At 38.4% G+C, this 72,089-nt stretch overlaps 3 protein-coding genes across 8 annotated transcripts in view; 1 reads left to right on the forward strand and 2 right to left on the reverse strand.

Moving 5' to 3' along the window:
* Positions 1–30,407: 30,407 nt before the first annotated feature.
* On the reverse strand, positions 30,408–45,701 carry LOC137065270 (overexpressed in colon carcinoma 1 protein). Its single transcript, XM_067436867.1, has 5 exons — positions 45,578–45,701; positions 40,139–40,160; positions 36,714–36,749; positions 36,538–36,617; positions 30,408–31,336 (listed from the first exon to the last, which is right to left on the reverse strand). The coding sequence occupies exons 1-5, from the start codon at positions 45,618–45,620 to the stop codon at positions 31,332–31,334; spliced, it is 186 nt and encodes a 61-aa protein (XP_067292968.1). The 5' UTR covers positions 45,621–45,701; the 3' UTR covers positions 30,408–31,331.
* A 3,095-nt stretch (positions 45,702–48,796) lies between these two features.
* On the forward strand, positions 48,797–71,740 carry appl2 (adaptor protein, phosphotyrosine interaction, PH domain and leucine zipper containing 2). Of its 2 annotated transcripts, none has more exons than XM_067436864.1 (21): positions 48,797–48,848; positions 50,708–50,806; positions 51,719–51,778; positions 51,869–51,940; positions 52,349–52,436; positions 55,664–55,705; positions 55,814–55,872; positions 55,951–56,097; positions 59,868–59,950; positions 60,032–60,184; positions 60,261–60,449; positions 65,137–65,179; positions 65,276–65,332; positions 65,597–65,691; positions 65,777–65,926; positions 66,120–66,175; positions 67,274–67,448; positions 67,534–67,570; positions 67,672–67,824; positions 68,671–68,718; positions 69,241–71,740. In XM_067436864.1, the coding sequence occupies exons 1-21, from the start codon at positions 48,819–48,821 to the stop codon at positions 69,370–69,372; spliced, it is 1,968 nt and encodes a 655-aa protein (XP_067292965.1). In that variant the 5' UTR covers positions 48,797–48,818; the 3' UTR covers positions 69,373–71,740. The 2 variants fall into 2 exon arrangements, with proteins under 2 accessions (XP_067292965.1, XP_067292964.1); XM_067436863.1 differs by lacking the exon at positions 48,797–48,848 and adding an exon at positions 49,533–49,678.
* Positions 67,328–72,089, reverse strand: part of tubgcp6 (tubulin gamma complex component 6) — an 86,364-nt gene continuing 81,602 nt past the window's right edge. For 3 of the 5 annotated variants that reach the window (XM_067436855.1, XM_067436857.1, XM_067436854.1), the window contains exons 25-26: positions 71,890–72,022; positions 67,329–67,468 (exon numbers count right to left, since the gene is read on the reverse strand). In XM_067436855.1, coding sequence (XP_067292956.1) covers positions 71,931–72,022 — 92 coding nt within the window. In that variant the 3' untranslated portion in view covers positions 67,329–67,468; positions 71,890–71,930. Of the gene's footprint in view, positions 67,469–71,876; positions 72,023–72,089 lie in introns of all 5 variants that reach the window. The other 2 variants (XR_010901610.1, XM_067436856.1) reach the window with 2 other exon arrangements.

Raw genomic sequence — 72,089 nt, forward strand, 5'->3', positions numbered from 1 at the left:
GCTCATCGTAGCCTCGCACCTAAACCTGCGCCTGGGCAGAGACCGCGACCCGTCATCTTGCGGTTTCATCGCTTTCAAGTGAAGGATCTGGTCATCCGCGAATCTCGCAAAAAGGGTGAGTTGCTGTATGAAGGACACAAAATCCGTATCTTTGAGGACTACTGCCCTGAGGTTTTGAAACTTCGCGCCGAGTATAAAGATGTGATGTCGTCACTGTACAAACGTGGTCTCAAGCCTGCGCTTCTGTTCCCTGCTAGACTGCGAATAACACTTCTAAACAATGAGAAGAAATGGCTGGCTTCTGTTGCAGAGGCCAACAACTTCATCCAAAGCCTGGACTCACAGTAAATTTGACTGTTTACGAGCAGTGGATCGGATTTGAGTCTAGACCTGTTGCCTTGATAAAGATGTTTATTTCTCTCTTCTTCTAGTTCACTAACTGCAAGGACTTCGAATCTCATTTTATGTACAGCATGGTAACTTCGGTCATATAGAATTATGCTGAATATTTTTATTTTATTTTATTTATTTAGTTATTCTTGCTTAAATGATTTGCACTTATGTTTTAATTTTGATATACAAAAGCAAACGATTTCCAATTTTCAGTCAGACTCTGTCATCCTGCGAGCGGGCTTCTTCGACAGCTTCTTTTTTCTCTCTCTCTCTCTCTTTCTTTGTTTAAGGTGGGCTGTTTAGTGTATGTAACATTGGATTGTTCGTTAAATTTGAAAGCTGTAAAAAAATGTTTTTGTTCTTAAACAAAGCTGATTTGGTTTATACTGAACATGTTCACCACAAAGTATCTTTTAATTGATTTATTCAGCTTAACTCATACTAGATGTGCTACTTTTGGACAGCTAGTTTTACTGTCCTTTTGCCCAATTATTATTTTTTTGGATTTTACATTACATTTGCTCTGAAGAGTGTCTGTCAGTAATCTCTGTTGATCACTATTGAGGTTATGTACCTGTTATGGGAGGACAAGGAGTTAGGAAACTTGTCGCTATGGTAAAGTGGCTCCAGTTGCTGTTCCTGTCAGCTGGTGGGAGGGGGGGTGGTAGGGTTGGTTTGTTTTTTGTTTCTGTCTTTTTTTTTTTTTTTTTTTTTTCCTTTTTTTTTTTTTTTTTCTTCTTTGTTTTTTTTTCTCCTACCCTTTGTCAATCTGTGTGCAATCATTATGGCACTTTATATCCTTATGCTACAAGCGAGATGTACTATTGGCTGGGATATTTGTGTGGGGATCTCAGAAATTTTATTATCCTCTGGGAATTAATTATCCATGATGTATAATATGACACCTCGTGGTGCACTGAAATTCACCAGCTGGAACGTCAAGGGACTGAATTCTCCTGTGAAACGAAATAAAGTTCTTAATTATTTGAAACATTTAAATACTAGCATAGCCTTTATTCAGGAAACACACCTCAGGCCCGCAGACCATCTAAGTATTAGAAAGGGCTGGGTAGGCCAGCTCTACCACTCCAGCTTTCAGGATAGGTCCCGAGGGGTAGCTATTCTCATCCATAAGTCGGTCCCTTTCTCAGTTTCTGAGGCCATCTCGGACCCCAATGGGCGTTTTATTATTCTTAGAGGACAGATCAATGGAGTTCGGTTGATTTTGGCCAATGTATATGGCCCTAACTGGGATGATGAGGCTTTTTTCCAAAAAGTTTTGTTTTCCCTCCCAGATTTGAACACCAATCAACTAATTCTGGGTGGAGATTTAAACTGCTGCTTAGACCCTCTTTTAGACCGCTCCTCATCTAAGGCCTGTCCACAGTCTAAGTCCAGCAAGATGATTCGGCTATTCATGGAGCAATATGCTATATCTGATGTTTGGCGTTTCTTTAATTCTAGCACTAAACAGTTTTCTTTCTTTTCCCCTGTACATCATACTTTCTCTCGCATTGACTATTTTCTTGCTGATAACAAACTGCTTCCACTGGTTAGTTCATGTATCTATAATACTATTGTTATTTCAGACCATGCTGCTGTTACATTTGACCTCGCCTTACCAAGCCTTTCAATGACCCGGTCCCCTTGGCGTTTCAACTCTTTGCTGCTCAATGATTCTAATTTTATTTCTGTTATTAACGATCGTATTGACCTTTTTATCTCCACAAACATTTCCCCTGATGTTTCAGCTAAGACAATTTGGGAGGCATGCAAGGCTTATCTCAGAGGAGAAATAATTTCATATTCAGCATATAAGAGAAAAATGATGACTGAAAGGAGAAATAATCTTTTGTCTACTCTGACAGACCTCCAGTCTAATTGTGTTAATTCTACAAACTCAGCTGACTTTGTTAAATTTCTCACAACAAAGACTGAGTTTGATTTACTTACTTCAAATGAGGCAACTGAAGCTTTACATAAGACTCGTTGCAATTATTATGAATTTGGTGATAAATCAAGTAAATTGCTTGCCCATCAGTTACGTCAGTCCGCAGCCTCACATCTCATTACTCAAATTTCCACCTCTGATGGGTCTTCAGTTAATCCGTTAACTATTAATGATGAGTTCAAGAATTATTTTACCTCCTTATATACCTCGGAAAGCATAGCTGAAGTAGCCCAATTTGATAGTTTTTTCAATTCCTTCAATGTGCCTTGCATTGACCCTGAAATCTCCTCAAATTTGACGGGCCCTCTTACATTGGATGAAATTAAGACCGCTCTTAGTCTAATGCAGAATGGCAAATGCCCAGGGCCGGATGGCTTTCCTGCAGAATTCTTCAAGACATTTTCTGACAAATTATCACCTCTTTTGCTTAATATGTTCAATGAGTCTTATAGCTCAGGTATTCTCCCTCATTCCTTACGGCAGGCTATCATCTCTCTTATTCCCAAAAAAGATAAAGATCCTTCCCAGTGCAGCAACTATCGCCCCATCTCCTTACTTTGCTCAGATGTGAAATTATTAGCTAAAGTCCTAGCAAGACGTCTGGAGGTGGTCCTTCCAACTATAATTTCTACGGACCAAACAGGCTTTATTAAAAATAGACATTCTTTTCATAATATCGGACGCCTCTTTAATATTCTCTATTCTTCCTCTTTAAATGAAACTCCAGAATTGGTTATTTCCATGGATGCTGAGAAAGCATTTGATAGAGTCGAATGGTGTTACTTGTTTTATACACTGAAGAAATTTGGCTTTCCTGATCAATTTACATCTTGGATTAGGCTTTTATATACATCTCCTTTGGCCTGTGTTCGAACTAATAATAACTATTCTGAGTATTTCTCCCTTGGCCGTGGGACTAGACAAGGATGCCCGCTTTCCCCCCTGTTGTTTGCAATAGCCGTGGAGCCTCTGGCAATTGCTCTAAGATCCAGTATGATGGCTGGCATTCAAAGGGGAGGTTTGGAGCATAAACTGTCTTTGTATGCAGATGATCTCCTTTTATATGTGTCTGATCCTGGCACTTCCATTCCCTTGGTGCTTGATTTGCTAATCGATTTTGGCCTAATCTCAGGCTATAAATTAAATCTGAGTAAAAGTGAATTAATGCCCATCAACACAGCGGCCTTGAATTATCCATTAGCATCCCTGCCCTTTAGATCTTCTTTACAAAGTTTTAGATATCTGGGTATAAATGTGACCAAAAGCTTTTCAGATGTATTTGACCACAATTTTGTCCCATTGATTAACCGTCTATCACAGGATTTTAATCGCTGGTCTCTCCTTCCTATATCCCTGATCGGTAGGGTTAATTGTATTAAGATGAACGTGCTCCCTAAACTTTTATATTTATTTCAGTGTATTCCCATTTTTATTCCAAAGTCTTTTTTTGCTGCACTTGATAGCTCTATTTCTAGTTTTCTTTGGAATAAAAAAACCCCCAAAATTCGGAAAGGCATTCTGCAGAAGACAAAACAGTTGGGTGGTCTGGCTCTTCCTAATTTTCTAATATATTATTGGGCAGCAAATATACGCACTACTCTTTACTGGTTCCAGCCAAGCAATTCCATCAACTCCCTATCCTGGCTGCATATTGAAAATGCCTCATGTAAATCGTCTTCCCTGGCGGCTCTCTTATGCCTCCCATATACATTGTCCCCAATGAAATATTCAAATAATGTAATTGTTAAAAACAGTCTTAAAATCTGGACCCAATTTTTGCGTCATTTCTGTCTTCATAATACTCCCCTGTTATCCCCAATACATTCTAATCCCTTTTTTCATCCCTCCATTTTAGACAGTGCATACACCTCCTGGAGGGACCTTGGGTTGGTTTCTATTGCTGACCTTTACATTGATGGTGTTTTTGCCTCTTTTGAACAATTGGCTTCTCAGTTTAATATTTCCAAAAAACATTTTTTCAGATATTTACAAATTCGAGATTTTGTTCGGAAAAAAATGGTCAACTTTCCAAATGCACCTCTCCCTTCAGATTTGGACACCATTCTGGGTGTGGATCCTTGTACAAAAGGGTCAATTTGTAAATTAGTGAATATAATTTCTCGTTTGCAATCTTCCTCTGATAACTTACGTTTGGTCTGGTCCCAGGACATTGGCACTGAGATTACCGAGGAGACATGGAAGGCAGTCCTAAAGAGGGTTTACTCCTCATCTCTCTGCGCACGTCACAGGCTCATACAGTGTAAGGTGGTTCATAGAGCCCACTGGTCTAAGACCAGGTTAGCACGCATTAACCCCTCTATTGACCCGGAATGTGATAGATGTAACTCTGGTTCAGCCACTTTAATTCACATGTTCTGGTCCTGCCCGGCCCTATCTTCCTTTTGGAGGCAAATCTTTATCTCATTGTCAGCCATTACCACTGCGGATATTCCACTCTGCCCAGTCACAGCTTTATTTGGGGTTCTACTGCCTGGCCATTCTTTGCCCTCTCACTTTTCAGATTTTGTAGCCTTTCTGACTCTTTTAGCTAGGCGTTTAATTCTGTTGAATTGGAAAAGCCCTCACCCTCCGTCTCACGCTCATTGGATAAGGGATGCTCTTTATTTTATGAAACTGGAGAAAATTAGGTATTCTCTTCACCGACCTAGTACCATCTTCATTAAGCTTTGGCAGCCCCTTCGTGAACATATCCAAACTCTTCAGCTTGACCCTGCTCTTTGTATGTGACCCCCTTTTTCTCCCCCCACATCTATCACCAGTCTAAAAGTAGATACTAATCTTGTATTGTCTGACCGTGCTGTATTCACTATATGCATGATTGTACTGTATGTGTTTTTTTTTTTTTTTTTTTTTTTTTTTTTTTTTTTTTTATAGGGGAAAATAATCCTCTGGGCATCTTTGTACTGTAATGTTTTGTGTTTTCATCCTCCCCTGCTTCCATTATGTTTTAATTTATGTTTGTATGTTCTTGTTTTGTAATGTTTAAAGTGTATAAATAAATCTTAAAAAAAAAAAAAAAAAAAAAAAAAAAAAAATAGGGCCCAAAATGTTTTTGAAGTATGTATCATGAAACATACTTCAAAAAAAGTCACTGACACTTTATATAGTAATAGGATGTTTTTTTCCAGATCAAGTAGAGGAAAGAAATATGGAATCACTTAATGTTGAGGAAAAAAAATATGGAATCATTAACAACAACAACAACAACAACAACAAAAATCACAATTAGTTCTTTGTTGCTCCTCCTGTGGCTTTTATGACAGTCTGAATCCTTTTAGGCATGGACTTAACTAATGAAAAACTATATTCCCCATCAGTATGGTTCCAACTTTCTGGACTAGCAGTTAACAGATCAGCTTTGCAGGATGGAGCTATCACGGACCAGTTTTTTAAATTTCCACCATAAATTTCAATTGGACTGAGATCCGGACTGTTTGCTGGCCATGTTATTGAGTTCATATGCCTTTCCTGAAGAAAAGCTTTAACACACTTTGCTCTGTGACAAGATGCTTTGTCATCCTAAAAAATGACTTCTTCATCACCAGAGCCATTTTCTATGGATGGAATAAGAAAAGTGTCCAAAATTTCAATGTACACCTGTGCATTGACAGTTGAGGTAATGATTGCCGTCTCCCCTGGTCCTTTATCTGATACTTACTCATGTTTCATGAGTGATCCCCATGTTTCATGAAGCCAGAATGTTAAGTTATTGAACAAAACATTTTTGTGTAATATCTGTGATTTGTTTGCTTGCTATAAAGTAAAAAAGCTGGTTGAACATCCTGATTACGATTCCATAATTTTTGTCAGGGGTTGTATGACATGAACATGACCACCTCCATGAAAAAGTACACTGCTAAAGTTCCTACTTGTTTGATAAGAGCTGTTTTACAAATGTTTGCACTTTGCAGAAACTGGTGTGTAAAACAAGGCAAGTTTCTAACGTTGCATAGCATAATTTATTCTCCACAATTTGGTTTAATCTTTTGTTGACTTCAAAGCTAATGGCAGCACTGCTGTTTTTGTCATGGAACACCTTTAAGATATCAATTAGGTATATCCCATATTTTACACTTTGAGATATTAATATTTTGAGATACCAGTTTGAAATATACCATATCAGACATTAAATGCATTTTTAAAGGGCCAGTCTCCCTGGAGCAATCTGAGGTTAAATGTTTCACTCAAGGCACAACTGAGTTTTAGCCACTAAACCACTACACGAGTGTGGCCTAAATGCATTGATTCGATTAAATGTCCATTTTCGATGGGATTTTCCTGTTTTGTAAAATCTGGCGTGCTTGAATCAACTCTCAGACCCCAAAATCAAACTTTACTCAAGGCGCATCAGCATTGGCATAAAACCGCACGGACATCTGCATCTGATGGGACGCAAAACCACCCGACAATCACACCACTGTTATAAGAGAGCCAATCCCTTCAGGGCATTTGGGTTTGTCTGCCCTGTTTCCAGTACAGCATTGTCAGAGTCATGTTGAAAGCAGTGGCATGCGGTCTCTGTGCTGTCCCAGCCGTAGCTTTGAAATACCAGCCCCACCGCAGGCTATTTTAGGGCCAGCCACAACCATGCTCGCTCGCTGCCCAGATACTGTCGTTCGCCTGGGGCCCATGTCACAGCGCTGGTACTCTTTGCATCCCCAAAATTGCAAAGTGGTGAACCAATGGCATTGTGAGCTTCCGTCAGAAGGCTTTGGCACTGTGCAATCTGAGGGTCCACGCATTGAAGGGTTTGATTGCAATTGGTCTGTAGCTTGAGGCTTATCCTAATGGAGGTTCTCCAGTTTAAGAAAGTAGTTAATTTTTTTTATTCTAAGAGTGTGTTCATACTAGTTTGGTATGCTTGGTCCAGATAAAAACGAAAAACATTTTAGTCCTGGTCGATCCACATTGGCATTTTTAACACTGAACCTAAAGACATAGGGATATTTTCACAATCTGATTACTCAGCTTTTATGATGAATATTTCACAACAGAACTTACCAACATCCAAAGCAATGTTTTGTGAGGCTAAATGATGTTGTTGTATGTAAGTAGCTACATTTGATGGGATTTTTACCAGCGGAGAACTCGTGAAGAGCTAATAAAATGTGTAAAGGAGTCAAAACAGCGGCAGGAATCCCTCCGTCACACACACAAACCAAGATCTGCTGCGCAGTTCTGACGCCCGTACTGAGCTGTGATAGGCAACATTGTGACTATGATGAGAAAAAATAAGTGCATTCTGTTCTTTTTTGGGTTGCATCTTGTACATCATGTCCTGTTTTTAAGTTAATTTACATGTCTTTTGTATGCGTTGCATTCATATTTCATGTGAGGGTTTGAAGTTTGGAGTGTTTGTAGATAGATCTTTATCCACTACTCCATGGCAACATTGACACAAAGTTTGGTCCTACTCACCCAAGTCAACAATAACAACGATCTGGTAAAGATAATTTCTGTGGAATAAACTCTCCAGTTCCTGGGTCAATCTTGTCTCCTGTCAGGGTAAGGTCTTGTCTTGTGAGCCATATAAACACGTCTTTCTCTTCTTCCCTCTTTCTGCAGGTCACACTGCGGCATTGAGATGAGCGGCATGGTGGCACCTCTGATCTTACGTAAGCTTCCAGTCTCTTCATGCATCAGCTTTGAACAAAGGTAGATCCTCTCCATGTTTTGGATTTCCACCCTCATTCAATGATTGGTTGCAAGTCAAGCTTGAAAAGAGCAGACAAGAAGGAAAACTGTTTATGAGGGCCAAAAAAACAGAGATACTGGATTCTGGCAAATAACATGTTACACACACATTCACAAGTGATTTGCTTTGACTTATTCCATATCCAAAGAGTAGTCAATGTCAGTTGAAATGGGGAAAGAGCAAAGAGTAGGGAAATAGTGGAAAAGGCACAGTGAGAGAGAGAGAGAGAAAGAGAGAGTAATCATTACAGGACTTAAAATAAAATAATTAGAGGAGCCGTGTGTGCTGTTCCTCTGCCTGCGCTGACCACAAGTACAGCCATTTACTCTTGATGCTTTTCCGGTACCGGCCATTTATCACTGTTTTTTGTTTGTTACTTTCTTTTTCTATTTGTATGTTTGGAAGACGTGGAGGGCAAATGAGGCAAATCTTCATTTTCAGAGGAGGAAGTAATGCATAATATTGAAGTTGTTAGGGTTTTGTGGGTTGTTGCTAAATGGTTGTTACCCGACAAAGTATTTGCCATGGTATACTGGGCGGTTTCTAAGTTCTTGCTAGGCAGTCACAAGTTTGTTCTTAGCAGTTGCTTGGGTGTTTTTGGTTGTTAATAGGGCATTGCTTGTCTGTTCTGGATAGTTGCTAGAACGTTGCTAGGATGTTTAGGGTGGTTACCCTAACTGTGCATTCACACCTCCGGCGGCGAGAGCGGCAAGGTGGCCGGAAGTCATTAATTTTCAATGGGAGCCGGCGGCGAGCTCTGGCGAGAGCGGCGCGGCGCGGCGCGGCGCGTTTTGGACGATTTGGGCGTCGAGGAGAGTTGAAATCAGCTCAACCTTATGGTAATGAGCTATGACGCGGTTCGGCAGCAACCAATCAGAATGTAGAAATGCTCCGCTTGAGAGAAATCCGAAATCCAGATAACGCAGGCCTGTAAACTTTGGTTCCGACCACATTAGTTCCCAAGCAAAATGTAAGAGAAGTTGATCATTGCTGTGTGGTGTTCCCTATTATTTATGACGAGATCATTCATAGTGATGTGTAATTTGTTAAGAAGTCGCACAACACTATTTTATAGGCGCTAGAACGCTCGTTGTTCAGCGGGTATGCAGTTCATTCTTACTTTTACATTTAAACGATTTCATGAGGTTAATTTATACCCTACTTGTGGTCAGTCTATCAGTTAACATGCTTGTTTGCTTTGCGGCCTCTTTAAATACAGTTTAAAAAAAAAAAAAAAAACCTTCGATCTACTTCAAACAGCGTCTTTGGCGGAACGGCAAGAGAGCGAATTTTGACGCTCTCGCCGGCGGCGGTGTGAACGCGCGGTGATTATTGCTACAGTGTTCTGGGTGGTTGATTGGGCATAAGGTGTCCTAAGGCCTAGTTCACGAGTTCACACTTACAAATAATTCAGATAGAATAAATGGTATGCGTATTTGGCGTGCTGTCCGAGGAGAGGGCTCCGAGCTCGGTATTTGGCCCGAACCCAGAGTACTCCCCCCGTATTTCTGGTTAGGAAAGTTAACCAGGTGCGTGTGAGGTAGAAGGGGTGGTGGAGGGATGCTGCAAACTTTGTCAAGGAACGTTGGTGAGTTGACTGGGTATTTATGTGATCCTCCACTTGAGCTGATTGGTAGACATGTTGATTACTGATTGTTGACAGCTGGTTGGAATGACATCATGATTAGGTAGATCATTTGAACGTGCTTCTCCCGAACTTAGTTTTTTAAGAAACATCATTTCACGAGTTCACACTTACAAATAATTCAGATAGAATAAATGGTATGCGTATTTGGCGTGCTGTCCGAGGAGAGGGCTCCGAGCTCGGTATTTGGCCCGAACCCAGAGTACTCCCCCAAAAAATTGCTACTAGCATAGGACAGCAGCCAGTAAATGATGTTGATGCCCCCCAAAAGTTGCAGAGCATGAACTGGTGCTGTGCCAATCGAAGGGGGGGATAGTCACTGGATCGGGAGATCTTGTTCATTATTGTCTGAGGTTTGTATGGTCGTGATATCAGAAAGGTGAACCTCGTTGGTAGTCAGCTGGGGTGGTTGCGTGTAGGCAAGAGGAGATAGCAGTGCTGTGGCAGTGGAGACGAGCTGTTTCAGCATACTTTCAAACGTATCCAATGAGCTGGCTGTACAAAGAATTAGGCTCCTGTAGGAGTTGAGAAGATGACACTGCTGTGGGGGTGGGACAAGTTTGGATGGAGGAACAGAACTCCTGCGGGAGTGAGGTTGGTGATACTGCTGTGGCAGTGGAGATGAGCCCTTTTAAATCTGCTTTCCAAACTATCCGAAGACCCAGTTGTACAGAGAATTGGGCTCCTGTGGGGTGGAGAAGGTGAGACTGCTGAGACAGTGAAACAGGTTTTGAAAAGACGTATCAGAGCTCCTGCGGGAGCGAAATTGACTATAACTGCTGCGGCAGAGGATACGAGACGTTTCAACTTGCTTTCCAACTATCCAAACGAACAATTTGCACGGATGATTGGGCTCCTGTGGGAATGGAGATGACGACATTGCTGTGGTATTGAAACGAGTTTCAATGGAGTATCGGGCTTTGCGAGAGCCGAGTTGTCGATACTGCTGCAGCCGTGGAGACGAGCCATTTAACTTGTTTTTCGAAACCAGTGAGCTGGGTTGGACGTAGAACTGACACTCCTGCGGAAATATGGAGAAATCACTGCTGTGGCAGTACAAGCAAGTTGAATGGAAAAAACGGAACTCTTGCGGGAGCTGAGGCGGTATCACTGCTGTGGCATTGGAGGCCTTTGGGTGGAGGAACTGGCTTCTGTTGGAGCGGAGGAGATGACACTGTTTTGCAGTAAAGTCGGTTGGAGAAACTGGGCTTCTGCTGGAGCGAATGAGATAACACTGCTACGGCAGTGAGAACTAGCTGGATGGAAAAGCTTAGCTTCTGTTAGAACGGAGGAGATACTGCTGCGGCAGTGAGAGCCAGCTGGATGGGGAATACTGAGCTTCTATTGGAGTGGAGGAGATAACACTGCTGCGGCAGTGAAAACCAGCTGGATGGAAAAGCTTAGCTTCTGTAAGAACGGAGGAGATACTGCTGCGGCAGTGAGAGCCAGCTGGATGGGGAATGCTGAGCTTCTATTGGATCGAAGGAGATACTGCTGCGGCAGTGAGAGCCAGCTGGATGGGGAATAATGAGCTTCTATTGGAGCGGAGGAGATAACACTGCTGCGGCAGTGAGAGCCAGCTGGATGGAGAATCCTGAGCTTCTGTTAGAGCGGAGGAGATAACACTGCTGCGGCAGTGAGAGCCAGCTGGATGGAGAATCCTGAGCTTCTGTTAGAGCGGAGGAGATAACACTGCTGCGGCAGTGAGAGCCAGCTGGATGGAGAATCTTGAGCTTCTGTTAGAGCGGAGGAGATAACACTGCTGCGGCAGTGAGAGCCAGCTGGATGGAGAATCCTGAACTTCTGTTAGAGCAGAGGAGATACTGCTGCGGCAATGAGAGCCAGCTGGATGAAGAATCCTGAGCTTTTGTTAGAGCGGAGGAGATAACACTGCTGCGGCAGTGAGAGCCAGCTGGATGGAGAATTCTGAACTTTTGTTAGAGCGGAGGAGAAAACACTGCTGTGGCAGTGAGAGCCGGCTGGATGGAGAATCCTGAACTTTTGTTAGAGCGGAGGAGATAAGCCGGCTGGATGGAGAATCCTGAACTTTTGTTAGAGCGGAGAAGATAACACTGCTGTGGCAGTGAAAGCCAGCTGGATGGGGAATACTGAGCTTCTGTTAGAACAGAGGAGATAACTGCTGCGGCAGTGAGAGCCAGCTGGATGGAGAATCCTGAACTTTTGTTAGAGCGGAGGAGATAAGCCGGCTGGATGGAGAATCCTGAACTTTTGTTAGAGCGGAGGAGATAACACTGCTGTGGCAGTGAAAGCCAGCTGGATGGGGAATACTGAGCTTCTGTTAGAACAGAGGAGATAACTGCTGCGGCAGTGAGAGCCAGCTGGATGGAGAATCCTGAGCTTTTGTTAGAGCGGAGGAGATAACACTGCTGCGGCAGTGAGAGCCAGCTGGATGGAGAATCCTGAGCTTCTGTTAGAGCGGAGGAGATAACACTGCTGCGGCAGTGACAGCCAGCTGGATGGAGAATCCTGAGCTTCTGTTAGAGCGGAGGAGATAACTGCTGCGGCAGTAACAGCCAGCTGGATGGAGAATCCTGAACTTTTGTTAGAGCGGAGGAGATAACACTGCTGCGGCAGTGAGAGCCGGCTGGATGGAGAATCCTGAGCTTCTGTTAGAGCGGGGGAGATACTGCTGCGGCAGTGACAGCCAGCTGGATGGAGGATCTTGAGCTTCTGTTAGAGCGGAGGAGATAACACTGCTGCGGCAGTGACAGCCAGCTGGATGGAGAATCCTGAGCTTCTGTTAGAGCGGAGGAGATAACACTGCTGCGGCAGTGAGAGCCAGCTGGATGGAGAATCCTGAGCTTCTATTAGAGCGGAGGAGATAACACTGCTGCAGTGAAAAATTTGAGGTGGGTTCCTGCGGGAGTGACTGGAGAGATGCTGCTACGGCAGTGAATATTATTGATTCATTTAGTGAATTTGGTGATGTTGAATTGGAGTGGATGTGGTGATCCTGTAGGATTGAGTGTATGGAAACAAGCTGAAGCTGAAACAATTTTAGCTGATGAGGGTCTGTTGGGCTTCTTTGCTGTGGGAGCGATTGGAGCGGATGTAGCTCTTGAAAGCCTCTGACGACCAGCGACCAAGTTTTTGGATCTGGTGCTGGGAGAGACCTTTTTGAGCAGTTGTGGTTGCTGCACCTATGCGAAATGAATGGCTAGAAAAGTTGTCTGCCGAGATGCCGGATAGAATCAGTATAGACTTGAGGTGTTTTTGGAACCAGAAACGTGTGACAGGGCAGTTAGCATCGTCTGTGAAGAGTGGTTCAGATAAAAGTTTAGTCTGCAAACTTCTGAAATGTAGGTTGGCTAAAATGGATTGATACGGCTGGATTGGTGATGGAAGGTTGAAAATGTAAATGGATTGCCCTTTTTTCATTTGATCCGTCTTGCTTTGATTGATGAAGTAAGAGATTGTTTCGTCATCTAGCACTGCTAGGTCTGAAATTATAGGATGAAGCTTTGGGTTGAAGGTGGACGTGATGGTAATTTCTGAGCTTCTGAGAAAACCGGAGCAAGCCAATATAAACATTGCATCCAGAGTGCGGGCAGTATTGGTGGAGTGGTAGCCTTGGCGGAGGGTGGAGATACATTTGGTAAGTATGTCTAGAGTTATTGGTTGTCTGCGTGGGTGGGTTGAGTTTTTTGGATGCCTTTGATGAGCATGGATGTTTGTGAATTGGTTATTTCTGGAGAGGGCAGACCAAACACAAGTTTGTTGAATTCAGCTTAGATGACCCTTGATGGAGCTGACTTGGAGGTTCTTGATGCTGTTGAAATAAGATATGAATGAAGTGATGGTAAGCAAAGAATAATCTGGAAAATTCAGCTTGTATATGGAGTGAAAAGACTTGAAACACTTCCATGCAGTTAGGTAGGATTGGAGGGTTCTGGGGGAAACAGCTTGAAGGATGGAATTGAGAGAAGCGTCAATGAGGGGTCTCAATGGGTGGTTTATGGGAATATTAGCTCTCAATACTTTGGTACTGGGGTTGGGAATGGGAATGGGTCCGCCTCTGGCGCCAACAGCCTGAATTTCTGTGAGGATCTGTGCTCTAATGTTGCTGGCAACAGGGGGCAGTTCCAAGGCTGTAGCATTCGGCGGGAAGGGCATCTGTGTTGCAGAAAACAGAGTGAATGGAGCACTAGTTTGGGAAAAAGTGTTAGGCGGATAGAAACCAGGGGCCGAAAACCGCTTGCGGAGGCAACCTCTCATTTCGGTCGGTCCCCGATAAAGGAGGAATGGGAAAAAAGGGGAAAGAGGAATGCTAAGGAGGACAAAAAGCAGCTGGGCCTGCACCGCTAGCGGAGGCAGCCTCGCGCTAGAGTTTGATGGTGGGGCTGCAGGCCAAGGGAAGGGGTTAGAAGAAGTGACAGGAAAAGGCTGTGATACAAAGCTTGAGCTGCTAGCGGAAGCGTACTTACGCTTAAAGGATTGCCTGGGGCAGAGGAAACTGGTATTGTAACCTGAGGTGCAATGCTGGAAACACCCACGGTCTCTGGCTCGGCGGAGCAGAGAGATGAGTTGGGCTGGGTGGCGGCGACGATGGCAGCGGTGGCTGGAACTGGGGTGCGGCCCGGGCTAGCTGAGGGCCTGCTGCAGTGGCCTGGTGCTCGAGGAAGAACCAGTTCTGTGGGAGAAAGGGTCTTTTGAGAGCGTGAGTTCGGATCCTTATGTTTCCTTGACCTGTTTGTAGTTTTGGAAGGTGGAGTGGATTTTGGAGATGGAGAAGCTGCTTGAAGTGACACGTACAGGTTGTATAATTTGGCTTTATTAATTCTTCTGGAAAAATTATCATCGACACTGATTAGCACTTGTCTTAACCCTAGTACGGTCCATTTCTCTATTGCTGGAATCGTAGGTTGTACTGAGGAGTAGGAGGAAGCTGGAGATGGTGGATGTCTTGAAGGTGGAGGCGATGGCAAGCCTCTGCGTCTCGGTGTGCGGGATGTGGCTCGGCTGGGCCGACGGCCACGCTGTGTTGCTGGAGATTCAGTCACGGTGTCTTGTTGGGTTGTGGTGTCCCTTGCAGCTGTGGGATGCTGTAGAGGATCTTCGTCAGATGGATAAATTTCATTCTCAAACATTGCAATGGGTAGGACCAAATGCTGATTTTCTTCAGCTCCTGCGGAAGCATAAAAAACAACACTGCTTTGGCAGTGGAGAAACGGTTAGCCAGAAAAAACTGAGCTCCTGTGGGAGCAGAGGGAACAACACTGCTTTGGCAGTGGAGAAACGGTTAGCCAGAGAAACTGAGCTCCTGTGGGAGCAGAGGGAACAGCACTGCTGCAGCAGTGGAGAAACGGTTAGCCAGAAAAAAGTGAGCTCCTGTGGGAGCAGAGGGAACAGCACTGCTGCAGCAGTGGAGAAACGGTTAGCCAGAAAAACTGAGCTCCTGTGGGAGCAGTGGAAAAACGGTTAGCCAGAAAAACTGAGCTCCTGTGGGAGCAGTGGAAAAACGGTTAGCCAGAAAAACTGAGCTCCTGTGGGAGCAGTGGAAAAACGGTTAGCCAGAAAAACTGAGCTCCTGTGGGAGCAGAGGGAACAACAACTGCTTTGGCGGTGGAGAAATTTGCCAGAGAAACTGAGCTCCTGCGGGAGCAGAGGGAACAGCACTGCTACAGCAGTGGAGAAGAGATTAGCCCGAAAAACTGAGCTCCTGTGGGAGCAGAAGGAAACACACTGTTATGGACACTGGAGGAATTAGCCAGAGAAACTGAGCTCCTGTGGGAGCAAAAGGAAACACACTGTTATGGATACTGGAGAAATTAGCCAGAGAAACTGGGCTCCTGTGGGAGCAGAAAGAACAGCACTGCTGTGGCACAGGAGAAAAATAGCCGGAGAAACTGAGCTCCTGCGGGAGCAGAGATAACAGCGCTGCTGTGGCGCAGAGGAGAAAAAGATTAGCCAGAAAACTGAGCTCCTGTGGGAGCAGAGAGAATAGCACTGTTATGGCAGAGGAGAAATTAGCCAGAGAAACTGAGCTCCTGTGGGAGAAGATGGAACATCACTGCTTCTGTGGTGGAGAAAAAGTTAGATGGAACAAAATGGAAAAGCATGTTTGTAAAACCATAATGGGACTCTTATTTTGAAAGAGACCCATTTGGGTCCAACTCTTATTAAATTTAGCATACAACATTACAAAATAATCACATTAAAGAAAACAGTCCTGGTTCATAAGAACTTGGCGCCATACATTGATTGTAAATGCTCTGAAACTGTAATATTCTGAACGCAACACGGCGCCACATTCAAAAGTTTAATCACAATTAGGAAGATGTGATGTATGTTTCTGTCTCCAAAATATAAGATGGCTTTAATAATCATCATGCTGTATTGTCAACATTTAAGTTACTTAGCCTCACGATACATTCATTCGCTTTGCGAGCGAGTAAATTTATTGTTCATCACCACGGCAAATGCACTTTGTGTGTGACAAGTTTCTGTCTGTCGTACACAGAGGCAGCAAGATCACAACAAAGCTTGATGCGTGCCGGAACTATGTTATTTAAGATACATTTCTATTTCTTGGGACAGGAGCTGTTGTAGCTGTCCTGCTGTAAGTCTGTGCAGTGTGCACTCTTTACAGTGTCTGAGCGCTGCTCAAACAATTGACTCCTCATTGATTGAATTGTGGCAAAGACCACATTACACTTTGGAAAAAACAGGAATTCTTTTACCGTGATGTTGAGGAGCCATAGGTTTGAAATAATGCTGATGAAAAGCGGCCAAAAGGGGCTTTAGGTAGCTTAGGAATTTGTAAGGAAAGTTTTGTAGCATTGTAACATAGCTTCAAGCAGCATGTGGAGCCATGTTGACAGCGTGGGTAGAAAAGTGACCTGCCAGAATGCTGCAAACTTTGTCAAGGAACGTTGGTGAGTTGACTGGGTATTTATGTGATCCTCCACTTGAGCTGATTGGTAGACATGTTGATTACTGATTGTTGACAGCTGGTTGGAATGACATCATGATTAGGTAGATCATTTGAACGTGCTTCTCCCGAACTTAGTTTTTTAAGAAACATCATGTAGTTGTTTGTGGTTTTGGTTCCTAGGGTGTTGCTGGTTGGGTGTATATTTGGGGGCTCAGACTAGGTAGTAAAAAGAGCCCATGTTCTGATTTTATGTATTTTTTTGGTGCCTCTTTTAGTGTTGGTGTAACAGATTTTTTCACTCTTTCTTTTGTTTGTATATGCTACGCAAATTATAAGCCATTTTGGCAGTCAGATGCCATTAAATGTGTGCATGTATGTCTGTCCACAGAAATTATTCTGCGCAACCAGTTGGTTATCTTGGTATCTGTTGTGCATTAAAATAATGTATTTGTGTGTGATTAAAGTGGAGATCTGAAAGACGGGAATTAGACACAGGAAACAACTGAGTGAAAGACAAATTTTTGTTGACATTGTGCTGAAAGCCTCAAAGTGCTCATTTGAACAGTACACTTCCTGAAGTATGTGTGTAAAATTAAATGGGAATATACAGCTTTTTCAACAAACAGATTGAAAAACGCAATAGATCAATCAATGTTAGAGGGGCCGTTTTTCCGCTGGGACTCATTTCCTACAACAAGCCACAAAAAAGGACCGTAGCTTGATGCTCACTAAGTAGTTCCATTTGATTATTCTTGACTGCTCATAAAAGTGACATGCACTAATTAAACAAGAGCGATTGATTTTTCTTTTTTTCCAGGTCATATACCAAAGTCCGGAAACAAAGATGGTCAAAATTAGAAAAAAATCCAATGGGATATTCTCTTTTGGTGCAGTTGAGTTTAATCGTTCCCAGAGTGCTCGTATTTCTCTGACATCTGTACTTTGGATGGTTTAAAGCACTGATTAATGATATCGATGTTTGATCTGAATTGCGGCAAAATGTATTCAAGATGCTGAATTACTTTTTTGTCATATTTTTAGCCCTAAATTTAGATTTATTTGATTGTGTCATTGATTAATTGATTTAAGTTAAATGAACAGCCAAAATTTTACTTGCCCTAACCCTGACTAATCTAATCCCTAAGGCTGGTGTTTACTTGGAAATCTGAGGGTCTTACTATGGGAAAAGAAGATCGGTGTTACATTCAAGAGCAATTTTTAATAATGAAAACAAGGAATGATGATCTTTGACCATAGCATCTATTCAGCTTTCAGTGTTGGGAAAGCTACTTTGAAACTTTAGCTTGCAAAGCTTAAAGCTGCTCATTATTTAAAACATTTGGAATACCCTTTCAAATAGACAGTAATGTGTTGCTTTCAACTAAATAACATGCCATTTAAAAGCCCACTGAATGCCTTGATGCATGCAGCATTATTCAGTCTGTTGACGTAATTTCTACTGAAACAGGAAGACAGCATATAGGGACCATAGACTGTAAAAAAATATGCACGTAGTGTCAGTGACGTCATCCATAGGATTCCGATAAGCCGTTCTGAAGCTTAAAGTAGAGACGAGCTGAGCGTCGACATCTCACGAGCAGGTCATTGCACGTCACCCCCGGATAACAGAAAATGGGCAAAGAGGCGGGATGTGGGCGGAGCTTAGGTGACGCAATGACTATAGACGGCAGATAAATGGCTGTCCACCTGTCACTCAAAGTAACCACACCCTTAATTATGCAGAATCTTTAGGCTTTAAATAACGTAAACGAATGAGTTATAAAAAAATTCACCCCCCTCACAGTTGTCATGAAGGTCAAAATTAGCCGTATAGGCTAAAACCACAATTTGTACCAGGCAGGCTGTAAACATATTTTTTTCTGCTGTACAGTTGGCCATTTTAACATGGGGCTCAATGAGATTCGGCTCTCTTCTGGAGCCTGCCTCTAGTGGCCAGTCAATTAATTGCAGTTTACATTACTTCCGTATGGGCTTCAGGAGAGATCGCGGGAGGTTGCCACTTTCTCTTCCTAATCTCCTCTGTACGGTTTTAAAATAAATGTCCTGCAACTTGCGCAAATGATCCAATTTGTGCCATCATGTCTCTGGACTGGAGCTGACTGTGTGCACGCTGTGGCGGTTCATGTGACACCATCGTGAAACCAGACGTTCATTCAGCACAATGGAAAGCATATTTACACTGTCTGAATCATTCCCTACCCCCTAAATAGTGCACTATGTGCCATTCACCATGTAGAAAATAGTGAATGTGTGAACAAGTGACCGATTTCAGCCACAGCTTCAACGTCTATTTATAATGTAGGAGGCGGGGCTTTAGATTCTAGAGAGCATTTGATTGGGCAGTTTGGTGCAGTGATGTCATCAAAGTCATTGATCCATACTGGCAGAAGTCAGAGACTGAAGTTTTGAACGGTTATATCGGTTACATGTTTTCATTGTTTTGGAGCACACTAGCTTATAGGCTAACATATTCGTACTAAAAAAGAAAAAAAAACATGTTTTTCATCCAAGTGCATTAGCTTTGGGGCCATCTAAATACCACCAATATTAAAGGGTTACTTCAGCGATTAGCATATGGCTTTCTATCAGTGGACCCCCCCCCATCATCTTATTTATGACGTTAAATATAATCTGACTCTTGCAGCGACTCACTCATTATATTAAACAGACACGTTCAGTATTTAATTGTAGTGTCTGTTCTCCAACTCAGTCACAGTAATCCAGTAGCGGTGGCTTTGGGAGTGGCCTCACAGGGCAGCAAAGCATTCTGGGAGTTGTTGTCTTTCATCCCCATGAGACAAAAATACATTTTCTGTCTTTTCTCAGTCTAGAAGGCACCAAATGCAAAAATCATTTGACATTTCTACTACATTAATGCCCCAGTTTAAATACAGATTCATCTTCCCAGCGCTGAAGTACCCCTTTAAGTCTAAGATCCTGAAGGAAAGGCTATTGGGTGTTTAAAAAAGGAAAGAGGGGTGCAAAATGTCCTGACCAAACTTCTTTTCAGTATGAAATACTACACCGCTACTTGTTGGAGAAATGAACTGTTTTGATGTATTCTCATGCTGAAAAAGTAGTTAGTAGCATAGCTACTTTTAGTCCAATAGCTGTAGCAGGATTCGATGTATCTTTTAAGGGTCCCAAAAGTGATGAAGTTTACAAATGGCATGCTTGATGTTGTGTTTATATTGTAGCCGTAGCAGAACTAAATACGATGCAATTTGCAGGAAACGTGCTGTAAATTCACCAACGCAATTAAATGGGACTGTGTTACAAGCTGCTGCTGAAACCGGAGCCGTATTTTAAGGCTCTCATTAATCAATGCCAAACCCCAAGGCTTACAGCAGCCTGCCTGATGCAGGACATGTAATTAACTCTTTAAACACAGGGAATAAAAATCAGGCCTGATTGCAGATACCAGTTATCCTTCCTGAGGGACGCAGACCATTAGCTTCCTAATGGGTCTTGCCCCGCAGAGGCGTAAACCATCAGCGGAACTGGCTCGGATCCAAACCGCAGGCCTCGTTACACTGCAGGAAATGAAGAATCACGTGTACACCCCTTTAGTACAATTTTTTCAAATGGCCATCATCTGAAGATGATTGGCGTCTCCATGACCTTGGTTAATAAATTGAGGTTGTGGAATTCCAGCGGCATCCTGTTGATAGAACACTAGGTCACAGGAGTCCAAATGAGCTGCTTGGATTGTTTTGAGTAGCACTGCGATCCACAATTAAGTTTTGGTACGAAGGAAAACTCGTTTGGTGCCGGTTGTGCCAGCGGCAGTTGAACTTAGATGATGAGATGACCAGGCTCGTATGCGGTTAAAGAGCTATTTACTGCACTATGCAATGAAACATAATGTAGAATGAGAGAGAAATGTTTAACCGTAACATAGCTTGTGCCGTTCATTTGAGTAATCAGTCGCGGGATGGGAGTTTAATGGCCTTTAATGGTCTGTTTCCTGATATCAGCTCCAATCAGCGGTCAAAGTGCTCAGCCATTCATGATCTTAGAAAAACACATTTCCCGAAAATAGCTCCAACACTTTCTCCATTCGTACCTCGCCCGTGCTCCTTAATGAAATGGAAAAGTTGAACAAGAACAGAAGCGTCCCCACAGGTATTTTTGTAGGGAACCAGTTGTACTCCTCTTGTTCATTAGCTTAAAGAGAAAACAAACTGCAGAACAAATTAACGCTAACCTTAATTTCTACTTTTACAGGAGTGGCACTAAATAAAGGAGCTCGGAATGTGCATTAGGAAACGCGGCTGCTTTTGGAAGTCGGTGGAAAGCGAGCGGCCACATTTTTAAACCTTCGGGTTGGTTTTGGCAGCGCTCTCGTTAAAACGACCTTTGTGTTTCTCATTATGCTGCTCATAAGGAAGAGGTTAGCAACTCACAACTAAGACTGAATGCAGTTCAGGTTAGAGTGGAATTCACAAACAAGAGGTAAACGGCTAACCCAATTGGAGGCAGACCTTCAGAGGTCAAATGCTACGCTCTTTTATCCCAGGTCACGTGCATGAAAAAATTGTACATGGTCTCTGGAGTAGTGATACACACACACCTGTGAGGCCACAGAACACGTGTTAACTCGTGCTAATGCTAGTTACAATTATCAACGGTTCTTATTCAACATTTAACATGCAATCTTTCTCTCCAGTGTTCTGTTAAGTTTTACATTGTTTATTTGTTGAAGCCATAGTTTTGGACTTTTGTAAATATTTTTTGTTGATTATATTCAGTAATTTTAGTCCGTTTGAGTCAATACAAAATGTGCATAAACAGTACCAGTCAAAAGTTTGGAAACATTACTATTTTCAATGTTTATGAAAGAAGTCTCTTCTGTTCACCAAGGCTGCATTTATTAGAAATGCATTGAGCAAATGAGCAAAAAAAAAAAAAAAAAAAGAGTAATGAGCAAAAACAGTATTATTGTGAAATATTTGTACAATTTAAAGTAACTTTTTTCTATTTGAATATATTTTAAAATGTCATTTATTCCTGTGATCAAAACTGAATTTTCAGCATCATTACTGCAGTCCTCAGTGTCACATGATCCTTCAGAAATCATAATAATATGATGTTGCTACTCGAGAAATATTTATGATTTAGTATTATTAAGAAGTAATTATTACTAAATCATAATTATTTATTATTAAACATTATTAGTAATGTTTTTCAGGATTATCTAATGAATAGCAAATTTAAAAGAACAGCATTTATCTGAAATACAAAGCATTTGCAGCATTATATATGTCTCTACTGTCACTTTATAAAATGAATGCATCCCTGCAGAATAAATGTATCCCCCCCCCCCCCCCCAGATAAACGCTGTTCTTTTGAACTTTCTATTCATCAAAGAATCCAGCAAATCATCATATTATTATGACTGGTAGTGTGTATGTATGTACACACACACACACACACACACACACACACACACACACACACACACACACACACACACACACACACACACACACACACACACACACACACACACACACACACACACACACACACACACACACACACACACACACACACAGACACAGACACAGACACAGACACAGACACAGACACAGACACACACACACACACACAGACACAGACACAGACACAGACACAGACACAGACACACACACAGACACACACACACACACACACACACACACACACACGTATATATGTATATGCTATGTATACAAACTTTTCTGTTAGATGTGATTATGTTAGAATATATGTGAATAAATAAATAAAATATTTAAACTAATATATATATATATATATATATATATATATATATATATAATTTCAAAATATCTTTTAGTATTTGATTTATAATAATTATATTTTTCATGTTTTATTCATATATAAAATGTTGGATTATGTTTACAATTTCATAAAAATACTACTACTAATAATAAATAACATTAATTTAAACATTCAGTCCCAACAAATAATTTGTGTGAATTTTTTTCTTTAAAATAATATTTCTAGTGCATTCATCTTTTTTATCACTATCTATCTATCTATCTATCTGTCTGTCTGTCTGTCCGTCCGTCCGTCCGTCCGTCCGTCTATCCATCTATCCATCTATCTATCGTTATGTTCTAGAATAAATGTATGTCCCATTTGGAATCTCAAAAAGGGCCAATCAAACACATCGCTTACAGCGTAAAGGTTCTACATAAAGGGCCACAAAACACCATCTAAACTCTCCAAATCAAATTAGACTGTTCCTCAGAGATTTGAGTAAAAACACCTGGATGGTGGATGCAGCGCGAGTGGACCGCATGTTTTTAGTCCTCCATCTCGCTCCACATGACCGTAACAGTAATGCTGGCAATGGTGCGATGCACTTTTAGACCCCTACAGAGTTTTACACAGCACCACCGTAAAGTCCAACCACAATCTTTCCAGGATTAGTCTTTCCATGATTTAACGCTGCTCTCTCCTGACCCCGGGAATGCAGTGAATGACGGATCTATTTTCTTACATTGTTTCACCTGCTCTAAATAAAACCACATGTAGAGAGGGACCGCCTCACCAGTCTTTCGGCCATAATGGGAAGCATATTTGGAGGGTGGGGTGTGTGTGTGTGTGGGTGGAGGGGCTTCCATTAAACCAATGCGTGACACTCGGAGGAAGACAAGGGCAGTGTACGGAGATAATACCACAAATCAGAGGTGAATTATGGGGCAGTGCCATGAAAGGAAGTCCCATCAAAATCCGAAGTCCAATCAGTCTCCTGGCCGTGTACAGTTACAGGGAATCCGATAGCTCTCTCAGCTCAGTTTATAGACTCTGATTATAGTGACTCGCTGTTTTTTTCTGATGTTTTCTTCACTGCAAACCTTTCCTGCACACTGCTGTTGATCTCCTAGTGTTAGAGATGTTCTTAATCACTGGCTTGAGATCAGTACAGTTGATTGGGGTGAGACCTTTTAATTCCAACAGATTGAAGTGTGACGATTCATGTTAAAAGAGACACCATTTGATTGGACACTGTCAAGTCAGTTTTATTTTTGTATAGCGCTTTACAGAATACACATCGTTTCAAAGCAGCTTTACGGAAAGTCATGATGGGAATCTTTATAATATCTTCATGCCTTAGAGTTGCATTTATAAGAGCTGAGTGATAACATAACTTAGATTCTGTGACAATAAAGCATTTGAGATGTGCTATATATATGTAATGCTTTATGTGAGTGTACTAAGAAAACAGACACTACAGGCTAGTGTGCTTATGTTTTTTTATCAGGAAACCCTTGTCCCACTAAAAAAAAAAACTATTAAACTAGTCTTAGCTGGTCTTAAATGGCCATCAAACTAATTTTCACTACACTCTAAAAAATGCTGGGTTAAAAACAACCCAAGTTGGGTTGAAAATGCACCGACCCAACAATTGGGTTGTTTTAACCCAATGGTTGAGTTGTTCTTACCCAGCAATTGGGTTGTCTTAAGCAACATTTAACCCAACCACTGGGTTAAAACAACTCAACCACTGGGTTAAAACAACTCAACCATTGGGTTAAAACAACTCAATTGTTGGGTCGGTGCATTTTCAACCCAACTTGGGTTGTTTTTAACCCAGCATTTTTTAGAGTGTAGTCAGTACACAGTAAACAGCTTGTCGCTGGGGCAGCAGTACCATTGAAAGGTGCATTTAGTACCTTAGAGTACAAATACATACCTTAAGGTACTACTATAAACCTTTTTGTGGTAAAAAAAGGTACAAAGTTATCTTTTAAGGGTACTTCCCCAGTGACAATTAAGCTGTTGTACCCCTAAAAGTAAAATTTTGACACCATTTTTCTCTGTGCCATCTCCGATGGTATTAGAAGTGTTTCGGCTAGTTGACCAACTAACAAGGTCCCAAATAATCAGTCTGAATATCAGTATGACCAGGTTGACCATTAAGCTGAGACCAGAAAACAAGGATTTGGTTTAAAATGTTTGTTTCTGCTTCAGCAGTGTGGACTAGTCAACTTGTGTGGTTTTGTTTGACATGAATAGCTAACTTGTGAACAAATCTGTAACCTTTTAAACATGCTCAACTGGGCAGTACAACAGTCTCTTTAGCTGCTGGTTTTGGGAAGCACGATCAGTCCAACTAGTCATAAGCAGGTGTCCATTTCATGCTAATGGTCTCCTGTATGAATGTATGGTTAATATTTATCCCTACAGTGAACTCACAGAGATGGCACATAGCAGCATATTTTATATTTTCTAGCAATAGCAAAATAGAGATGGCAGCCTTGATGCTAAAGTTGCTAAATTCATGTGCCTTTTTTGAGGAGTTCTCAGAGAAAATGTGTGTTTTTTTTAACAAGACCAACATTCAGCATATAGCAATTTAGCAAAGCACATGTTAGCCTTTCACTGTGCAATGGTGACATCTGGTGGCTGTGTAAGTAACAACAGGCTTTCCTCACTTGCTAGTTTGCCACATCCAGACTCTGTGACGAGTGGGACCCTCCATGGTTTGACCTTCTCATTTGACCCCTATTTTGTTTTAGGCCTTGTTTTACCAACTTATCGTCCCCCACATGCCTCTCCGCAGGTTATTTATGTGATTTCTGTATATAGCACATCTGTCACCACTGCTATCGGAGTCACAGATCTGCGATTGAGATCTGAAGAGAACAAATGCAGCTGATGACTAACAGGCAGACAGCTGTAGAGCGGGTAATGAGATTGAGAGTGTGCGTCTGATCACGTAACTCAGAGGACGTGTGTAAAGACGAGCACACTATAAATGAAGCTCATTGACAGTTTCTCAGGTACAACCAGGAGTAATCTAGAAATGAATGCATATATTATAGTTTTAATGGCCCTACCTTTAAGTTTTTGCCCTACCAGGAGTATTTAATCTTTTAGATGCCACATCCCAAAATTGAATAGGCAGCTATATATTTTTATGTATAAATACCCAATTTATACTGTGAAAAATAAATATGTGTAAAATATTATTTAGGAAAATAGTTATGACACTTTTATTATTTTAATATATTTTCTAATTTTACTTTTATAATTAATTTTAATATATTACATACATTTATATGAAATTTGTGTATTAATCTATTGATTTATTTTATGCTGTATGAATTATTTAAATGTATTTATTTAAATCTATTTTATTATTTTTTATTTATTGTATCTTATTATTTATCCCTGGACTTTTGACCAGATAAACTTTCCCTATACTATACTATAACTAGCCACAATATAAAGTGATATCGTCAGAGATTTTGGTATTGTTTATATTGTTTATTATTGTAAATATATACGTAGCAGAGTACTACTTAAAGTTCATGACACTTTAGAGTGATAAAGAAACATGTATGAGTGAGGAAAAAAGAGGTGGGCATAGGCTACATGATGTTTAAAAGAGTTATCAAGCGCATTAAGTAGTGAAAAACACAAATTGATTTTTGACGATTTGGCTTGACCTCTGATTGTTTGGTTCGTCGACGCTCATCGTGGACTTGTTGTCATAGCAACAGGTCCGTAAACTTAAACCTGCCCGAGAGCGACTCATTTCATGGAAACAGGATTAGATTTCATCTTGAGGTGAGACTTAAAATCTGTCCCAGCCACTGCTACTTTATTACAAGAGTTCATTACTGAACCAGGGCCAATAATCATTTTAAATAATGATAATAATATAAAAGTTTATTTGAAAATATTATAATTTTTTCAAAAGGAGACGGTCACTTGATTGAGAGATTTATTTGTGATGAAATAATTACTTTATAGTTGTATTGGAGGTTTCCACACATGTGCAGTTAATGTGAGTGATGAACGGATATTATGGGATGGCTTGATGAGGTGCAAGAGATTATTCGTGACCCTTAAGAAACTTTTAATTAATATCGTCACGTAACAAATCTGCTTTAAATTGAATAAAAAATTACAACATTGAAATAAAAATGTAAAGTGTGTACAAATACTATAAAATCTTGATTATATATCACGTTCATCAAAACAGTGCACATTTAATATATGTAACTTTTATGTTGGTTTGGTCGTTTGGCTGTTTCCTTATAAAGGTCCAGAAATTTGTGGAGTTTTGTGTAATTTGTCAAGTTTTTAGACAGGTTGTTTTTTAATTCTATGATATCATTAAGTTTTCCTGCCACATTGCTGATCGTGGTTTGGAGTATCGAATCATCTGCCCTCTTTAGGGAACACAAGAACACACAGGGATCTCAGATAACTTAATCCAGATATTTTAATCCAATCCACAAATTCGTTTGAAGAACCAAATATTAGCCAGGGATCAGTAATCACGATTAGAAGATCTGGGATCGGTCAAATCATCTCGGATGTATTACGCAAGGTGCGAAGAACGGACCCCAGTTCTCTTCTCTGATGATGTGTTTATTGGCACGAGGGCGGAGCAACATTTCACTCACATGAGATCAACCAATAACGAACCACAGCCATCCAACAATCCAATTAATTCCCAAGGGACAGTACTCTTTTTTCCTTGTTCAAGAAGCCTTTTTCTTTTCGAACAAACTTTGTTCTATAACATCATTCCTCAATCATTCTGTAGAGAGGTGTGTACTTTTCTAACCACCAAGTCTCCCAAGGTTTTCCACTGAGGTCAATAATTCCATGTATAAAGCAAAAAACAAATAGCATTTGATGCCATGATTTTTTTGAGCAGCGGTCAGATGATAAATGACATCCCTGGGATTATGTGATGTTCTGCAAGGACTCGCTTTCATAGAATTTCTTGGTTTGCAACAGTGCGAGTGGTTTCCCATGAATTTCTGTTTTAAACTCTCATTGCTTTAGTGTCTTATTTTATACTGCAGAAACATGCATTTATGTTTTTAATTATCTTTTTGCAATATTCCTAAAATAAACATTTTGGTTAGAAGTAAAAGTGATTCACAGCCTAATGCCATTTTATCATGAGCCTAAAACCTTTTAGTCTTGTTCTTTTTTAAGCTATCATGTGTTCGTTTTTTGAAGAACTTAGAAATCAAAATACTGACCTGTGAAACATTAAATGTTTAAACTTTTAATCGCCAACAAACAGTATATACAATATACCGTCCCAATGTTTTGGGTTGGTAAGAATTACATAGTCAGGGTCTGTTTGATCGGACCACACAGTCCAGCCTTCACTCCCCACGTGCATCAATGAGCCTTGGCCGCCCATGACCCTGTGGCCGGTTCTCCACTGTTCCTTCCTTGGAGCACTTTTGATAGAGACTGACCACTGCAGACCGGGAACAGCCCACAAGAGCTGCAGTTTTGGAGATGCTCTGAAAATAATCTAGCCATCACAATGTGGCCTTTGTCAAACTCGCTCAAATCCTTACGCTTGCCCATTTTTCCTGCTTCTAACGCATCAACTTTGAGGACAAAATGTTCACTTGCTGCCTAATATATCCCACCCACTAACAGGAGCCGTGATGAAGAGATAATCAGTGTTATTCACTTAACTGGTCGTAATGTTTTGCCTGCTCGTCATGTTGCTTTAGCTTTTTTCAGTGTATGATGAGCCCGTCCACCGGTTAAAACGCATGCACTGGGCATGTGTGCGCCGGTACTAGACCTTGGAGCAGTTGAAGGAGGTCGCCTGGAAGATTTCTGTTTTCTTTCACATCACATGGACTGCCGTGTACATGTGCGGCGTTTACCTGGGGAAGTGATGCACCAAGATTCACTGTGGCACGACGACAAGTGAGTGTGACACTCTGTACAATGTTCTGCTGGGAAACCCTGCCATTCATGTGAATATAAATTTGACACGTGCCACCTGCACTGTAAAAAAAAATGTATGCAATTCACAGAAATTTTATTTGGCTAATTGAAAAATTTAGATGTGATCATTCATTAGAAAATGTTCAATTGGAGACCTGATTTTTTTTTTTTTAATTGTACAAACATTGTTGCCGACCAGGTCCACCTCTTCATGACACAGGTGTTCCTGGTGAAAGTGTCCTCTCTCAGGATAATGCAGACTGTCACACTGCACACATCGTTCAGGAATGGTTTGAGGAACATGATGAAGGGTTCAAGGGTTTGTAATGGCCTACGAATTTACGTAAGAACAAACAACATTTACTTCTGTCTTAAAGGGTTAGTTCACCCAAAAATGAAATTGATGTCCTTAATGACTCGCCCTAATGTTGTTCCACACCCGTAAGACCTCCGTTCATCTTCAGAACACAGTTTAAGATATTTTACATTTAGTCCGAGAGCGTTTCTAAGTGAATGCACACTATAATGTCCATGTCCAGAACGGGAATAAAGACATCATCAGTAGTCCATATGAGACATCAGTTAGTTAGTTAGAATCTCTTGAAGCATCGAAAATACATTTTGGTCCAAAAATAACAAAAACTACAACTTTATTCAGCATTGTCTTCTCTTCCGCGTTTGTGTTCAAACCTCAAATAAAGATTCAAATGGTTGTGAATCAGTGACTCGATCAATGATTCGGATCGCGTGCCAAACTGCTGAAATCACGTGACATTGGCGATCCGAATCATGAATCAATACGCTGATTCATAACCGTTTGAATCTTTATTTCAGGATTGAACACAAACGCGGAAGAGAAGCCAATGCTGAATAAAGTCGTAGTTTTTGTGATTTTTGGACCAAAATGTATTTTCGATTATTGGCTGTCTAAATAATTTAATGATTAAATTGAAAATTTCTTAGAGACCGCATTGTCTAGATAACGCAAGATGCTAGTACAGTAACAATAGGAAACTCCAAGTACCATACAAAACTAAATAGTGTGTCTAATGACAAAGGGTAATATTAGATGAGCATATGTCACAGTCACACGTTTAGTTGCTTACAGATCGTTCACTCGGTCCTTCAAGCAAACGTCACCTTCTCCACCATATAGTCTTTTGACATGGCTTCTATTCATTTTTTTTTTAAATATATATTTATATTTTTGAGAACTAAAGTATGATGTTTTGCATGCTCAGAGTACATCACAGTCAATGCATAGCCTACATTTTGACTAACGTTATACAGACAATTTCATTGACGAAAAAGAGTCTAAATGTAGTTTAAAAAATAAAAACTTGAACTAAAAGCACTTGTTTTGGGTTTGTCGGGGTAAAAAAGGAACGTTCAAGTGTTCGTGGTTGCAGTTGCCAGATTTCAGTATTTTAAATCCCCTAATCAGAGCATTTCTGTGAAAAGAAACCTTATACAACTGAACTGATGTGTGCTGTGAGCTGCGGAAATAAGCCAATCAGAGCAGAGCTCAACATTAATATTCATGACTCTTCCAAATATTCCAAAAACAGAGCATTACATCCTAGGGACAATTTCTAGGGTTGTAAATGGACCTGTAAAACTGTATCTGGACCATTTTTTTCCCTTAAAAAAGCCACATACCCGCTACACCAACCAGAGCAACGAAGGTGAAGCAGAGCTCGTTGACAGATTAAACTTTCGCCGTATCCGGTCTGATATGTAGATATCAGAGAACAATAAATCATATTGTTTCAAATCATTCTAGGGCACCTTTAAAAAAAATCTTTTTGACCTCAAACTTTAGAACGGTAGTGTAGCTCAAACAAAAATATTTAAATGAAACCTTTTAAAAATAAGTGTATAAATAAACGTCCAAAAGTTCTTTGCGAAGCCCAAATAAATCTCACAATGCATTGTTTTGAAAACTCATTTTTTGAGCTTGTCTTGGCACCTTTATTTTTAAAATGCAAATAGACAAATTTTCCATTAAATTCAATTTCTTAAAATTTCTTTTTTTTTTTTTTCTTTTTTTTTTTACATATACAGAATTCACATGAGTCACAAAAAATTGGTACAATCACAGGTCAATAACCTGAAATAGAATAAATATAAGAACTCTTTGATTAGTAAATGCTATTAATATGTGTTAATTGTAATAGTGATGCGACTATCAAAGTGTGTAAGAAAACTAGAGTCTATATGTTAATGCCATTATTTCCATTTAGTAGTCCTGTCAGCAGCTGTAGTCATGTTAGTGCTAAACATTTTGACTAAGTTATGTTTTCGTGCTTACATATGTAAAATACTTAAATAGCGGAAGCAAGCCAGTAAGTGTCTTTAACGTCCTTGTTAGTGCACCCGCATCCCGCTCGGAGTGGGTCGAGTAGGACCGGTTATATGTGGTGCCGTGACCCTGATGGGAGTGAGGTTTAGAGAATGAGTGTATGGAGGCAAGCTAGTAAGAGGTGTGTGTGTGAAGCTCCCAGAGACGCCAGTTCGAATCCCACTCAGAGCAGGTCAAGTAGGACTGCTTACACTAACACCATTTCTGGATCCTTTTTTTTCCTTTTTAAATTGTGTCTAAGAAAAAAGGAATGGATTCAGAAAAGTCTGTTATTGCAGAGACAGACATACAGTTGATCAGGTATGGTAATGCCCGGCCATGGTGACTCCAAAACACCAGGATGTGAGGAGCGTGAGGTCATTGGGGGGGAGAATCGATGGTTACCATGGCAACAGTGACTACATTCAGAGTCACAATAATGCTCAGTGTTCCGAACAGAACCGTTCTGTACGCCAGCCAGTATGATGTCACGGTGATGTCATTATGAAGTGGTTCTGGTTTCAGTTCCAAAAACAGTTCGATCCTCGAATATTATCTTAATAATCCATTGCAAATCAGCGCCTGCAGAGCTTCTAAAGAGGCTGTAGCTTTGTAGTTTAATGGGATCTGCTGTCAGTCTGCCAAAGAAGGATAAAAGCTGTTAGTATATGTCATAGCAAGAGCGATCTGACAATTAAATTTTGTTTGAGCTTCAACAGATACCACTAATTGGGAAACTCTTGCACTAAAGTGTGCGTGCTGTTTTCTCTGGACAGCTTTAACCAAGTTATTAAGGAGAAGGTGACGGCAGGGTCATAACACACACATACACACATTTTTGTAGTTGGGAAAATGCGTTTTATCAAGCTCTGTTCAGAGAACCTCCACCTGCTGTTCACAAAAGCACAGGAAATAAACGGACGTTCGGGAACATTTTATTAATGTCTACATTAATTGCCACTGAATATTAGGCCATCAACTGCCAACGTGAGTTACTGTAGGTGGTATGATTATGAAAAAATAACTTTTCTGTCATTTCTGTCATCCAAACCTGCAAGGCTTTCTTTCCTCAACATGAGAGAGTAAATGAAGGAATTTTCATTTTTGAGCAAACTATTGCTTTAGAAATGTTTACACAAAATTGAAAGATAAAAAATTGATAACTATCACTTTTATTTCTATGATAACGACTAGACGGCACTTGCTGAATTGCACAAGGTCATGTGACTACAATGTCACAGACTAATCATTTATTACATCTAAACGACGTGCAGAAATGTGCACAAGTAGAAATATTGCGTTTTGTACAATATTATTATAGTAGTATAAATAGGCATATTTAGAAGCAGGTATGTGTTTTATTTTACAGTGTTATTTTTCTACTATAATAGTATTTATTAATATTTTACATGAACTTTCTTATATTATCAACTTAAATGTTTTAAGTTTTAGTAATTTGTTGTGTGCTTTGTAATTGTTATTACTTTTAAAATGATATATACGGTATATAGCTTTATTTTATTACAATTTTAGTTTTTCACTAGGGACATTTATTTAGTAATTTTAGTATTTCAACTTGTTTTAAAAACTAGTTTCAGATTTTCTAAAATATTGTAATTTATTTCAGCTTTACTTCAATTATTGAAAACAATTTTTTATTTTTTTTATTTTAGTTAACAATAACACTAGTAGTGCATCCAAAAAAATTAATTCTGCCATCATTTACTTACCCTCGTGTTTTTCCACGAGGGTAAGTAAATGAGTTTGAGTTTCTTTCTTCTGCTGAACACTAAAGAAGATATTTTGAAGAATGTTGTCAGACGTTGTATTTTTTTCCTATGGAAGTCAGTGAGGCTCATCAACTGTCTGGTTACCGACATTCTTTACAATGTGCTTAACAGAAGAAAGAAACTCATAGCGGTTTGGAAAAACATGACAATGAGTTGTCTCCTGGATGATCAATGGACACCCGTAACACCTTCGTTCATCTTCGGAACACAAATGAAGATATTTTTGTTGAAAGCTGATGGCTGAGAAAGGCTTCAGAAAGGCCTCCATCGGCATTCAGTACATTTCCACTGACCCACTCTCAAGACCCATAAAGGCACTAAAGACGTCATTACAAAGTCCATCTCACTACAGCGGCTGTACAATAATTTTATGCGATGAGAATAGTTTTTGTACGCAAAAAAAAAAAAAAATCTAAATAATGACTTTATCCGCCAAGTTATTGCCTTCCGTGTAGGTCTCGGACTAGCCTAGAAATCTAGACGCACCCTAGCGGCAGCAAATCTAATCTGCCCGCGAGTGTCGTCTAGCAACTCTCAATACCCTTCTGAGCTGTAAACGCCAAACTCTTGCCGGGCCAATCACATTGTGTATAGAGTCGGTGGGCGGGACCATAATGACGGCCGAGTTGCGTTTGCGTGCTTCTAGTAAACACAGAAACTGGCGAACGGCGGTCTTTCGAATCAGCTTTGGAGCGGACTCTGGAAGACTTGGAGTTAAGCTTTTCTCTGAGAAAAGAACAAAGAACGACACTGAAGTCAGAAAGGAAGATGTGTTCAGAGTTTTGCCGACCGGATACGGCGAAAGTTTAATCTGTCAACGAGCTCTGCTTCACCTTCGTTGCTCTGGTTGTTTGTAGCGCTATCCTATCGCGTGCAGAGGGAGTTTGAAAGACAACCGTTTATCCCGCCTCTCAGATTGAGCTGTCAATGGTGAGTTTCCAGACCAAACATCTTGATGTGGGTCTGACTTGTCAGGCTAGTCTCTGACGTGAACTCACCTGGAACTCAAGTGATAGTGTCTCCTCCTCTTCCGGGTCATGTATTCGAACGGTGGAGCTGCGTCATATTCTCGCGCATGCGTCGAGTTCACGTCAATATCTTGGCGGATAAAGTCATTATTTTGATTTTTGTGCGCAGAATAACTATTTTCGTCGCATTGTAAAATGATTGTACAGCCGCTGTAGTGAGATGGACTTTGTAACGTCGTCTTTAGTGCCTTTATGGGTCTTGAGAGTGGGTCTGTGGAAATGTACTGAATGCCGATGGAGGCCTTTCTGAAGCCTTTCTCAGCCATCAGCTTTCAACAAAAATATCTTCATTTGTGTTCTGAAGATGAACGAAGGTGTTACGGGTGTCCAATGACATGAGGGTGAGTAATTAATGAAATCATTTTCATTTTGGGGTGAACTAACCCTTTAATGATGAGAGAGTTTTTATTTTTTGGATAAATCATCCTTGAAATAATGTTTAAAGCTGCAGTCCGTAACTTTTTGCACTCTAGTGGTTAATAAACAGAACTGCATGCGTCTTGCGGAAGAACATTGCAGCCGGCGCTACTTCTCTCTGTTTATGTCTATGGCGGATCACGCAGGGACTGTGCTCCTCCGCAGCGGTACCTACCAGCAGGCCTGAAATAGTCCCAATAGAAACACTCATTATAAGTGTACCATAATGATTCAGGTTAAGACAAAAACACAGTTTGGAAAATGGATTCATGTTGTACACTCTCATTTTATAATTTTTGTAAATCTTGAACACAAAAAGTTACGGACAGCAGCTTTAAAGCCTGTTCTCCAGATAAAGATTAAACTTGGTTTTAAGCAGTGATGTAATATAAAGTCTCTCTGGAGCTGTGCGGAAATGTTGTGCTGTGTAATCTAAATGTAATGCCGCAGTCTGTTCCTCTCTCACGCTGCCTCCTTTCGCACAGGGTTATTATGGGTAATCAGTCCAGCCATTATAGCCCTTCATCACAACCATGTTGTTGTGAGGTCTTTCATCATGCTTTTTTTATTTTGCATTATAGCCTAAAAGGTAACATTAGTTATTATGTTCTGTTGCTTGTTAATGTATATACGGCTGCATAATGTCAGATACATTATAGAGAAACAAATGTCTTTTCAGTGAAATTTAAATTGCTCTCTATTCATCAAATAAAGGCTCAAGAAGTCTGCTACTTTTATACGGGAGGCTTCTTTATAGAGATAGCTCACGGTGGTCACGTAGTCAGCTAGTCCCACAATACACTAGTTGATTTATGAGGTTGACTCAGTGGCTTAAATTGTTTTATGCCAGGGTCTGTGAATACTCGATTCTGATTGGCTGGAAGGTGTGTAATAATAAAATAATTATAGCATCTATTTGAATTAATTATCCAGAGAGAGAGAGAGAGAGAGAGAGAGAGAGAGAGATAGAGAGAGAGAGAGAGAGAGAGAGAGAGAGAGATTCATACCTGCGTCTGTTCAGCATCTCTATTTACAATATTTATATTTATTATATTTTTTAATTATTTAAATTATTAAAATAGTCTAACAATGTAAAATTAGAATATACATGTCATCATACAACATTTTGTGTGTGTGCAATTTTTACACCAAAAAAATTATAGATGTGTGTGTGTGTGTGTGTGTGTGTGTATGTATATTAATTCTGGGCAATCGATTAATTGCGACTCATTGCATGTATATATTTAAGAAAAATATATTGTTTATATTAAAAAAATGTATATATAAGATAAATTATTTACTTTTTTTTACTAAAAAAACCCCTCCTTTTTTTCTAAATATTTTTTTACAGTGTATATATATATATATATTCACTGTAAAAATTATTTAGAAAAAAAGTTACCTGGTTGCCTTAACATTTTGAGTTAATACAATGAGCATTTTTTGAGATTCGACAACCTTTATTAAAATATTATTAAAAGATTTTGTAAGCATATTGGGTAAATTTGTGTGTTTTATTTCTGATGACGCAGTGAAACATGCCAAATAGTGCTATTTTCATGATTTATCAAAAAAATGTATGTTGTTCAGATACAATAATATTTTGAGTTTCTATTTATTAAACAAATTTTCTTCATTGTATCAACTCAAATTTTTTATTTCAATAAACTCACAATTTTAAGGCAACCAGGTTACTTAGTTTTTAAAGTTAAACCAACAAAAAACAGCATTTTTTACTATATATATATATATATATATATATATATATATATATATATATATATATATATATATATATATAAATATAATTATTTTATATTAATACGTTATATTAATATATTCATGCAAATATTTCTTAAATATATACATGAAGTAGTGTTTTTTTTTTACATATACATACACTGTAAAAAATTATTTAGAAAAAAGTTATCTGGTTGCCTTAACATTTTGAGTTAATACAATGAAATTTTTTTGAGATTCGACAATCTTTATTAAAATATTCTTAAAAGATTTTGTGTGTTTTATTTGTGATGTAAACATGCCAAATAGTGATATTTTCATGATTTATCTATTTTTTTTATGTGGTTCAGATAATAATATTTTGAGTTTCTATTTATTAAACATATTTTTTTCATTGTATCAACTCAAATTTTTAATTTCAATAAACATTTTAAGGCAACCAGGTTACTTAGTTTTTTAAGTTAAACCAACAAAAACCAGCATTTTTTTTTTTACAGTGTAATAATTATACTCAGTACACACACACATTATTTATGTAAGCACAAACTTTTAACTTGGATGTGATTAACCATGATTAATCGATTGCCCAGCACTAGTGTGTGTGTGTGTGTGTGTGTGTGTGTGTGTGTGTGTGTGTGTGTGTGTGTGTGTGTGTGTGTGTGTGTGTGTGTATGTAATAATATATAAATATATTAGTTGTTACTGAAGAGTGTACATTCAACATGACAGCAACTAATTACTGCAGAAGCAAAAGTTTGGTCCGGTCACTTAAAATAGACGTAACCAAACCGAATATTCTGTCATTACGGTTATTGTACTACTAACGGCCTCAAACGCTTTTCTTTCTTTGAATGTCCTCCTCACCTTTACGTGTGGATTTTGATTGGCTGGCAGCTACTGTGGTCAGATCCGCAGGAAGGCCCACATACACTCCTCCGTAATTCCTGCACAGCACACAGTTAGATCTTACTACACATCCATTATGTCCACACTCAGTCTCATATTGATTCATATTATCATGTATTAAAGGACTGCCTAACCTTCGTTTCTCATCATCTGGTGAAGGTTCTTCTGACCTGCATCAAGAGAATAAAGATGAAGCCATCTCTGTGATCGACACATCAATACATGCTCTCTCGCTCATGTAATTTGTCTTATTTTACTATGTCATTTACGGACACTCGCAAAGTAAAATAAAATTAAGTACATAAGTTCTCTGCTCAAAAAGATGCCTCATCAAAACACTTCATACCGCATTCAGAAGCAGTTTTCATCTCAAGACCCTGTTGATGGACTCTAGTAAGAGCAAGGTATATTTTATTTGATGGGAAAGAAGTACAGCCTGCTCATTAGATTTCAGAGCACAGGAAATTTTCACAATCAATGTTTATGCATCTTCTTTCCTTAAAGAGAGAGTTCACCCAAACGTATACCATGATTTGCTCATCATACACACCAGTCATACACACCTAGGATTCAAGCCGTCCTAGGTGTGAATGACATGCTTCTTTCAGACGAATACAATCAGAGTTATATTAAAATATGTCCTGGCTCTTCCAAGCAGGATGTCTTCTGTATTCAGTTTATTTTTGGGTGAACTATCCCTTTAAAAAGTCATGGAATGGAAGTCACGATAGTCTTTTATTTCCTGTTGTGACGCAGATCCGTGTGGAGCGGCTTCTCTAACAAGAACAAATGTTGGGTGGGATTTTGTTCATGACAAATTAATTGAATGGTTGTGGTTTGCTATTGGTCGATCTCATGTGAGTATACAGCATCTGAAATCGCATACTCTCTTTAGTTGGTTTGTATTTTTTTTAGTAATTGTTTCTCAACTTCTATAAAGTAAGTTCAATATAGTATGAGTGTGTGTAGTATTAGTGTTGGGCAAGCTACTCTGAAACTGTAGCTTTATAAGCTACCCGTAAGTTAAAGTAGTTAAGTTACAGTCAAGCTACCCTTCTGAAAAAGTAGTTAGCTGCACAACAGGTTACTATCAAAAAGTAGCTTGCTACATTGAAACTACTTTTTGAATTTTTGAATTTTTTTACAATAACATTGTTATACAATTAACAACGAATGTTATATGTAAAATATTTGGGATTTAAAATGACAGTGATCTTTTAGGTTCTAGTTTAGGATCTCCCTCAGTTTTTCTTGAGCCAACATGGAAGTGACGTGAACTGCAATTCCTCGTTTGGCCACTAGGGACAGGCTCCAGAAGGAAGAAGAATCTCATTGAGCCTCATGTTAAAGGGTTACTTCAGAGAATAGCATATGGCTTTGTATCAGTAGAAACCCTGGAGTATATTCAAATTATTGTGCTTTCCCCCCTCATATCTCCCTGAGAGGAGAGATTTATGCATTTTATTTCTGGAAAAATTCCTCCTATGATGCAAATTGACGATTTTTGCATCATAGGAGGAATGTTTGCCCAGAGGCTAAAGACTACAGCCAGCAGAGGGAGCCATTTCCGCATGTTTTGAATCTGTGCATGGGGGATGGGAGATTACACTCAGCTTGCAGGGAGAGCTCAGTTTGCAGCTACAGGATCATTTAAATGGAGCTATGGTGAGCAATGTAAGTCTTTTAACTTCTCAAATTCATTTCTATGAAAGTTAAGCTTGCAAAGGCATGAACTGAAACGCGCCAGACTGAACTCGCGTTGTGAATTTATGCCGCGAGTGTAGTCGCGATTACCTCAGCTCTCATCACTCCTGCAGTTAGTGCTCAGTGCTTTGATACTCGCGCGGTGACTCACTCATTATATTGAACAGACACGTTCAGTTTTTAATTGTAGTGTCTTCTCTAACTCCGTCACAGTAATGAAGTTGGTGGCTTTGGGAGTGGCCTCACAGGAAAGCGAAGCATTCTGGGAATTGTAGTCTTTCATCCCCATGGGACAAAAATACATTTTCTGTCTTTTCTCAGTCTAGAAGACACCAAATTCAAAAATAATTTCACATTTCTACTGCATTGATGACCCAGTTTAAATACAGATTCATCTTCCCAGCGCTGAAGTACCCCTTTAAAATGCCCAACTTTACAGCAGAAAAAAAACGAGGTTTACAGCCTGGTACAAATTGTGGTTTTGGTCTATACGGCTAATTTTGCCCTTCATGACAACTTTGAAGGGGGTCAATTTTTTTCCTAAGTTATCCATTTAAATTATATTAAGCCATTAAATTCGGCATAATTAAAGGCGTGGCATCTTTGAGTGACAGATGTATTGCCACTATATTCGAGCTAGGCTGGCGTGGTTCCAACAACCAGGCACCTCAGCTCCACCCAAATATCCATATTTAACATGTTATTAAGTATAATATCTATAGATGTCGTACGTAACAAAAGTGTTTTGAACCGCAAGAGGCGCTACACTTTCCTAGAAAGCTTTCTTTCTTCGATTCGCTTCGCTTCAGAAGGCATCTATTAACCCCCCTGAGCCGTGTGGGGCACTTTTATAATGGATGGAGTGCTTCTTTTTTGGGGCTTCAAATTTTGGGCTGCCATTATGAACCTTTGAGTAGCCAGGACATTTGTTAATAGATTGTATTCGTCTGAAAGAAGCTTGTCATATACACCTAGGATGGCTTGAGGGTGAGTAAATCATGGGGTCATTTACATTTTTAGGTGAACTTATCTCTTTAAATCAGAAATAGACATAGAGCACAATAATCAATCAATTTAAAAAAGGATATTATCTTTATAAGTCTTTGACATATGCAAACCAAACAATAAAACGCTGTCTAACTTACAATCGACTCATGTGAAATATCCACACCTGTATGTTCTTTACATAATCATCAGATGTTATCTTGTCGGTGGACAGACTGTAAAGCCGCAAGATTAAAAATTAAATATGCCATTTCTCTAATTTCACTTTGGAGATTTTGAATATGATTTTAACTTATGAAATCCAATCTAAAACCAAATGGTTTCCCTCAGAGTGAGCGACAGCATGTTCACTTCAGCTTGCATCGAGAGTGGAAAATCATTAAATCATATTGGTTTTATAGATGTTAAAAAGCACTTCAAAAAGAAAACACGCTGATGTCATAACACATTTGCTGTCTAAACACACTCGGGCGTTTTTCCAGCGATGGCACGGCTGCCGCCTGCTGTGCTTGTCAGAAAACTGTGAGGTGTCAGTCTTTAGGGGGGATGGGTAATGATTGTTGATTGGCTAGCATGCGTTCGGACCCTCAGGGGCCCATGTGCACCACAAAAGCCACTGAGCGGTTGGTTGGAACAGGCCGAGTGATTCTCCCTCAGGAATCAGTGACTGTATTTTTGTGCACATATGCTGTGAGCTGTTCTGTACCAGTTGTGCTAATGAATTCAGCTCAGCGCTCCGTATTTGTGTTGTTATTAATTGCTGTCGGTCGTTAATGTTCGTGACATTTATTCTGTGGCTCAAATTTGTGAATGTGGCATGTTTGATATGTCAAAAAATGTAATTACTCACACATCCTTGGCAGCTTCTGGACCTGTAGGACAGAAGAAAGTATATTTTATCTTTAAAATAATTTAAAGTATAGATTTTAAGTCAATATATATTGTGTGTGTGTGTGTGTGTGTGTGTGTGTGTGTGTGTGTGTGTGTGTGTGTGTGTGTGTGTGTGTGTGTGTGTGTGTGTGTGTGTGTGTGTGTGTGTGTGTGTATGTTTGTGTATGTATGTACATTTTAATTAATAATTGTATTATCAGACAAGGTCTACGGGCCTCTTCCACTCCCTCCACACACACACACTTTTAATGAATAATTGTATCCTCATACAAGAGGTCAGCAGGCCTCTTTACCTTCAGCTTGTCCTCAATGTGAGACACTGCACTAATCACACAAGCCCTGCTGTCAATCAAGTGACATCATTAACAGAGGAGAAGAGCTGAACATCACACAGATGATGCCAGTCTCTTTCAAGGAAAGTCAGTTCATTCTGTGACCATATTTGCAACGCCTCCGGGCAGCTATTTTGGGCATACAAGACCAAGTCCTTAGCCTAGAAATCTAGATGCACTCTAGCGGCAGAAAATCGAATCTGCCCGCGAGTGTCGTCTAGCAACTCTCAATACCCTTCTGAGCTGTAAGCGCAAAACTCTTGTAGGGCCAATCACATCGTGTATAGAGTCGGTGGGCGGGGCTTAACATAATGACGGCCGAGTTGCGTTTGCGTGTTTCTAGTAAACACAGAAACTGGCGAACGGTGGTCTTTCAAATCAGCTTTGACCGCAGCTCTGGAAGACTTGGAGTTAAGCTTTTCTCTGAGAAAAGAACAAAGAGCGGCACTGAAGTCATTCTTAAGAAAGGAAGATATGTTCTGAGTTTTGCTGACCGGATACGGCGAAAGTTTAATTATCAACTAGCTTCACGTTGCTCTGGTTGGTTGAAGAACTGTCCCATAAATGTTGTTGTTTTTTTAAGGATCAAAAAGCATTAAAAAAAGATACTTTTTCAGGCTAGACGACCCAATGCGCATAAGCAGTCCTTAATGTAAGTCTCAGGTTTCTATTGGAACCGGAGCTTCTAACGGCAGCTGCAGTGACTTTCCGAATCAGCAATCGGCTCTTTAACTTTAGAAAGCGGGGCTATTGCAATATTGCGGTTTGCAATTTTGCCCATTTATAAGCAATAGAAGTAAAGCTTCTTACTATATCTATAGTTTTTGATGATGTTCAATTGTCGGAATATTGTTTTGGTCCCCCTTTTGCTGCTAAAACAGCCCTGGCTCGTCGAGGCTGGACTCCACTAGACCCCTAAAGGTGTGCTGTGGTATGAATGAATGAATGAATGAGGCATTTATATAGCGCTTTCAAATGTACTACTGTACACCCAAAGCGCTTCACACTCATGTCAGGGGTCTTTCCTCAACCACCACCAGTGTGCAGCTCCACTTGGATGATGCGACGGCAGCCACAGTACAACGGCGCCAGTGCGCTCACCACACACCAGCGATAGGTGGAGAGGAGAGAGGGAGAGAGGGTGATAGAGCCAATTCAGTGGATGGGGATTATTAGGAGGCCATGATTGGTAAGGGCCAATCAAGGGAATTTGGCCAGGACACCGGGGTTACACCCCTACTCATTTACGAGAAGTGCCATGGGATTTTTAATGACCAGAGAGTCAGAAAGGGTCCAGTTCTGATGCTCACGTGCCACTGTTGGTGCTTTCGGCGGGGTCAGGGGTCAGCATGGGGACCCTGACTGGTCTGCGGCTCTGCAGCCCCATACGCAACAAACTGCGATACTCTTGTGTATTCTGACTCCTTTCTATTAGAACCAGCATCAACTTCTGGAGCAAGTTGAGCTCCAGTAGCTCGTCTGTTTCATCAAACCACACGGGCCATCCTTCGGTTCTCATGTGCATCAATGAGCCTTGGCCGCCCACGACCCTGTTGCCACTTTTGATAGATATTGACCACTGCAGACCGGGAACATACAAATTTAAAATATATATTAACCAACCTGGCATAACATTATGAAGTGCAAGTGAACATTTTTTCCTCAAAGTTGATGTGTTAGAAGCAGGAAGATTTTTTTTTGGAAATATTATATATATATATATACATATTATACATATTATACATTGGGAATATGTAGATGTGTATGTGCACGTTTAAATTATATATAATTTTAAATATGTATTACATATTATTTTTTATCCTTTATTTAAATAAAACTAATTGTGTGAATGTGTGTAGCTTTTTGATTTAATAAATCATGCATCAGAGGGTTTGATGCACTATAAAGACTCTTTAACTGAGTGCCATGGAGTTCAGCTAATCGTAATCTTTTACTTTGACCTTTTTAGTGGAAGAAACCTTGAGTAACTTTATTAGTGAACTAGGGGAAAAAACATTTTTTGAATATGGTCCCTTCAGAGAACAAAATCCCACTGTGTTCAGATACATAAACCACACAAAAGATATTGACTTGTTTTTTTTAAAAATCAGATTCAGTTCTTTCTATGCCTGGATTGATTTTAATGGTCACAAGTGATGTTTCCAGCAGTTTCATTCAGTCTGCACTGCAGTTCAATTCTTTGATTACAATTCATTTGTACAGTGACTTTTCGTACTCTCTCACTCGTCTTTATTAAAGTCTCAATGCTTAGCAGTTGTTTGACAGAATCAACTGAGGAGTTTGAATCATTAAAGTGTGTTTATTCTCTTTGTTTTGGAGGATTCAATCATCTATGTGTAACCTTAATTTCTTTCATTATCTTTGAGTGTTTTTTGTCCATAAGAAAAACCGAGCTAAGAAACCAAGGTCAGTTTTATCAGGTCGAGAAACAACCTTTCATCTTGACATCTTACTCCTCAAAGGCAGTACACAGATTCATGAAGGAAATAACGCAAATGAGATCTCCTTAATGGTGCAGTTGTTTTTTCTAGGTAACAATGAGAAGAAACTAAGCTTTTGATTAACTCATCTGTTTCTCCAAGATACCAAGGTCTGCATTCAAAAGATCTCAGTGCACTCTTAAAAATAAAGCATGTCTTCGCGTGATGCCAAAGAAGAGCCATTTTGGGCTCCGCAAGGAACCTTTTAGTAAAAACATTACTTAAAAAAAAAAATGTTCTCCTTAGAACAATTTAAAAAGCCCCTATTATGCTATTTTAACCACTTCAGCTCTGCAGCACATTTTGCATTTTTTTTAGAATTAGGAATAACTGAATTTAAAAGAGCGCCCTACCCACACACATCTATTCACAATCTTATGATCAACATAGATTTATGATAAATATTTTAATTTATTTTTAATTAATTTGTTATTTAAAAATCGATATTTTTTAATCATTTTAGGATCCAAGCTTTTTGGAAGTTTCTGTTGATTCTATAAATTGGCACTTAACAGGGGAAAAAATAATTTTCTTGATATCTCCTTGCAAATAAAAGTTATTGAGATTTATCTGACCAAAGTGTCTAATAACTCCTACTCATCTGCATTGACATAAACTGGCCACTAGGAAATCGAAAAGAAGGCCCCGCCTCTTCAACTTTGTAAAAGGAGATCTCGGGCTCTGATTGGTCTAGAATCATGATCCACATGTCTATAAAGAGCTGAGATTCTCGGCTTTTCTGTCGCATGATGCAATATGTGATGACATCATCAAAAATCGACATGCCAAAAAGTGCAGGTAAATGTACCTGGAGGTACATATTTCGGGTGTTGCAAAAATGTTGGCAGAGTCACGTATTTGGGAATATTAAAAAAAAAAAACATAATGGGGCACTTATAGATGTCAATAAAGAACCTTTATTTTACGTATTAACCCTTTAACTCTATTATTTCTCATCAAATTCTTCCAAGAGCAAGAGATTTATTCACAATTATTGTATAGAATCATTACCACTACATTTTTATGTTCGGAAAAAACATTAAGTTGGCACTTAAAATTTGAGTGAGAGCTCCTGTAAGACTCCTGAGGTTTAGACGATTTTTAATTTATTTTTAGATTTAGTGAAGGATGTAACCACTTTGACATCTCACCTGTCAATCAATCATAATTTTTCTCCCCCAGGATATGCAAGGCTAATTCTATTTTTAACCAAAGTTCATTTTGTTTGGCTCTCTTTGTCACGGATGGCTGTAGTGAAGCGCACAACAAAAGGACCTTTTGAACAAAATGTCTTTAATAAATCCATATCAGAACACACAGGAGATTACGTAAACACAACCGCATTAACATTGACCATAAATCGGACAAAGGAATAAAGAAACACAGGGGGGGCTTAAATACATGAGGAGCGTGATCACTGTCAGATGGAATAGGTGTGGGAACTAATTCAAACTAGGGAACACAGGCAGGTAAACGGAAACCAAACACACAAGAACACTCAGGTATCCAGTCTGCATTTCGACGAGAAACGCTGGTTACTCATGAAGCTTTCTGAAATGAAATTCTGCACATTTAAATTCATTCGCTGGCTTCTGACAGCTGAATCATCTCCAGCTGTTCTCGCATCACATTTTCAACGTCCAGGCTCATTCATGTAACAATATTGCTCTTTCATATACGGACGCATAATGGTTTTCTCAGGTGTTTCAGTTTAATAGGAACTTTGTTTCTCCTGAAATTGAGAAATAAAAAGACACAGAGAGTACATTAAGGTACTATGAACCTTATTGTGTTAAAAAAGGTACAAATATGTCCTTTTAGGGCACTTTCCCAGCGACAGGCTGTTGTACCCCTAAAGGTACAATTTTGAAACCTTTTTTCTCTGTGTGTATTGAGATCTCTGACTTTTGATTCAGACTAAGCACCGTTTGAGATCTAAACCTCTAGAGAAGAGGAGATAAAGGATTGAGATGCTAAAGAGATCTCTGGTTTTTCTTTCCAGGGTGCTCACACACACGCTCTCTTCTCCAAGTCTAAGCACAGATCTGACCTGAATACATATTAGACGTGAGGGATGAAATCTCCGTGACTGTTTATCTCGGACTAACGGAACATTCCTCCACATCCTGCATCTGTCCGTCCGCCGCGGAGCTTAAATCTGCTAATAACCGAGGAGGACATGAGCTCCCCAGGCACGAGACTTTATCTGGGTCCCACACGCACTTTAACCTCCAGAAATCAAGTGTTTAAGAACAAAACAGCGCTAAATCAAACACCCCACGGCACGTGCACGCACTAGAGTCCACAACATGACACTTCCATTGATAAAAGGCAGTGCGCGCGCCGGTCAAACACACACACACACACACACACACACACACACACACACACACACACACACACACACACACACACACACACACACACACACACACACACACACACACACACACACACACACACTCTCTCTCTCTCTCTCTCTCTCTCTCTCTCTCTCTCTCTCTCTCTCTCTCTCTCTCTCTCTCTCTCTCTCTCACTCTCTCTCTCTCTCTCTCTCTCTCTCACCTCCTGCTGTTGTGTTGGTGGCCGAGGAATTTCCACATCCCATTTTGGCATGAACGCAGCTTTCTTCCGTGTCTGCTTTTGAGGACGGATAAGAAGGACGACGCTGAGTGATGCACAAGCTCCCTTAAACGCAGCCTCGATCATTCTGCAGAGAGAGAGAGAGAGAGAGAGAGAGAGAGAGAGAGAGAGAGAGAGAGAGAGAGAGAGAGAGAGAGAGAGAGAGAGAGATGCCCGAGCCTCACATGATTCGCTCCTCTCCTCCACCCTGACAGGGTTGCCGTGGAAACAGAAGGGGTGTGGCCTGCCTCCAGTTTTACGAGCAGGAGTACAGTAACATGAGTTTGCAGGAACTCCGTCCAAACAAGCATTTTTTGTTTACCAACAAATAAACAGTGTCACAGGTCAGCATGTAAAAATATTTTAACAAAATAAATAAAATAGCAAACCATAAGGACGTTCATTGACCGTTGAAAAGATGTCCCTCCGACACGTCCCGGCCGTCATGTTTGAAAAATAGTTCCACAATGAAAGTTATGCCCTTTTAGGAAATGTAAATGTTCTCTGTGTTACAATTTTTTCTTTTTCTTTTTTTTCTTTTTCTTTCTCCATTTACCGATGTAGCTATGTCCTACCGCGACTATTTTTGGCCAGGGACACGACATTGCCAATGTTTGTGTAATAAGATGAAAAATAAATAATCAATAAATGATCAAATGACTCAAGAGACTCAGTGATATTTTGTAAAAAAAACAAAAAAAAACTTAAGTTTATAATTTATACAAAATAATTATACCTTTTTAACGAAATCAAAATACAATTATAACAATAAGAAGCAATAATGAAAAACAATAATGTAATACAATCAATCAAGGTATTTATATTTAATATAAATTAGGTTTATAGTTAAAAAAATGTAACCAATTTGTAGGTAAGAATATGAAATATTCTAACAAATTAAATAAAATGGGGGGGGGGGGGCACTATAAAACGTGAGAAGAAATAATATTTATTATTAAAATAAATAAATATAATGTAATACAATTATTCAAAATACTTTATACAAAACATGATTAACAATTATAATTTATATAAAAATCTTTGAGGATCTATTGACAGAGATGCATTATACATAACTATATAATCTATAATCGATATCTATCTATCTGTCTGTCTGTCTGTCTGTCTGTCTGTCTGTCTATCTGCCTGTGCTTTTTTAGGAATTCAGATATTGTTTGGACTGGGCTGATGACAAATGGTGGACACACAGATGTTGGTTTCTGGGTTTAAAGGTCTGGAATCACGAGCGCTCAGTCTTGAGGTGTTAACAAAGAAATGTTTGTTATGACAGCAGCAGCCGCTGTAGTCTCCCAACCTCTGCTGAACTTTCTGATGATCTGTGGCACATGATGCAAAGGATCAAACTGTGGACAAAATACTTTTTGTGTGATGTTTATTTGGATATGAACTGAGAATGATGTCATAATCTCAATGAAAACCATATATATATATATATATAGGCCTATGTGTGTGTGCTTTGCATTTATGTATTTTCATGATCTGGATGGTTTTCATTGAGATTATGACATCATTCTCAGTTCATATCCAAATAAACATATATATATATAAGGGCCGGGACTTTAACGCGTTAATTAAGATGAATTAATTACGTGACTTTAACACGTTAATTAATTACGCAAAAAAAAAAAAAAAAATGTAACCACACTTATTTTTACACCGCGGAACGTTTTTCAATGAACGAGTTTCGACGGAGCGATTATACTGGAACACCAACTAGAGCACGCTCCGGAGTCACGACTAGTGATGGGAAGTTCGGTTCTTTTCCGCGAACCGGTTCTTTCGGACAGTTCGTTTCAATGATCCGGTTAAAAAAACCGGATCACCGGTTCTTTTACGTCTTTACGTAATGACGTCATTTCTATCATCCCGGCGGATGAATATACATTCAAACACATCCATATAAAGTATTTGTAATCAAAACTTAGTATAGTAATAATTATAATTGACATCATCATCATCTTGGAAACATTTTTTCATTTATGTTTAGCAACAGCACTCAATACAGTTCACAAAATCGAACTGAATCGATTTACAACATCTACTTCAAGATATTAGTTTTATTTCTAGAGAGACTGTCACTGTCACTGTCGTGCACACACTGATGTTTTACACGGATTAAATAAACTTACATTGACATAATACTTACACAAATCCTCAGTTCACCCGGGCTCATGTATTATCAGCATCAGCTGTCCCAGTCCGAGAGAAACAGTTCGGTTACGACGCTATCACGCATGCTCAGTATCTCAGCTCACCGGTTCTCAGAATCGAACATGTCCGAAAGATCGAATGTGTCCGATAGAAACGGTTCTCGATTCTGTACCAGTGATCCGTTGCAACCGGTCGATCTGACTCGAGAACCGCTGTATCAGTGTGTGTGTGTGTGTGTTGTGTGTGTGTGTGTGTGTGCTGAGCACAGGGTGCTGAGCTGCGAACTGCTGCTAGCTGAATAGTCTATATCATAGGCTACTGTTTTGATTACATCTATTTTAAAATCTTTATCGACTTAGAAATTAAATAAGATAAAAGCTGTTCCTGAAAATATCATGCATTATTGATAAAACAAATAAATGTTTAATTTGACCGTTTTACAATCTATTGTTTCCAAAACTTTAAAATAATACAGTGACAGCTTTGTTATAATGTTTCCAAACGTGATAAGTTTTAAATACACTTAACCTGCATTTCGTTCCTCTGAACAAATAACACGCATGCGCAGCTCATCGGCTCATCGGTTCTCAGTATCGAACGTGTCCGATAGAAACGGTTTTGATTCTGTACTGCTGATCCGAGGGTCCGACAACCGAACCGGTACGTTCGGTTACACGCGCATGCTCAGTATCAGCTGCTCGTGAGTTCATCAGATCTCTCAGCAAAACATCTCACTTCAGCTAACGATTGGAGTTACAGCATCTACTTCAAGATATTCGTTTTATTTCTAGTTTGAGAGACTGTCACTGATGGCAGAAAGTTAATATCTACAGTATTTGTGGGATCAGCCCTGATTTGAGACGCGAACCGTTTAGAACGATTCAGTTCGATTTGGTGAACTGGTTCGACCGGTTCACTATAAAGATCCGGTTAAAAAGAACGATTCGTTCGCGAACCGGACATCACTAGTCACGACAACAACAAACCATAGTGAACATGAACGAAGAAGCTGATGAGACTACTTTGCTTGGCCCCGTGGATGGTAAATTTTGTTTTAAAAAACGAAAGAATGGAAGCGTCGTCAAGAGCAGGGTTGTGTGCAATATTTGAGAGGATGGAAGCGTCGACACGGAATACAACAAGGAATTTGCGTATCACCGCAGCACATCGAGCCTCAAATATCACAAATATGCTTTTGCTAAACTTAATGGCAAACATTGCGCTGGTCTGCTGGACTGAAATAAATAAACAATATTTTGTTGATTAAGCTTATGTATTCAGTCATTATTCAATGGTATACTAAAAACACGTGAAAAATTACTTCTCACTGTTCTCAGGTCAAATATTTATATGCAATTAAAATGCGATTAATTTCGATTAATTAATTACAAAGCCTCTAATTAATTAGATTAATTTTTTTATCGAGTCCAGGCCCTTATATATATGTTACAATATGTTAATTTTGATATTTAGAAAAGTGACAAAATACCAGTGTAGTCCAGCAGGGGGTACTGTTGGATAGAAGTTAGGAAACTTTACAACCCAAAAGAAAAACACTTTTATTTTCCTTATGTGACGATATTTATGGTGCGACTGCCACCTCGTTTTTGATGACAACATAATTTGTATTATTATTATTAGTAGTAGTAGTAGTATGCTTTATGTTTATGTATGACGCGGAGTCAATGCCCACTAAAGAGGACTACTTTTCCCAACGTTTAACCAAAGCAGTTCCGGTTCTTATTTGAACAGCTGCATGCTGGGAAATGTAGTCCTCATCCTTGTATTCCGTTCCCACCGTCTCCGACGCGAAAGATGCCTGCCGTACACCACAAATTATTACTCGAGGAGGCCCTGCAGGACAGTCCGCAGGTAAAAATGCGTTTACTGGATACTTGTTCAATGTTTTGTTGCGCATACCTGTTCGGTTATGTGTGTTTTGCGTTGTAAAACTGATGATGCGGTTGTTGAGGCGCGTGTGTGTCGCTGGTCGCAGAGCGAATGTGCGAGCTAATATAAACAAAACAGTCAATTTAAGTGAACGATTAAGTAGAGCATCACCTCAGCTCGTTAAGTTTATATAATTGCGTCCATGGTTTATTAGGCAGAGGGTTTTATTGTCAGATAAGGGCCATAGATGAGACGAGACACATCCTGCACGTATGTTATATGTTTATAATATGAGAGGCACGCCAAACATAGTGCCATATGATGCTACAAACGCGCATATTGTTTAAGGCTTTGGTGCTTTAAAGCTGTTAATGTTGTGCTGGCAGAGGAGTTGTGAATGGAGGGGCCTGTATGGGAGGCGTGAGATGTTGTTTAGTTGGTCAAAGACACAGAAGTCTGATTCTGATACATTACATCACATAGGGCTACATAATGTCTATTGTATATTGGTATCAGTACTGACTGAGACATCATTGGCAGATCAGAAACAACAATAAATAATCAGAGACATCAGATCAGCATGAGGCATAAGGTGAAACACCTTAACATAACACTGTTTTCTACATTAAAAAAGTTTTTTGATTTATATTAGCTATGCAAAAATCATAATTAGGCCTAATTTGCATGCTATGTAATTGCAGTTGAAACCGTGAAGCCGCTCCCACATACTTGTGATATTCTCAGCAAACTAATGATTTACTTAATACGCAAGAGTTATGCGTCTGAGTCATAGCCCATCATGCTCTGTGCTTGAGATTATGAACCCACAGATTGTCTCCGCCCGACTTGTCACTTTGTTTGCATTGGAAACACACCCAGAAGTCCCTGACAGAACACACCTTTGAATACACCCAGCATGCTTCACGCAGCACGAATGCTTACTGGGTTCATTTAACACATTTAACACTGTGAATGTCGAGTATTTACTGGCGTTTATGTTTTCTGTGGCAGACGCGGTCTTTGCTCAGTGTGTTTGAAGAGGATGCTGGCACGCTCACTAACTACACAAACCAGCTGCTCCAGTCTATGCAAAGAGTGTTTGGAGCACAGGTAACTTTCACATTGACTTCAACAGTGAATGCAATATAATATCAAACTGTACATAAATATCCAAAATATTGAGCATGACTTATCAGTGCATTTTATTTTGAAGAAAAAAGTTTGCAAACTTTGTGCTAAATTTCTCCCCTTATAAAACAAATGTTCTTTTCTTCTGATGTCATCAAGGCCGCAGGGGTGGGGACAAAAATAATAGCCAATAGTATCGCAGCATAACAATTCCAATCAAATACTACTGAAATTATATTTTCTGAAGGTCCAAACAGAAAAATAATTATGTAATATTTATTAATCCTGAATATAAATTTGTAATTGTAAATATGTAAATAAAACAATATAAATTTGAATGTGCAATTATTACTCTGAATATATAGATGTAAATCTGAATATACATATTTATATCTAAATATCAAGTTATAGATGTAAATCTAAATATATAGTTATACTGAGACAAACTGAATATAATGTTAACCATGATGCAATATATAAATCAATCTGAATATAAACCGATCAGGCATAACATTATGACCTGGGTGGGTGGGATATATTAAGCAGCAAGGGAACATTTTGTCCTCAAAGTTGTGTTAGAAGCAGGAAAAAATGGCTAAGCATAAGGATTTGAGTGAGTTTAAGAAGGACCAAATTGTGATGACTAGACAACTGGGTCAGAGCATCTCCAAAACTGCAGCTCTTGTGGGCTGTTCCCGGTCTGCAGTGGTCAGTCTCTATCAAAAGTGCTCCAAGGAAGGAACAGTGGAGAACCGGCCACAGGGTCATGGGCGGCCAAGGCTCATTGATGCACGTGGGGAGCGAAGGCTGGCCCGTGTGGTCCGATCGAGCTACTGGAGCTCAAACTGATACTAGCTCTGATTCTTCATGACTAAATGAGTTTCCTGTACGCAGAATGAAATGGCTCTGGCGTCGGAACAGCTTTCTAAACAGCTCTTGGAGTATGAGAAACAGGTGAGCGGTTTTTACTTCCTCTTTAAATGCCACCGATGAGTCCTGGGAATGTCTTATTGATCAATCTGACATGATGGTTTGTGAGCGCAGAATTTTGCTCTGGCGAAAGGCGATGAAGAGGTGATCAACACTTTACAGCACTTCGCCAAAAGCGTGGAAGAGGTGAGGAGACTCCTGCTGTGTGTGTGTGTGTGTGTGTGTGTGTGTGTGTGTGTGTGTGTGTGTGTGTGTGTGCCCGCGGGGTCTCTCTGTCAGAGCGAGTCCATCAGTCGTGTGGCAGCTGGTCTGGGTTGCTTCTCTCATGCTGGTTGTTTGATGTTTGCCAAGATGGCGAGATCACCTGATCATATGACCTCCAGCGTGATCATGTGACCTTCATCATTTGCCTCATATACTGCAGAATTTAAGTTCATTTTATTCAGATTATAAAATAAAGCTGCAACAATTCAGTGTGTTATTTACATTTTCCTATATTGTCAAAACACACTACAGTAATATTTTATACATATTTGATTAATTACACATTAATGTCAATATTTTAATAACAAACATCGTTTAATTTCTATCTAGCTGAACTCTCTTCACACTGAATTGGCCACACAGATCGCTGACAAGATGGTGTTTCCCATGGTGCAGTTCAGGGAGAAGGACCTTACAGGTACGACACTCACTGCGAAGATCATGCTCCTCACTTTTATAGCCTTTTTATTTACTGTTTAGATGTGTGTTTACATTTATTTCAGATATATATAAATATATCTATAAACAGTTATGTTACATTTTAATATTTCATTTGATTTTAATATATATTTTTAATAACATAAATGCAGCCTTGGTGAGCAGAAGAGACTTCTTTAAAAACATTTAAAAACCTTACCGTTCTAAAACTTTTGACTGGTAATATATATAATTTAGGGCCGGGACTCGATTAAAAAAATTAATCTAATTAATTAGAGGCTTTGTAATTAATTAATCGAAATTAATCGCATTTTAATTGCATATAAATATTTGACCTGAGAACAATGAGAAGTAATTTTTCACATGTATTTTTAGTATACCATTGAATAATGACTGAATACATAAGCTTAATCAACAAAATATTGTTTATTTATTTCAGTCCAGCAGACCAGTGCAATGTTTGCCATTAAGTGTAGCAAAAGCATACTTGTGATATCTGAGGCTCGATGTGCTGCGGTGATACCCAAATTCCTTGTTGTATAGCTTGCACACACCCATGCTCTTGACGACGCTTCCATTCTTTCGTTTTTTAAAACAAAATTTCCCATCCACGGGGCCAAGCAAAGCGGTCTCATCAGCTTCTTCGTTCATGTTCACGCATGCCCTGCGTCTCAATCAGCTCCCTAGTTCACTAGTCAGGGCACTGATCAGGACATAAGTCAATGGGCTGACTCCCTGATCAGTGCCCTGACTACTGAACTAGGGAGCTGATTGAGACGCACCCATGGTTTGTTGTTGTCGTGACTCCGGAGCGTGCTCTAGTTGGTGTTCCAGTATAATCGGTCCGTCGAAACTCATTCATTGAAAAACGTTCCGCGGTGCAAAAATAAGTGTGGTTAATTTTTTTTTTTTTTTTTTTGCGTAATTAATTAACGCGTTAAAGTCACGTAATTAATTAATCTTAATTAACGCGTTAAAGTCCCGGCCCTAATATAATTTTTTAAAACATTTATTCAGTTATTTCCAGGACATCATAGTAAATTCCAAGTGGACAAATTGGATTTAAAAAATATATATATATTATTTATATTATACTTATTAAAATAATAATTTCAAATTTTCTTTTTAAAAATATTAATATTAATTTTAATATTAATTAGATACATTTTTCAAGGTTTCTGCAGGTGTTAAACATATGAGTTTGACATCCCCACAATTTAAGGCCTTAAAAATTAGGGCCCTATGATTTTTGTGACACTGAAAACGTGGACAGAATGGCACAATCCATTCTTTATATATATATATATACACACACACCAGATTTCATAGGGCCCAAATTCAAAACATCCTTAAATCAAGATACATTTACTTGACATGCAAAATTAAGAAATTAAGTCTTGGTTTCTGAGAAATTTAACAAAATTAAGCGAGTTTGTGCTTTAAACAAGAACATATATGTCAATGGTGTGACAATTACTTGCATTGGAATGAAGTTGATTTTTATGAATCCATTGGCTGATATTTGTTCTTGTTTTAACCATAAAATCACTTTCCCAGATTTCTTATCTCAAATGTTCATAATTTTGTGTAAAATTAATTAAAACGTTGTGTTAGAAAATTGGATTCTCAAACTTTGAAGCATCACTAATACAACTCATTGTGTGCTTAGTCTTTTACATTTAGAGAACTTATTGACGTGTAATGTTTCCATTCAATTTATTCCTTAAAAATTCTTTAATTAAGGTCTTAACTTTACCTTCATAACCTGCAGAAACCCTGTTCCGTAACATCGGTGTCTTTATCACATTAAACTTAATGCAGACAAAAAAAAAAAAAAAAAAATCCATTTTTTTTAAAGAATAATTTTTATTATTTTTGTTTTGTTTATTAAATTCCAAGTGGACATATTGGATTTCTTTTTAAATTTTAATAATAAAATGATTACACTTAAGCACTTCACCAGTCATAAGTCTCACGGGTATATTTGTGGCAACAGCCAACAATACATTGTGTGGGTCAAAATTATACATTTTTCTTTTATGCCAAAAATCATTAGGATATTAAGTACAGAGCGTGTACAATGAAGATATTTTGTAAATGTCATACTGTAAAAAAAAAAAAAAAAAAAAAAAAATATATATATATATATATATATATATATATATATATATATATATATATATATATATATATATATATATATATATATATATATATAAAAATACACATTTTTTATTTTTTTGAAAGAAGTTTCTTCTGCTCATCAAGCCTGCATTTATTTGATCAAAAATACTATCAATTTTTATCAATTTAACACATCCTTGCTGAATAAAAACGGGTTATATTTTATGAATGATTTCTGAAGGATCATATGACACTGAAGACTGGAGTAACGATCCTATAAGTTCAGCTTTGCATCACAGAAATAAATTAACATTTAAAGTACAATAAATTGAAAACCAAATATTTAAAATTGTAATAATATATCACAATATAAAAAAAAAAAACTGTATTTTTGATCAGATAAATGCAGGCTAGATGAGTAGAAGAAACTTCTTTCTGTGTATAGTAATGTGTCCAAACTTTTGGCCTGTACTGTGTGTATATATTTAAAATGATTATATAGTTATATTACTTGCATTTACATTGTGTAGATATTTTATCTAAAGCATCTTTCAACGATATATAGTGTATTAATATTAGTAATATGTGTCGCTAAGGACATTTGGACAAATTTAAAGGAGATTTTTTCAGTATTTAGATTTTTTTGCACTCTCAGATTCCTGATTTGCTAATTAGTTTAATCTCATCCTATCCTAACAAACCCTGCATCAATGGAAAGCTTATGATGCGTATGATCTATACATATAAATAAAATGATAAAATACCCTTATGACTGGTTTTGTGGTCCATGATCCCATATTATTTATGTTACACTTATTAAAATAATAATTTCAAGAACACCATTTTGTTTACTTGTTTAAAAAAAAAAAAGATTAATATTGATTTTTATATTAATTCTGTTATTTCTTGAACATTGGTGTCTTTTATAATCACATTACATTTTGAGCAGACAAATAACATGATTATTTTTTTGTTTATTTATAAAATGTATTTATTTTATAAAAATATTTATGAGACATTTAATTTTCCTTAAATCACTCATATCTCAATCATATATTTGAGCTGTGATTCATTTGTTTTCAGAGATCAGCACACTGAAGGAGATTTTCGGCATTGCCAGTGATGGTATGACATTAATAATATCTCTTTATTACTAGTGGCTGATAGACAAATATTCATATGCCGAGTGGAAATCGCATATATATCCCGTTCTGTCTCTGTACGTCTCTTCAGAGCATGAAGCTGCCATGGTGAAATATAGTCGTCTACCTAAAAAGAGAGAAAATGAAAAGGTAAATATTGCTGTGATGTAAATGCGGATCTGTCATGTGAAAGCCCAGCATTGAGCAGTCAAATGTGTGTGTTGACAGATGAAAGCCGAGGTGGTGAGAGAGGTGGCGTATTCCCGCAGGAAGCAGCATCAGGCCGCCATGCAGTATTATTGTGCCCTGAACGCGCTGCAGTACAGGAAGAAGGTGGCCATGCTGGAGCCCATGCTGGGATTCACAAACGCTCAGGTCTGACATCTGCCGGCAACTCGCCATCAAGCACTGCTTTACTCTCTTCTGGATCAGCTACGTTTGAAATCATTTAACATTAGATTAAACTAAATATTAGCATCAACTAAAGGCATGTAGTCTAGTGTAGTGGTGGGCTGTTACTGTATGAAGAAATGGTTGACATTCTTGAAAATGTTAATAACAAGAGTCATGGATGGATGGATTTGCATCATAATATTTAGGATATCTTTTTAAAATGTAATAATAATATTATAAATATTCATTATAAATGAGTGTTTTGTATTTTTTATAAAAATATATTATTTAATACAATTATATATATATTTTTAAAATAGTGATACTGTTTTTAGATTAACACTAATGTTTATTTGAATATTAATTCAGTTATTTCCACAACATCATATTAAAAAAAGTAGACAATAAATTATTTATTTTTTAAAAGCTTTTGTAACATTGTACTACCATTTAAATGTTTTGGGTCGGTCAGACTTTTATTTTATATCTTTTTTGGGAAAGAACTTAAAGAAATGAATACATTTATTCAGCAGGCATGCATTACATTGATCAAGTGAGAGTAAAGACATTTATAATTTTACTAAAGTTTCATATTTCAGATAAATGCTGTTCCTTTAGCTTTCTATTCATCAAAAAATCATTTCAACGTTGATAATAATCATAAATGCTTCTTGAGCAGTAAATCATCATATTATTATGATTTCTGAAGGATCATGTGACACTGAAGACTGCAGTAATGATGCTCAAAAAAGCTTTGATCACAGGAATAAATTACATTTTAAAATATATTCAAATCAAATATTTTAATAATATTTCACAATTTTACAGCTTTTTATTTCTAATAACATAAATGCAGCCTTGGTGAGCAGAAGAGACTTCTTTAAAAACATAAAATCTTATCGGTCTAAAACTTTTAACCGGTTGTGTATTTTCAAATAATAATTTAAGAAATACAATTTTATTTGGCATTTTAAAATATGATTAATAAAAATAATAATAACAATAATAATATTAATATCATACATATAAATATTAATTCATTTAAAATGAGTGATTTGTCTCTTTAATATAAAACATATTATTCTCTAAATTCCAAGTAGAGAAATTTGAAAATAAATGATTTCATTTTTAATAATCAAAATATTATATTAATTATATTACTTGCATTTACATTGTGCAGATGTTTTTATCCAAAGCGACTGTCAAATGAATGTTGAGGTTTGTATTATTAAAATAATAGATTCAACATACGATTTTATTTGCTTGGTATCTTTTATGTTATATATATATATATATAAACTGTTAGGGGTTAACAGCTTATGACCCAGGACCAGTAGTGAAGAAATGAAGACAGAGTCAGGATTGCAATTAAATAAAAGAAAAATTTACTTAAGAATAGTTTGCAGTTTCAAAAGCAGAAGCCAGCTTCAAGTCTCACAAGGAGTTCGTAGGCCGCGCTCCCTCTCTCACCGTCTCGTTGCCTCGCCCTATCGTACATACAATTGTCCCAACAGTTATACCGTTTTCAAGGTCTTATCCACGTCATTACTGCGATGTGGATGGTTCTGATTGGCTCAGAGACAATGCACAGTCATGGTAAATTTCCACTCGAGTCAGTTAATCTGATGCACGTTTCCACTGACGTGTCACTTGTTGATGCTTTCACCCAGAATTAGGCCCGTAGTGACCTTCCAGATCTGGAGCAGGCGCCAGCTTGCCCAGAACAACAAGTCCACCCATCTCTTAGGGTGCCCATTGAACACCATTCTGATCTGTAACCTAGAATATTGCGCACATACACAGATACACAGTCTCTCCAAGGTTGGAGCTGATTAAGCTCCAGTTCTAACTAGTTCTTACCAAAACATACTGATAACATGTGCTTTCTTTCAGTGAGAGGGACACACAATAGTACAGGCAATATTCATCTTGAGTCTTTAGTGTTGCAGTAAAAGGAAATATAAAAGGAATAAAATATAATAAATTAAATGAAAGACAAATCCATATTTCATCTCTGGAAGCCGGGCTAAGTGAGTAAACCCTGTTACTGCACTCCTGACATGTTAGGGGTGTGTGATACCTCAAATCCAAACACACGACCTTGTTGATCAAGTGTATAGTGACACATCACACATCTCTAGGCCAGACCCTCAGTCACTCCTCAGAGACCAAATACACACTTTAGAAAACAAGAAACTAAAACAAAATCATAACTGGATAGAATCATTATAATAATATAGGTAATATAGGAAGATGAATATTAATTAAGGTTTTGATTATGAAGTTATAGGATATAAATATATATAGGTATATTGAAGCGGCAGTGGATTTTTAAAATCCCCCCTTCAATATAATATAATATATATATATATATATATATATATAAATATTTCAGTTATTTTTTGAACCTTGGTGTTTTGTTTCATTCAATTCTAAGCAGTCCCTCCAGAAAAACGTGATTATGTGATCGCATAATTCGATGCATAATCAGCCAAAGTCTGCATATTTATGCAGGGCCGCATTTTTTTCAAATACGCCGCACTTAACTGCCAATTTCCGTTCGCCAAATAAGTGAGGCTTGCATGATTTCATAATCTCTGCGGGGCTTGCATGATTTCATAATCTCTGCGGGGCTTGCATGATTTCATAATCTCTGCGGGGCTTGCATGATTTCATAATCCCTGAATTTTCATGCAAAAAAGTCACAAATATCTTAGCAGAAAGTTTAAAAATGTTGTTTCATCACACAAGAGCAGCCATTTCCCCGTATTTCCATGGGAATGTTATGAAGTGACGTGATAATTACGATGGCGAATGATTGGCCAGTGTTAGAGGCTTCAGTTTCATTTGGGTGTTGATATAACTGTACAGTTGTTAGATTACACTTCTTTATTTGCAGTGGGTTAAATCATACTAGTTTCAAAAACCTTACAGTTGTAAGTATACCGGTATTAGTAGTGTGTGTTTTGTGTTACAGTAAGAGATTGCACTCTGTGCATTGGAGGGACGTATTTAACAGATGTCTGTTTTGTATAGCTTCCTACTGTGTGTTAACCAGGAAGCACACATTTTATTTATTCATATTTACAGAAGTTGTAGCATATTCCTTTTGTAAAGCTGCAGAACTTGTTCTCATCAATGTTTTGTAAATTTGAGCCATGTGTTTATTAAGGTCTGAAATAAGACAAGCTGAGAAGTTAAATATTCCCTTTCTGTGATGTAGTGTGCTTGCTTATCACAGGACGTAATAAGAAATGTCTCTTTACATTAAGCTAGTAAGTTATCTTAGTGAGAACAGTGGGTTGGCGGAATCACTTTTTTTTCTTTTCTTCACCAAACTGCAGTTTTTGCTTAAATAACCTGCGTATTCCATGGCATTTTTAAGAAAACGTGTCGCAAAATCAAGGATTTTTGCTCTCAACTATCACCATAAAAACTATGCATTTTTCTTTTACTAATAAAATTCTTATATTATTTATACTATGGAAGAACACTGGCTTTCAAACACTTATTTGCTTGATGTCTTTCAAGTGAATATTCATTCTTATATAAATGTATTTCTTGTACATTGGTGTATCTTTATCATATTGTCACAGCTCTTTTTTTAACAGCAGTAAAGCAATAAGCCACTCAAGGCTGTGCCTTTCCTTTGCAATGACTAAGGCATGACCTTTCGTGACCTTTTGCTTGGATGTGTGTTATTCCAGTCAGTGTAGCTAAAGAATCTTCCGTCCTCTTTGGTTTTCCCACAGTTAAATTTCTTTAAGAAGGGGATGGAGCTGGTGTCGAAGAAGATGGACAGTTTTCTAAGCTCAGTTTCCAGCATGAACCGGAGGTAAAGATGTCTTTATCTCAGAGTGTGTGTGTGTGTGAGAGAGAGATTCACTCATGGTGTGTGTGTGTGTCTGTGCTTCAGTATTGAGTCTCAGTTAGAGGTGGAAGCAGAGGTCATGCGCTCGTCTCAGAGAGAGCTCCTGTCCGTGGATGACTCCGCCTACATGCCGGATCACGATCAGGTGCCGGTGAACCGCGCCCTCATCCAGAAAGCGGGTTACCTCAACATCAGGAAGTACGGATCACTTTATCAAATCAAATGAGCAGGTGATGTTTCTGGGTTAACACACTGAGCTCTGTGTGTCCTGCAGTAAGACGGGGCTGGTGACTACGGCGTGGGACCGGCTGTTTTTCTTCACGCAGGGCGGGAATCTAATGTGCCAGCCGCGGGGCGCAGTGGCGGGCGGGATGGTTCTGGATCTGGACAACAGTTCTGTCATGGCCGTGGAGTGTGAAGACCGCCGCTACTGCTTCCAGATCACTTCACCCAATGGCAAAACGTATGGAAACTCTCTCTCTCTCTGTGTGTGTGTGTGTGTGTGTGTGTGTGTGTGTGTGTGTGTGTGTGTGTGTGTGTGTGTGTGTGGTCTACAGTCTGGGTTCATCATAAAAATGAACCTGTAACAATATATAATGTGCGTTATTTATATATTCATATCATTTCATATATTTAAAAATATATATTGTATTAACATTTGAATAATTCTGTTATTTACTAATTATATTATTATTATATATTTCCAATTTAAATACATTTTAACATTATATACATATTATAAAATTATAAATAAATGTTAAAGGGGTACTTCAGTGCTGGAAAGATGAATTTGTATTTAATCTGGGTCATTAATGTAGTAGAAGTGTGACATTCTTTTTGAATTTGGTGCTTTCTAGCCTGAGAAAAGACAGAAAATGTATTTTTGGGGAAAGGCAACAATTCCCAGAATAATAATAATAATAATTGAGAATACTTCGCTGCCCTACGAGGCCACTCCCAAAGCCACCGCTACAGAATCACTGATCACTTTCCCACCGCGTTCATCTTCATAAAATCAGTTCAGTTAGAGAACAGACACTACAATTAAAAACTGAACGTGTGTGTTCAATATAATGAGAGAGTCGCCGCGCGAGTGTCACAGAACAAACGCAGCAGGAGTCAGATTACATGAAGCACAATCATTTGATTATACTCCAGGGTTTCTACTGATACAAAGCCATATGCTAATCGCTCAGGGTCCCCGCGGAGTCTTAAAAAGTCTTAAAAGTATTAAATTTCAAAATCAAAATATAAGGCCTTAAAAAGTCTTAAATTCGCGGAAGCATTGCGTTCTAGGTCTTAAATAATGTTTAACAGGTCTTAATTTTCCTACGTCCATGTAACGCTACCTCATTGAAACGCTCTCGCCTCCCGCAGCACGCGAGCATGTGTGTGTGTGTATATGTGTGTGTGTTTGTTCCGTGGTGTTTGTAGTTCTATCGCTAGACCAACTATTGTTCGCTCTATTACAACTACAAATTAGACAAGCATGCCACGTGTATTGCAGCCAATCAGCTTTCGTTTTATTGGCACGAGCCTCTTTCTGATCGTATACCCCACAGACGCATAAAACGATTTTATTCTTCAGCTGAGTCTGACGGTTCTTGCAGTTCCGCGATCGTGAACGCGAAGGCGAATCTTTCTCACCATCTGGCTTAATGACCAAATAAAAGTATAATATACCCGATTGCACTAAATAGAGTTAATAACAGTGATGTAAACTCCGAACTCCGATGTCTGCGTGTGTTTGCTGCCTGTCAGCGCTCGCGCGAGTGTATTGAATGTGTTATTTCTAGGCTCATTACCCTAAGGTTACTCTTGAACGATCAAATATACACATTATGCATATGTCTATATCCTGGTTTGAGTTAAAAAGTTTGGGACGTGTCAGTAAGCACTGGATCTGCGCATTAGTAAGCTCTCAAATTGAAAGCAAACTAATATAGCTTAACAACAACACAAACGGGGAAACAGCACTTACACTTAAAGGAACACTCCAACTTTTTTAGAAATAGGGCTTATTCAACTTTGGTACTTTGCTACATTTAGATATGTGGGGAAATGCATTTTAAGCTAGCGGCGACCCTGCCAAACTAAAACAATGCATGCACTGAGATAAATGCATTTGCCCACATATCTAAATGTCTAAAGAAGTTGAATAACCCTATTTCTAAAAACGGTGGGTGTTCCTCTTTGTAGATATGCATCTTTATGTTGTATTTATTTGTCCTATTGTCATTTGTTTATAAGTATACATTTTATTACTGACCGATTACTTGATTATGTAATCACTTGAAAACGTTTTACTTATATTAAGCAATTATTGCTGTGGTTTACTTTTAAGATGTTGGTTCCCACCCCAAGCAATTGTGTTATTAAAGATAGATCGCACACAACTGAACCAGCCTTTTTTGATAATAACAAAACAAGATTCATGCATTTTGTCAGTTTTATTGCCATGTGTGACTATTGTGCATCTAACATAATATTATGGTTAATGTTGCATCCTAATTATTTAAAAAAATAAAAAATGTTTCAGGACTCGGATATAATGTATATTCTGGGGTGAGGTGAGCATGATGACGCATGCTGTCTGTATTTTCCGTACGTGAGTATTTGTTGTAGCTGGCTATAAAAAAAAAAAAAAAAAGTTGTGTACTGTGCTAATTAATTGAGATTTCTTACAGCTCTTACAGGTTGTTGGCCTTGTTTGTTTCGTTGCTTCTATTGCTCTACCCTTTTTTGTAAGTCGCTTTGGATAAAAGCGTCTGCTAAATGATTAAATGTAAATGTAAAATGCATCAGTAATATGGGTTGTAACTTGAAAATAATGCTTTATGTATGTTTCTGTAGATGGATACACGTGCTGGCTCCTCGGTGATACATTACAACGGCGCTAATATCACCCGTGTATATTCGTCAGAAGACGCGAATGAGAGCGCGCACGCGCTGATCTGTCTCTGTGCATCATCCGAAAGCGCGCACTCGTCTCACAGCGCGCAAATATTGAGTTCTCTTTCAAGACTTGCGCTTAAACGGACCAACTCACACAAGAAGTATGTCAGCATGTCCATCTTGATGAGTATCCAAGCAGACATAGTCTGAATATGCCTTAAGAGGACTTTATACAGTCGAGAAAGACGACGCAGAGCCTTCCTTCAGGTCTTAAAGGGGCAGTAGCCTTTACTGCTGTCTGTTTAATGTCAGACAAAAGATAAGGAATCACTCACTGCTCTTGATTAAATAGCTTTTGTAAGGATTAGTCTTTAATTTAAACAGTTAAATATGCAGCTATTTTACATTTCATTAGCCTACTTTATTCAATTTCTCGACCTAAAAACTAATGTTAGACCTATAAAAACCTGAAAAGCATTGTTGATTACACTTCAATCAAATTACACTTCAAATATTTTTTCCCCAAAGTTAGTTTATGTCATTGTAGGCAGTTATCATCACGATGATTTCATTTCAAGTGTTTGTTTTTTGAATAAGTTTCGTTTTAGACAGTTATTTGATGCTATAAAAACGGCTGTGTGATGTCATGATTGACAGCTGAGATCGACGTCTTCTCTGAGTGAAGTTGTCACTGAGGCACTAACAGACTTTTTCAGGATTTTTGGAAGCAGATTATTTAATTTAATTTAATTTCCATAACTGTTTATTTCACACCAACATAATTAATTGTTCTGCATCTGTGAGAGTCTGGGCGTGCTTTTGATATCGCCGTTGTACTTCCTGCTCTGCGCAACTCCGGTCCCGGACTTTTTTATATTTACTGTTGCACTAAAATCCAAAAGTGAAGAATTTGTTATTTATTACTTGATTGTTCAGCCTACCTCACAGGAGTGCTCTGTTTGTTAGAGTTGTTGAATGTTAAAATAAGGTGAATAAAATAAAAAATAAGGAACATCCTGGTTCGTTTTTTCGCTCCTCTTTATTGTTTTTTTATGTATTATAGACGTATCGGATCGGGACTCGGTATCGGCAGATACTCAAAATCAAATGACTCGGACTCGAGGGCAAATATATATATATATATATATGTGCGCTAATCCTGGTGGGATTGAGCTATGAATAATACGTTTACTAATACTTTGTTCAATTTAAATAAATTAAATAATATAATTTTAAGTAGCCTAATTGAGTGATTCTGCATTTCCTATGCATGTTTTTTATGGCGTGATATAGGTCTTAAATTTTATTCATAATGGTCTTAAAAAGGTCTTAAAAAGTCTTAAATTTGACTTGGTGAAACCTGCAGATACCCTGTCGCTGAAGTAACCCTTTAATATTATACACAAAATATATGTGTGTGTGTGTATATATATATATTACATCTATACATTATTTATTTATATATACAATAATAAGTTAATAATAAGTTTTATTTATATAGCACCCTTTCCAAGCTCAAGGTCGCTGATTATACAATGTTATAATTATATAACTAATAATAATTATTAGTGCTGTCAAGACAATTACTTAAAAGATGTAAATATATATGTATAAATACACACAAACACACACACATACATATACACATGCACACACTTATATTAGATGTGATTGATCACGATTTTGTCAACATTCATAGTTATATAATTTAATGTATGTAATTAAATATATTTTAATAAAGTAATTTAATAAAACTAAAATAAACATGTAAAATAAGTGTATATCTTTATTTCAATATATATATTTCCCATTTAAATAAATGTACAAATTAATTAAATTAAAATTAAACAAATTCTAATATCCCGATTTCTTGAATGAAGACGATAAATATTGATTAATCTGTCAGACGGGTTAAACGTGCGGTGACGATTCACTGAACTGCAGGTTACGTCTGACTCTAAAACGCTTCCGACTCCAGTCGTTGTTAAACAGATCACCGTGCACATCTGTTCATTCCTCTCACCTCGTTCCTCTGCTCCATCAGTCTCACACACCTTCATAATCAATTTCCTGCTGAATGATTAAACACGGATTGAAGACGTCTTGATGTGTGTGAGTGTGTGTGTGTGTGTGTGTGTGTGTGTGTGAGAGAGGAGCTGATCTATGCTGTGTTAATGGGAGCAGATCTGATCATTATTCCTGTGGTTCCTCTGATGTTCACACTGAGACTCCTCTCTCTCTCTCTCTCTTTTCAGCTCTCTGATTCTTCAGGCCGAGAGTAAGAAGGAATATGAGGAGGTATTTAGACGCTTCTATAAAGCTGTTTTAATTATAGATTGATTTAAACAACATTATGATGTTTGTTTCTCTTACACCTTTCATTTGTATCCTCAGTGGATTTGCACACTGAACAACATTTCCAGACAGATTTATCTAACCGACAATCCTGAGGTATCCATCCACCAATCCAGCCATCATCATATCCATATCTATCTATCCATCCATCCATCCATCCATCCATCCATCCATCCATCCATCCATCCATCTATCTATCTATCTAATCATGCTATCCTATCCATCTATCATCCATCCATGGACACATTCATCCATCCACCATACATTATCCTTCCATTCACCTATCTACCCATCCATCTATCTATCTACCCATTCTTCCATCCATCCATCTGTTGAGGTGTTTTTAAAAATGTTTTTTAGGCTGTGGCGATCAGGTTGCACCAGACGGCCCTTCAGGCTGTGACGCCCATCACCAGCTTTGAGAAGAGAGCTGAAGGTTCTCCTAACCCTGACCGGTACTGATATTTCATATCTGAGGATAATGATTGAGGATGTCTGAGGATTATAAATCTAAGGATGAGGTTTTTTTCTCATCCGTAGAGCGAAACCAGGTGGTGTGGCCCCTAGAGAGCCTCAGAAGCCCCCTGTGACCCTCGGGCCCGAAGATCTGATCGCCCCGGGAACGCCAATCCAGTTTGACATCGTTCTGCCTGCGTCTGAGTTCCTGGACCAGAACCGAGCTGGAGCAAGGTCAGAGGTCAAAAATCACCTGAACACATAAACGCTCTACAACAAACAGTTTACTGCTCTTGTGAAGTGTTTGTTTAGATTTATCGTTTTACAGCGTGTTTATGGTTTTACAGTGCGTTTATAGTTATACACCCTATGCTCTTTTCTTGATCTGTGTAATTCTGCTCAGTTTGAACTCCTTGTATTCTGACAGACGCACAAACCCTTTCGGTGAGACGGAGGACGATGACAGCGATTCAGACACTCATGGTGAGATAATTATTACATATTTTTTATTACATAATGAATTATGTAGAATTAATTACTATTTAATATATTCATTTTATAATTTAAAACATCATTACTTTACTTTATAATTTAAAACATCATTACTTCATTACTTTTAGAATAGAAAGAAAAAATAGTTGAGAATTATAGAAAAAAATTAAACCAGACATTATGATGAAAAACACAATTAATCACACTGTTCCTTAAAAAAGGCTTGATTTCCTTTCTCCTTTGTGTCATCTAAAATGTAATATAAATGAAAAATGTTTAAAATAAATTATACATATACACACACATTATTTTTCTTAAATTAAAAATATTAAATTAATTAAAAATATATATATATATATATATATACACATACATATTCAGTAATGAATAGCAAGTTTAAAAGAACAGCATTTATCTGAAATGTAAATCTTTTGTAACATTGTAAATGTTACTGTCACTTGATCAATTTAATGCATGCCATCAAAGTTGTTTTTTTTATTAGGATTCTGTTTCAACGTTGATAATAATCATAAATGTTTCTTGAGCAGTAAATCATCATATTATGATTATTTCTGAAGGATCATGTGACACTTAAACTAATGATGCTCAAAATTCAGCTTTGCATCACAGGAATAAAATACATTTTAAAATATATTCAGATAGAAAACTTTAATAATAGTTCACATTTTTATACACATTTTTGTTGTTGTTTTTTTGCCTTGGTCAGCAGATGAGACTTCTTTAAAACATAAAAAATTTGCACTGTTCTCAAACTTTTGATCGGTTGTATGTATATATATATATATATATATATATATATATATATATATATATATATATATATATATACACACACACACATATATATATATATATATATTTTACTAAATGTAATGCATGAATTCATAAATGCCATTTTTTTATGTTAAGCCACTGAATTCTAGAAAACCCTTCAAAAAATAAACCTCACACTAGTGATGATGATTGTGTTTAATGACATATTATGACCTAAAATAGGCTTAATTTTTTCACAAATAAAATGTCTCTTTTCTTTCTTTCTTTTTTCTCCTCCTCTCTGAAATATCCCAGACTCCCTCCTGCAGCAGGTGTTTGCGGTGCGGTTCTTGGGCTCCATGGCCGTCCGGGCCGGTCACACACAGGAAGTTATCTATGAAGCCATGAGACAGGTTCTCGCCGCTCGAGCAATCCACAACATCTTCAAAACCACCGAATCCCATCTGATGGTCAGCAGTACCTGCATAAGGTGCGTCTGGAGTCTCACGTCTGAAACGAAACATTTTTACAGGACTCTCAGGGGGGCTTAAAATGATTTTTGCTTCTGCCGACAGATTGATTGATCCACAGACACAAGTCACTAAAATCAGTGTAAGTGTTTATCTATTTCTAGCACTGTGGTCTCTGAACTGAAACATCAGTGCTGGCATCTTTCTCCTCAACATCTCTCTCTCTCTCTGTCTGTGTGTCAGTTCCAGCTGAAGGACGTGTCTCAGTTTGCGGCCCATCAGGAGAACAGCAGGCTGATGGGGTTCGTCCTGGAGGGGAGCGACTGGAGCAATGGAGGCGACGATGAACCCTCCTTCAGTGTGTTCGTGTTTGAGAGTAACACTGAAGGAGAGAAGGTCAGTCTGCAAACCATCTTTAAAGTGTTAGTTAACCCAAAAATTAAAATTCTCTCATTAATTACTTACCTTAATATCGTTCGACATTACGGTGTTTTTCAGACACAGATGAAGATATTTGTGTTGAAATCCGATGGCTCAGAAAGACCTTCATTGACACCAATGTCATTTCCTCTCTCAAGACCCATAAAGGCACTAAAGATGTCGTTACAAAGCCCATCTCACTACAGTGGCGCTACAATCATTTATGAAGACACGAGAACAGTTTTTGTGCGAAAACAAAAAAAAAAACGAAATAATGACTTATAGATTGAAGGGCTGATTTCAAAACACGTCTTCCTGAAACCTCGAAGCTTAATGAATCAGCGTATCGAGTCATGATTCGGATCGTGTGTCAGACTGCTGAAATCACGTGACATTGGTGATCCGAAATCATGACTCAATACGCTGAATCGAATTCATAACCATTTGAAACTTTGTTTTGAAGTCAGCCATCACTATATAAGTTGTTATTTAGGGTTTTTTTGCACACAAAAACTGTTCTCGTGTCTTCATAAAATGATTGTAGAGCCGCTGTAGTGAGATGGGCTTTGTAACGACGTCTTTAGTGCCTTTATGGGTCTTGAGAGAGGAAATGACATTGGTGTCAATGAAGGCCTTTCTGAGCCATCGGATTTCAACACAAATATCTTCATCTGTGTCTGAAGATGAACGGAGGTCTTACTGGTGTGGAACGTCCTGAGGGTGAGAAATTAATGACAGAATTTGCATTTTTGGGTAAACTAACCCTTTAATATCAGACTAACTCCTGTTTCTGAAATGTGAATGTGTGCTGTTTCTCTTCAGATCTGTTACACGATAAACCTGGGGAAGGAGATCTCTGAAGCGAAGAAGGTAAAGCCTGAACTTCTGACATCTAGAGAGTAAAAACAGCAGTTTTACACATCCATTTAATGAATGTAATGTGCTGTTTTTTGAGTGAAAAATAGGCCAACACTTGTAATATGTTTTTTTGTGGTTTTTTTAAAGAAGAAAAAAAAGGGACAAATGATTCAGACACTTTGACCTGAGCATGTTTTGCTCGTGTTTTTTCTTTAATTGCTAATGTGACCTTTGACACCAAAGACTGAACACAATGAAGCATTGCTTGGTCATTGGTTGAGCTAAACTGGTCATATCTAATTGTGTAGTTAAACTGAACAGCTGATTGTACATCAGTTATCTGACATTATCAAGATGAATTTGCTCTGACAGTTTTTGTCATATTTATCACTATTTTCTAAGCTATAGTGAATAAACTAAAAATGTGAGAGTGTTGAAGCTGTCAGGCTAATATTTGTTTTAGGCAAGTAAGTAGGGTCAGTTTTCTGATTTCTTCATTTTGTAATTTTAATTATTTCCCCTTGTGTGTGTGAGGATCCTGAAGCGCTGGCCCAGCTGATGAAGTCAATGCCCCTGACGAACGACGGGAAGTTTCTGCTGCTGGAGAACGAGACGGGAGATGCAGCGGAAGCGTCCGGACAGGACGACCAGGAATCAGAGGCATGATCTGAACAACACACACACGCTCTCTCTCCCATTTCCTGCTGCTGTCCTCCCTCCCTCTCTCCAGACAGACTAAATGAAGGAAAGCAACAGGCGGTCGAGGGAACGGCTCTCATTTAACAGTTTTAAAAGCTCACGATGAAGGTTAAAGGTGTCAGTCTTGTTTTAGCATTTTTGTGTGAATAAATCAGACACGCGTTTACATGTTAAAGGAATAATTCACCCACAAATGAAAATGTCCTCCGCGAATAATAGTCTTGAATTGGGTTTGTTCCTCATGCCAATGGTTTAGCCTGACTCTGAATATAGTGCATGAGAACCAGTTTTATTATATAAATGGTACTTTTTAGAGTTTAACAGCTTCAGTTTCACTGTATGGAAAAGAGCAACTCAAGCGTTTTCATTTTTGGGTGTACTGTCCCTTTAAGAAAAGGGTCTGGCTTATCAATTATATTTGCGTTTTGATTTAATGTTTTTTTTTTGTTTTGTTAAAATTGTTTCGTAATGTCAGATGTTGTTCCGGCTACAGACTGATATTTGTTAATCATAGTTAAATCATAATACGGGATAATTTAATATTTTCCACACTACATCGTCAGCAACCGTGACACCTGAACCTTTCTTTGCACTTTCTCGGTTCCCGTTGCATCTGACACATTCAATGCTGATTTCAGCACATCATAATAACATTCCTTACAGCCATTCCATACATTGTGAGGCTGTTTATAATTGTCTTGCAATTCTGGATTGAATCCCAGTTTGCATACCGCGCAGCTCAACTCTCAGTATGTTGAACACAATTGCTTGAATGTTTGTTTCAGACGGACTTATGAGTATATGCATGCTAATATTGCTTTGAGGAATACAAAGCTGAAGCTGACGCAGCAATTCTTAACATTTGAAATGTCTGTGGAGGAGCTCTGACCTCATGATATGCATCACTTTGGCATTTGTTTTACACAAAGTAACTTATTGACACTAAATTACTCCGGGACCATTTCCACCTGGATTTGGCCTACCCAGATTGAAAATCCCATCCCCTACAGTGGTCTCTAAAAACAAAATGTTGGTGTCATTTTACAGGAAAAGTTGAAGTTACATAAACCACTGTTAAAAGTGATAAACATTTATGCATATGCTGTCTGAGTTGTACATGAAAAGAGCTAGAAGCTTTTAGATTTTTTTGGTTAAATGAATTTTTGAAAGTGTGTAACTCAGTTTTGGCTGTTTCCAGCATATATGAGAAAAATAATTTGTGACACAGAGATTGTATTTACTGTATATAGGGAGACTCGGGCAGGTGGAATTTACATAAAGGTAATATTCCTCCCTTCAGATCCATTTGAATAAATCTTACATACAACATGATACAAAATTGCCTGAGTTACACTTTCAAAAATGTATTTATAACCAAAAACAAACAGCTTCTGTTTTCAGGGCTCAGACAACATAAACTTAAATGTTTATCCCTTTAGGCAGTGGTTTAAATAAATACAAATGGTGTCCTGTAAAATGAGACCACTGTATATGGGGGATATGGGAAGATTTTCAACTTGCAAAGGCCAAATCTAGACGGAAATCCCCAAAAATGGCCCCAGAGCTAAGGAAGTTAAAAAGCACATGTATTTTGCTAAGCTAACATCATGCATATATTATGCTTTTCATACATTTAAAAGTATGTGCATTGGGATTCAGCAGAACGCAAAACAAAATTGCACTTTTTCTCTCTATACCTTTGGTTATCACATGCAATTTAGGTGCTTTTACACACTAATTAACAAAAAAAAAAACTACCTTCCCGTGGCCTGTTTACATTTAGTACCATTGGATATTTTACTATACATAACGTGAAATAGGAACGTCAGACAAATCCTGTAGAGAAAAAAAACCTGCAGCATATATTTTAACATTCGTTCTGGTGGAAAAAATAATAATCTCAGGGTGCGCCTGGTAACAAAACTAAATAGTTTTTCCAAACCTTTTTGTTGTTTTTGCGCTGAAGGGCTTTATTTCTCCTCAGTATATCCCGTGTGATCGGTTTGGTCATTACACTCATTTATCTGTGATCGTCTGCTTGTACTGAAGATCACGACTGTACGTGTTGAAATAAAGTTCTGAAGGTGGTTTGCTAGTGATTTGAATGAAGTTGAACTGTTTACATTTATCACAAACTGTTCCTGAAGTGTTCATATGCCTCAGTAACAATCTGACATTTAACCTGTGATGAGCTTGAGCATGATGTATGCTGACAAATAAAATCATTCATGAACACGGACGAGCTGCAGTTATTGGACGGTCAGCCTCTGCCTATGTATCACCTTTTCAGAATGTAATACTCTTTAATAAAGCTTTGTGGCCATTTCTAACTTACTTTAAGAAAGCAATCTGTTTTACACATCACATCATTCAGCTTCTGAGGATTAAAGCATCACCGCACAACAGGAAGTGTTTAAACCGGTATTAAACGGACTCGAGTTCATCTATCACAATTTTGGCGATACACACACCATACGTACTGACATGATCACTGAAGCAGCAGGTCCGGAGCTCGTTCAGGACATTCAAGAGTCTTTGTAGTAGTTATTGAGGTTGATCCGCAACAGGAAGTCCTCCAGATGGGGCTGATAGCCTTTATCCACCAGTTTCGTCACCACTGTAGAAAACAAACATTTACAGTTATTTCACTCAGGTTAAAAGGAACAATTATCCATGGAAAAACA

Source organism: Pseudorasbora parva, chromosome 25 (assembly GCF_024679245.1).
Source record: "Pseudorasbora parva isolate DD20220531a chromosome 25, ASM2467924v1, whole genome shotgun sequence".
Lineage (NCBI taxonomy): Eukaryota > Metazoa > Chordata > Actinopteri > Cypriniformes > Gobionidae > Pseudorasbora > Pseudorasbora parva.

Bases quoted from the DNA above. Each gene is read 5' to 3' on its own strand.
- appl2 (XM_067436863.1), top strand. From the start codon at position 49,622: ATGCCTGCCGTACACCACAAATTATTACTCGAGGAGGCCCTGCAGGAC. The intron at 65,180-65,275 runs GTATTTAGACGC...TTGTATCCTCAG, and splicing joins GTAAGAAGGAATATGAGGAG to TGGATTTGCACACTGAACAA. The intron at 67,571-67,671 runs GTAAGTGTTTAT...TCTGTGTGTCAG, and splicing joins CACAAGTCACTAAAATCAGT to TTCCAGCTGAAGGACGTGTC.
- LOC137065270 (XM_067436867.1), bottom strand. From the start codon at position 45,620: ATGGGATGTGGAAATTCCTCGGCCACCAACACAACAGCAGGAG. The intron at 40,161-45,577 runs GTGAGAGAGAGA...TCTGTCCTACAG, and splicing joins CACCAACACAACAGCAGGAG to GTCCAGAAGCTGCCAAGGAT. The intron at 36,750-40,138 runs GTGAGTAATTAC...CTCTTGATGCAG, and splicing joins CCAGAAGCTGCCAAGGATGT to GTCAGAAGAACCTTCACCAG.